Consider the following 70,306-nt stretch of genomic DNA (forward strand, 5'->3'; position numbering starts at 1 on the left):
GGGTGTGGGTTGGGCTGGTAGAGATGGGACGGAGCCTCCAGCAGCCCGACCAGTGCCCCCTCTGCCAGGGACCCCTGCCAAGCACCCCGGAGGAAGAGTGCCTGCCCCCGGGAGCCCCAGGACAGCTTCCCCAGCCCCACGCCGGCTCGCTTCTCGGATCCTCCTGGCTTCTGGTCCTCTCCTTGCCTCCTCCAGCTGCTGCTCCAGGACCACCATCTGGGGGCAGGCTTCCCCCTAAAATGGGTCTTCCCCCTCCAGTCCCATTCGGCACCCTCGCACAGGGCCAGCTCATCCTGTCTGAGGCCTCACTGGCCATAGCCTTGGGGTCAGCTCCTCAGTCTGGGCTCTCCTGGGGCCCTGAGCCATGTCTCCAGGTGGCCCTTCACGTTCAAGTCTCAGCTGAACTTCTCATCTGCTCCTCCTCCCATCACGAGGCTGGAAGCCAGGCGGCCCCCCGTCCAGCCCTGATGGCCTCTCCAGCCCCCCTCCCTCCACCCTCACGGTCTGTCTTGTTGTTTCATGTGAATGTTATTGAATTTTCACACAGTGACAACTCCTGTGTAACCAGCACCAGACACAGAAACAATAAGCAGAGCCCTGAGGGCCCCCTCCCAGGGCGGCCGTGATCCTGACTTCTGACACCGTGGTTATTTTGTCTGTCTTTGGACGTCATGTCAGTGGAACCTGACAGTACTGAGGTGGGTGCTGTGATGGGCCCCCCAGACTTCCCTCCCGGAATGAAGAACTTCTTCCCCAGCTGCTGGGACACGGCCCCCCAGATCCAGCCCTCTTTGGGGTTTCCTGGGCTGAAGACACTGCCTCGCCCAAGGTCGGGTCTTCTTCCAGGGACGGCCTGTGTCCAGTGACTGGTCAACGTGGGCTGTCAAGACCTGACCCCTCGCGCCTAATCGGGACAACTCGTCAGGGTCATTTCGGCCCAGGGCTGCTGTGGGGTTACCTGAGGCCTGTAAAGGGACTGTGTCACAGTTCAACTCCTCCTTTGCAGCCTCATTGTCCTATAAGTAAGTTCTTGCAAATGACAGGAAGTGGAAATATCACATGCCACCTTCAGAAACTCCCTCTAAGGGGCAGAGACTGCCCCACATCAATCCTTCCTTCTGGCTGGAATGCAAACGTGATGCTGGCCCTTGAGCAGCCATCTTGGGCCGTAAGGTGGAAGCCATGTGCCAAGAATGGTGGAGCCACGAGCTAAGGGGAACCTGGGTCCCCAGTGCTGTGGAGCTGCCACACCAGCCCTGGGCTGCCCACCTCTAGGCTTCATCACAAGCGAGAAATTAACTTCTGTCATGTTTAAGCCACTCTTATTTTGTTGTCAGTATTTGCAACTGAAATGAATCTCAGCTAATATCCTGGCAACAACTGGTGTTGGCACCAATCAGTCATGGAATGAGCGAGAGGCCAAAACAGCAAAACTTGCACTGAATCCAGTAAAACAGATAGAAAAGTGCCATTTTGCAAAGAGCCTTAGAATAGTGTGAAATGTGCATTCAGTTTCAATGTAGAGTAAAATTCGTGTCTCTGCAAAAGTCCTCTGCCCTTCACACCTCATGAAATAGTTCCTAAGCTCTAATTTTGCTGGTCTTAAAACTCAGAAGGGCCTATTACAGGACTTCCGCTGGGGCATCCTGCAGTGGGAAGGGGACCTGGTCGTTCCACTCCCTTTGCTAGTAACAGGAGTAGGAATGGGCATGTGATGCTATTCTGGCCGATGAGAGGGGAAGTCAGCTGGGGAAGGAGGCTTCTGAGAGTTTTCATAGACACAAGGGAAGAGCATTCTCTTTTCTGCCTTTTTGCATTAGTGCATAAGGGTGTGATGCTTGGAGCAGTGGCAGCCATCTTGAGGTCAGGAAGGGACAAGCCTGAGACTAAAAGTCAATGCACTGGCTCCTTGAAGACATGAAGATATTGAATTAAGCAACCCTGGAGGCACCCTATCACCAGACTCTCCGTTACGTGTGGCAGGCACCGTGAACTCCCTTCTAGTGTGCATTCTTCCTGTCATCCTTTTAGTAATAGAACCTATTGAGTTTTAGCAGACAGTTGGCCCCCCAGCTGCAGACTACATTCCCAGCATCCTTGGCAGCTGGGCGTGGCCACGTGGCTAAGTCCAGGCCAATGGGATGTGAGCGGAAGCAACACATGCAACTTTTAGATGATGTCCTTGAAGACATTTGCCCCGGGCATTCTCCTCCCCTTTCCCACTAGTTGGAAAATAGCAACAGCTGGAGGCCTTGGGAAGCTCCATCTTGGGGTGGCAGAGCGGCCCCATCCGCCCTGGAGCACTCACCTTGGGGCTGTGGGGGAAACAGTCTTCTGCCTCATCTCAGCGGCTCTATTTCGAGTCTTTGTGCCAGCAGCTGCCCGAGTACCTTAGCCGGTCCATCCTGTGGCATAATTGACACCCACAGGGTTCCGGCCACCTGACTTGTTTCTGGCAGCCAGAGGTCTCCTCTCTGATCCTGCTCTCCCTGCAAGTTGGTGGGGACTGTGGCTGTGAGGAATGGCTTCCTGTTTGGGGTCCCCCCTCCCCCCGACTCCTGGCCCCTAGTTCAGTCTCACCGGCTACCTTGGTCCCCTCTTCCGCCCAGGGAAGGGGATGCTCCCCAAGCACCCCAGCCCCCCGCCCAGCAGCCCAGGTCATACCTAAGCCCACGGCCAGATGTTAGGTCCTGACCCCCAACCTCACAGCGGAATTCCCAGCATGCCTTGCCCTGGCTGGCCCATGTCAGGACAGGCAGAGATTCAGGAACAAGAGAAGCAGGAAACCAGACTTCCAGGAACACGGTCCTGGTTACTCACTCATCCTCACTGCTGTTGGGCATAGATGGAGGACAGACCAATGTAACATTCAAACACGAAGTTGAAGATTCATACAGCGGCCGGGGGGCCTACGCACTCCCCGAGCTACCGAGCTACCGGCAAAGCTGCTTCCCACATGCTTGCACTCGGCCAGCTGGGGCTCGTGCAACAACCGACGGCACCTGCCCGGCCCCGGGGGCCCCTCGCTGCCCCGGTACACGGATGGGTCCTCATCTTCTTCCCCAGCTCCTGGACAAAAACACGTGCCGATGCGCGGCCCAGAAGCAGCTGCAGGGCTCCTCAGGTCTGACTACTGTCCCCAGGACTGGCCTCCCCGGGAGCCCGCCCATCCCTCCTCCTTCCTGAGAACTTGAGAATCCATTGCCCAGTAAACAATCTGGCTCCTACTCCAAAGTGGGGCAGCCTGAGGCTGCCAGGGCATCAAGTGACTGCGAGCTTGGGAGGGGACAGAACGAAGTGCAGGGTCGCCGGAATCAGGCCCAGGCAGGGGGGCCCGGGGAGGGCTCTGCTCTACGCGTGTTGCACAGGGAAGCAAGCCGGAGCCCTCGCCAGCTCCCCCAGCCGGCCTCCTCCCTACCTCGAGCTCAGCCCTCAGGACAGCCAAGGCCTGGGTTCAGATCCCAGTCCTGTTGCCTACTTGCTGAGCCTCAGTTTCCCCATGTAGAAAGTGGAGGTGTGTTGTCTACAATGTGCTCCATGCCAGGTGCCACACTGGCTCATTCGAACGTCACAACCATGCTGGGAGGGAGGAGCCGTCCATCTCCTCTTCGCAGAAGAGGCAACAGGCACAGCTCTGGCCAGGGCGCGGAGGCCAGCAGGCAGGGGAAGGGGATCTCTGGGCGCCCCTGCCCTGCCCTGGACAGGATGGCTCCTACCAGCCCAGAGGAGATGCAAGATCACAGCACGGGGGCGGCTGGAGGCTGCGGTCTTTGAGGGTGGGTGGGGAGGGCGGCAGAGGGCACCTGCCAGCCGCAGCGTCTGGATGAATCAGCCTTTCTCCTGCTGCCTCGGCCCCGCCGGCGCCCATCCTCTCAGCCTCTTTTCTCCAGGATGCTGCTGTTGTTTCTGGCCAGCTGGATCCTGGCTGGTTTATAGCTGCTGCATTAAGAGGCTGGGTGGGGGGCAGGCCCAACGAGCTACAGCCCCCCGACCGTCCAAGCCGATGGACGGAGAGGCCTTATTAGAATGTAGAAGAGAAAGAATCAACCCCAAACCCCTGCGGCCGCCTCTGCCTCCCCCCCGCCCACTTTCTCAGAGACAAGGATGCCAGGAGCATCTCATTCCTGGTCCTGCCTGGCATGATGTAGGAGTCAGGGGCCAAGCCTGCCTCCTGGACTGCGTTTCCAGAGTGGGGTCCTCTGAGAAGGCCTTAAACATTGGGCCCCCCCCCGGTACTCCTGCAGAGCTGGCCGCGGCTGCTCCAGCCTGGCCTGACCTCCGGGTTAGAAGGTGTTGCATTAGCCGAGGACCCAAGGGTCTCTTACTGCTGCTCCCGGTGAGCCAGGGTCCAGAGCTGGTGCCTCTAGGCCCTCAGCTCTGTGTGGTCTGCTGGGAACTTCTCGAGGCCCCTGCAAAGCTACATGGATGTCCTCCTGGGGGAGCCTGAGCCCACGCCCAGGAATGACCCTGAGAGGGACTTGATGCGGTTCTGCCCGTCAAGACGTTTGGGAGGACAGGCCAAGCATTCAACAGCCATGGAGGATGCCTGGGAGCTGGGGCTGGAGGGGCAGTCAGGGAAGGGTTCCTAGAGGGGACATGGACCTCACGGGGAAGAACAGGAGGAGTTTGTGGACAAGGATGGTGGGGAAGGGCCTTGCAGGCAGCAGCAAAGGCACTGAGGGTATCGACAGGTGAACGTCAGGGTGGGGAAGGGAGGCAAGAATTTGCAGTTTAGTGTGGCTGGAGGGCAATACTCAAAGCTGGAGAGGGAGGCAGGGCCAGATCCAGGAGGGCCTTGAATGCCGAGCCTAAGAGTTAGGCTTTGTTCCTTAGGCAACAGGGAGCCATAGAAGAGTTTAGGGTAAGGGAGGGACATGTGCCTGTTTCACCTCTATATGCTGACACATGGCAGCCCCTCACTATATGATGGCCAAATGACTAATCAAACAGTGCTTGACCCTAAGAGGTCAGCTCACTTGCTTAAGCACATATAGTTACATATAGTATTTGTATTCTTAAAGTAAAACTTGCCCATTTTTTAAAAAATTTAAAAGATAGGTGAGATGATGTTGTAGTTGGAGAAATAACTGACATATAATCCACTGTTTTCGTCAAAAACATCACCTGTTTTTGAATACCCCCAGAGCCAGGGAGCTCCCCTCCTTACCAGGCTGCCCAAGACTGTCTGCAAGCAGAATCCAGAGGCCTCTAAAAAAAGGGCGGGCTGCTGAGCCCCAGAGCGCCTGGCAGCACCCGTGGTCCTGCAGGGGAGGGCTTCTCCCGCCTGGCCAGAGCGCCCAGCTCCAGACGCTGCTCCTCATGGTGAAGGAGCCGGGCCTCGCTGCGCGGACAGCAGATTTCCTACTGGCCCAGCCCGGGGGCTGCCAGAGGGCACTTCTGGGCTCTCTCAGGATCTTGGCCAGGCATCCAGGGTGAGGCAGGCCCCCCCTCTCTGGGGCCTCCTCCAGGCTTGGTGGTGGCACACCCCTACGCCAGTGGAGGAGCTGGCTCCTCCCATGTCCTCATTTGACCCCGTTTAGGTTAAAACAGATTCAGGCTCATTAAGAAGTGGGGGTGGGGGTGCTGGCGGGACCCAACCCAGGCTGCTTGTGAGCCTTGGAGAGTGAGGTGGGAGAGCAGGCCCCTCCACTCCCCAGCGCAGCCTCCAGCACCTGGGTCGTGGGCCCGCCGGCTGCCAGGTCCCGAGAACTCTGGCAGATGTAGCAGCAAGACCTCAGGCAGGACCCCACCTCCTCCAGCCCTGCTGCTTCCCCATCCCCAAAGCGGGGCTAATAAGGGCTGTGTGAGTGAACGTTTTTCACCAGCCACAACTCACTAGACGCCAGTGAGTCACTTTCATTATATTTATTATTCTCCTGTGTCTGTCACCGGCAGGCGGAGGGAGTTTTCTTTAAAATGCTTTTCCCAAGCCAAAAGAACTCCATGCCCCCAGGGCCCTGGAGCAGGCAGCTGACACATGTCCCCCTTGCGACATCTTCTGGAAAGGAAGGATGGGATGGGCCAGAGGGCTGTCCCCAAAATGCTCCTCGGCCAGCTCTCCCGGCCTCAGCCCAACAAAAAGAAACGCAAACCAGGGAATAGCAAATCCCCTGCCCCGGGGCTCTCGGGGCTGCGTTTGCAGCCCCCTCTCCCACAGGCCGCCGCCCCGCCTGCTAAGCTCTTGGAGCTCCTCCCTCCTTCCCATCCCCTTTCCTGGGGCTTCTGTGTGCGTCCCTCACCAGCACCTCGGCCCCAACCAGCCTGGCTTCCCTGAGCCGCCCTGGAAGATGCTTCGATGGTCACCGCTCTTGGGTGTTGTCTAGAAGACCCAGGCACTCCCCCAGCTCTCTCCAGCTGGTTCTGGCTGGAGCCCTCCCCCATCACTGGTCACCTTTACCCTGAGACAGTGCACTGGCCTAGGGGGTGTCCCGCCAGCCTCACACTGGCTTGAAGTGAGCGGATCCCAGGATCCACAGCACGTCCTCCAAGAACACCTCTGGGGCTGACGGTTCTCTGTCCCCCCACAGCCTGTCCCAAATCCCGGCCTGCTGCGGCTCAGGCTGCCCTCTCCGGCCCTCCCCTCTCGCCTCCCCAGGAAGGGTGGCCAAGAGCCCTTCTCCATCAGACGACGGGGCAGGGGAGGTGGCCGGGCAGGCCCCTCACAAGTACATCTTCATCACCTCGTGCGTCGTGGGACAGTAGCGGGCGTGGAGCTGGGCCAGCAGCGCCCTGGACGTGGCCTCAAAGCGTGTGCCCTGGCTCTTCTTGTTCCACACGTGCACGGCGTACGTGGCGTTGAGCAGCCGGGACAGCTCCTCGGGGCTGACATCCTCAAAGTACTTCTTCCAGTTCTGCCAGGGGATGGGGTAAAAGGCCTCGGGTGGCAGGGTGGTGACACCGCGGCACGCATGGCTCTCATCCAGGCTGCGGATGCCACACCACTTCTTGAAGACCCGCGTGAGCAGCTGTGGGCCCTGGTGGCCCCAGATCCAGCCGTTATAGTGGGCTACGAAGTCACGCATGCACAGCGCCATGAACTCGTGCTGGCGCTCAAAGGCCAGGAAGGCACCATTGAGGACATAGCGGGACTGAGTGCCCAGCACATTGGTCAGGTTCCGTAGGTTCTTGAGGACGACGAAGTCCGTGTCCAAGTAGATGCCGCCGAACTTCCACATGAGCGCGATCCTGGCGGCGTCGGAGAGCACGGGCAGCAGGTAGGGCTCCCAGCGCCGCCACGCCGCCTCGTGCCAGGCCGCCAGGGGCGTGTCCCGGAACAGCCCCTCCAGGTCCAGCGGGAGTATCCGGACGTTGGGGAAGCAGCTCAGAAGAGAGAGGCCCAGGTGCCGGGGGAGGGAGGCATTGCCACCAGGCAGCCCCTTCATCAGGACCTCCACCCGGGACTCGGGGTGGGCCCTGGCCGCCGACTCCACTGAGCACATGAACAGGAAGTTGGGGTTGGTCCGGTCTGAGGTCTCCAAGAAGAAGATGTTGTGCAGAGCGGGGGTGCTAGAGGGCGGTGGCGGGGGGACCAAGCGGGGGCAGGCGATGTCAACAGGCAGGTTAAAGAATTGTCCTTGGCCCCTGGGCTCTCCCAGAATGTGCCAGTAGATCATGACAGAGACGAAAAAGATGAACTTGAAGCCGATGATGAACAGGGTGTAGACCCGCTGCCTCGATGCACCCCAGAGCAGCTGCAGCAGACAGTTGGGGGTCCTGGACATGGTCCCCCAGATGACACCAGGAGCCTCCAGCAGGAACTGGCTGCTCTGCAAGAGATGAGCACCACAGTCGGGCAGGCTGTTGGCATCCCAAGCCAGGAAAAAGGCTTCCTAATAACACCAGCCACAGCCAACGCGGGCTCCCAGAGCCCAGGGGCCTGCAGCTTCTCAGAGGCCCTCTCCTCCCTCAGCTGTAAAACAGGAGCAGTGGGCCAGGACTGAGATCTGTGCAGGGTCCCCTTCCCTCTCTGTGAGACACCTGTGAGCTCCCCAAGGCCACCTACAATCTGAGGCCATCACCGGCCCAGGGTCTGACATGTGCAAGGGTTGTCAGATTGATGCCTTTGTGGCACACAGGCTTCTGCCTGGCAAGGCCTATCCCCCTCAGCCTGCCAGCCTGGCAGCCTGTGATTCGAGGCCCAGGGCATCCACCCCTCAGCTCCATTCAGTTCCACGAACCAGGCCTGGAGCTTGTCCGAGAGGACGGACTACCCGGCAGCCTCGGCGGGCCTGGGCGCTGGCATGCGAGCTCGCTCACAGGAGGACGGGAGAGCTCCAGGCCCATGAGGATGCTGCTGGGTCCTGAAGCCCTTGGCCCACACAACGGGGTCTCCTGAGCCCCTGGCTTCCCTAGCCCCTGCCCTGGGCTGTGTGTCTCATAGACACAGGCCTGGAGGGGAAAGGGACTGCAGTCTGTGACCTTGACTCATACTGCCGCCCTGGGACCCTCACTCAGTCCTGGTCACGCCCACTTACCCAGGAGCCAAGAACACTCCTGGGTGCCCTGCAGGTGGCTGGGAGGAATGAGACAGGCGTGGGCCCTGTCCCCGAGGGTGGGACTGTGTGAATGCCTGGGATGTGTGGGTCCCCAGCTCTGCCTGAACCAGCTGTGCGACCTGGGGCAAACCACTCAGCTCTGTGAGCCTCGATCTTCCCACCTGCAGGACAGGAACACTGGAACCCCCTGAAGGTTTGTGTCGGTTCATCTGTTCATTCATTTAATAAATATTGACTGTCTACCGCACACGTGGCGGGCGGAGTCCTCAGCATTTCACACAGATTAACTCCTTCAACCCCTACAGCCACGCTCTGCAGTGGCAAATATCACCCCCACTTCACAGGAGAAGAAACTGAGGCACAGGGAAATCCAGTAATTCAAGCAGAGTCGCAGGGCCGGCAAGTGTCAGGGCAGGCGTTTGAACCCAGGCCACCGGCTCCAGAGTCCATGCTCTCATCACTCCACCATCCTGCCCGGGAGCGAGACCGGACAGCAAAGGTGCGAACACGCCTGGCGCTTCCGGGCCTCAGCGCACATGGACCCAGATGGTACTCACTGTTAACAGAGTCCCAGCCGCCGCTCACTTAGGGCCTCCGAAGCGCTCGGTGTCAAACTCACATCCCCTCTGGCCCTCAGGAACCCCAGGGGCCAGTTGTATCATTTCCACTTTTGAGCCAGGAAACCCAGGCACAAAGGGGTGGAGGGACCGGGGGCAGCCTGGGGGCCAAGGGAGCCACAGCCAATCCCTCCCCAGGACACACAGGTCTCACTGCCTGAGGAGGGTGCCAGGGGCCTGGGACTTGAGCAGTTGGGCCCAGCTCTCCCCAGGGCCGAGGGCAGAGCACTGACCAGCCTGGGCGGCCCATGGCGGTGAGGCAGGGATCCAGGCAGCCTGGCAGGCCTCCTGCAGACACGCCCCGGCTCAGCAGCCAACCTTCTCTGCCAACACGGACACGGCCCTTCCACACGCTCTCTGCACCCGCAAATCCATCTGGAAAAGATGGCGAGAGACAGAGTGAGGCGGGTCGCAGTTTCCCTGAGGCCTTGTCCCCCAGCCACACAGGCCCAGCTAGCTGTGCCTGGGGTCCTTTGTTCAGTGACTCCTTCACTCTCTCGGCCACTCAGGGAACTCAGCTGGGAGGAGGGGAGAGTCAGGCACAGCCCCGCCCGTCCGCCCGAGAGGAATGCTCAGCCTGATGACACCATTTGGAAAAAGACAGGACAATACACCAGAGGGAAGACAGCTGACATGGAGCAAAGAGGCCAGCAGAGGGGGGAGAAAGTGGCTTCCCAGGGGAGGTGATGCTCGATGGGAAGGGAGTTAACCAGATGGAGCTCCATAAGCGCCACGGGGGCCTGCACACCTCTCCCTGGTGCCCAACTCAGTGCCTAGCACCCAGTAGGCATACAGGAAACTGACTCACTCTCACATAGTAGGAAAGTGACTGTTTCTGACTCACTCAGCAGCAGCCAGAGGGAAATTTTAAAAATACAAGTCAGGCCACATCATTCCTCTGCTCAGACCCTGAGTCATGTGGGAGGGCCGAGGTTCACCGGTCCTGCGCATCCCTCGACCCCTGACCTCACACCCACTTCTCTCCCCATCGTCAGCTCTGCCCCAGCCACACCTCCTGGCCTCCTTGCTCTTTCTCACACCCACCCCCCTTGCTGCCGTCTCAGGACCTTTGTACCTGCTCTTCCCCTGCTTGCACCGCTCTTCCCGCAGACATCCATGTGGCTTGTCCCCTCACTTCCCTCAAAGTCACCTTCTCATGGGCCCTCCCTAGGTTCCCCCTAAAATCCCGACCCCTATCACTTCATAGCCTCTGACTTCAGTTTATTTCCTCCAGTACTGACTCTGACATCCTGTGCATTTTCGTACTCATTTGTTTTGGTTATTTATTTGGAACATAACCCCATGAGGACAGGTATTTTTTGTGTTTTGTTCAACATCTAGAATAGTGCCCAGCTCTCGATAGATACTGAACATTGAGGGACTCCGCGTGTGCGAGATGAGGGAAGGAGCAAGTGAGTGAATGAAGGAGTGAGTCAATGAGTGAGCGAATCAATGAGTGAGTGAGGGAATCAATGAATGATCAGTGCGTTAAGGAGGGAGCGAATTAATGAGTGAGCAAGTCAGTGAATGGGCAAATCCACGAGTCACCAAACGAGCGGGCGACAGAGCCGTGGCGTGAACCGAGAACCGTGTGTTCCCCTGGCCCCGGTTTTTCCTGCTGGGAGAGAGGCTATTTCGGTCCTGAGTATTTTTAACCCAATGTGAACCACGCTGAGGAGTGGACAGACAGACAGTTGGATGGAGCAAGGCTTCGGCTGCTGAGGTTGGGGGTGGCGCTGGGGTGATCTGGTTCCACCATGGAGTGGGGCGGGTGGAGTCTGGGCCCGTCGGGGAGGTGGGATGCGCTGCCTGAGCCCGGGCCTGCCACGGAAGAAGGTGCCAGATGTGAGCAGCGCCATATTTGGTGCCAGAGCCCAAGACCCAGGAATAGAAACTGTGTATGGGGCCAAGTTGGCCACAGCCCAATACCCGTGTGACCTCAGGGCCAAAGCATGCTCCTGGCCCCCCTGCATGGGCCTTGCAGCAACGGCCCAAATCTTGACCCTCATCAGTTGAGCCTGGCACATCACCGCCTCCTCCTCCTGCCCACTACTTCCAGCCCTGCACCAGGGAGATAGCTCCAGTTAGCACGTTAACTGTGGCACATCCCCGCTCTAGGCCCTTCCGTGGCTCCCCATGGTCAGGACCCCCAGGATCCATCTCAGGCAGGAAGTGAGGGTGAGAAGTGGAGGCAGACCCTGCTGGCCTGGCCCTCAGCACCAGCCCTGCAGACCTCACCTCGGGGGCACTGGCATCAGGGGACGAGACTCACGTGTCTGGGAAAGGCTCCCTTACCTGTCGCTCGCCCCCGCTTCATGGCCTGCCCCCACCTCTGCCCCTCTCTGGGCTCCCGTGTCTGGCCAAGCTCATGACCCAAACAGAACAGAGTCACGGTGATGGTCCAACACGGTCCACACCGAACCCCACTCCCAGGCTGAACACTCACCAAGCGGCTCTCAGTGCCAGAGCTGGGCCCTTGGAGATTCTGATGTTCCAATGGGGACACAGAGGCCCAGAGAGGGAAAACGACTTGGCAAAGGTCCCGCAGCAGTGGAGGGTGGAGCCGGTGCAGGGACCCAGGCCTCCAGCAGGGGCGGCTCAGGGAGCCCTCCTGCCCCTCTGCAGGGAGTGCCCAGTACCCTAGCGGCCTTCCTAGAGATGCTGCAGGAGGACACCTCTCAGCAGAGGTCTCGACCCAGAAGACAGTGCAGACAGAGGAAGGGACCACCTCGGGTCCAGCTCCCCCTATAGTTTCCCGCGGCTGCCGAAGCCAATGACCACAGACTCTGGGGCTTAAAACAGATGCCTGTGTTCTCAGCGGTCTAGAAGGTGGCAGTCTAAAATCCGGGTGTCAGCAAGGCCACACGCCCTCTTAGGTTCTAGGGGAGAACCTGTTCCTTGCCTCTGCCAGCTTCCGGTGGCTCCAGGCGTTCCCAGGCTCGTGGCTACACCACTCAGCCTCTGCCCCATCTTCACAAGGGCTTCTCTTTGGTGTGTCTGGGTCTTCTGCTCCTCTGCCTCTGATCCTCATCCTGTCATTGGATTTACGGCCCACCTGGGCAATAGGTCTGTCATGCCCACCTCCTGAGCCTGTGAATGTGACCTGGTTAGGGAGAGAGGTCTTTGCAGGAGGTATTAAGTCAAGGATCCTGAGAGGAGGAAATGAGGCTGGTACGGCCCACCTGGGTAATCCAGGCTATTTCCTCCTCTCAGGATCCTTGACTTAATAACTTCTGCAAAGACCTCTCTCCCTAATGAGGTCACCTTCACAGGCTCAGGGGGCTAGGGCACCACAGATCTTCTCTGAGGCCATTATTCATCCCACTATACCCCCTTCCATGTTTCTCTGTCCTGGAGCCTCAGAACCACCCTGTGAAGAAGGAAGCTCTGTTCTCAAGTCACTGACAAGGACTGACAAGGACATTGAGGCCTGGGGCTGTAGAGTGACTTGCCCAAGGTCACACAAAGGGTTGAAAGGGAGCCGAGATTGGAACCCAGGGTCTGACTCCGGAGTCTGAGGTTGGCTGCCTCACCCTCTGTGCACAGACGTCTTGGAGTCTCGGCCGCAAGGGTCCCCTCTGCAGAGGCCACCCTCCACTCCCATCACCCAGGCGTTTCCCTCAGGGCCTGGGTCCCGAGCCTGTCCCGGGAAGCAGGCTGAGACTCGGAGAGACATCTGAAGGGACTGGGGAGTGCCTGGGTCCCTGTGAGGGTGGGGGACCCAGGACAAGGCAGAGGGAGAGCGGGGCTGTGAGGCGGCCCCACTGGAGGCCTCAGCTGGTCCCACGGGAGCCCTGGAGCTGGCACGGACTTCAGAGACGTTCGTTCCAAACGAGGGTGAGGCCTGTACCACACTGACCCACACTGGACACAGGCTTTTCCCTGGGTGAGGGGCCCCCCATCCTCTGGAAATGGTCTTGTTCGTGTACGGCTCTCAGAGTCGTAAGGGTGCAGCAGCTCACCTGTCTTACTAATTTCCACCCCCAGGGCTTGCACAGGGCCCAGCAGACAGTGGGCGCTCAACAAACACTGGTAGGACAAAGGAAGGATCTCGGGGGAGCCAGGTGCTCTTTCTGCTCTCCTCAGGGTCTCGGGGTCTCAGGGACAAACCAGGAGGTCAGGGAACTGGATGGTGAGGAGCAAAGTCAGGGCTGGGTGGGCTGTGGGGGGAAGCAGCAGACCCAGCAATATCTGAGTGAGGGGCCCCACATCAGTGTCCATGCGGGATTCTGCGGGGGTTGCCAAGCCGCAGATGAGGAACTGGCCAGTGCACAGGGCCAGGCTGCAGTGGGGCAACTCCTCTTGGCCTGGGATCCTAGATCCTTTAGGTGGCAAGGCTCCAGCCCCAGGGTCAGACTAGGGCTCCAACCCCAGCTGTGCCATCCTCAGTCGTGTGACCACAGGTAGGCTACGTTCCTCCTCTGAGCCAGAGGGGACGCAGACCCACACGAGCCCACCAAGCCTCCTCCTGGGCCTGCGCCCGCGGTGTGTGGCCTTGGGCAAGACAAGATCCTCTCTGAGCCTCCGGTTCCTGCTCTGTCGCAGTGGGGTAGCACCAGCGCCCAGATCACAGGTCGCTTGGGGAATAAGTCAGCAAGGACATCTTGGAGTCTGGGGCAGAGGCTAAACTGGGTCCTGGGCTCAGACCCAGGGACCTGTGGTGGAGGCCAGGCCAGGGCGAGGCAGACGAAAAGGATCATCTCATACCTTCTCCAGGAGTCTCTCATCCCAGGCCCCACAACTCTGGGGTCACACGTTGCCTTGAACATCACTGAAATGACAGCTCCAAGGAGAACATGCCTGGGGAGGCCTCTGCACGGCAGGGGAAAATGGTCAGAAGTCACATGCACTGAGGGTTCCCAGTGGAGACGGGGCGGCCGTCTGCTGGTTTTGTCTGCCAGGCATTCATTCCCCCTTCTTCTGGTAACAGCATATAACAGATAACAGTGTTATCTGTTATATAACAGTTCCTCTGGGGGAAGGACCCCTGCCCCACAGACCCCACTCCCTAGCTTTGGGGGTGGGCACAGGATTCAGGTCTGGCTAATGACTGTATCACATTCTCCTGGCCACAGTGATTGGTTCATAGAGGGCATGTAACCCAATCCAGGCCAAGTGGAGGCAAGTGCTTTCCAATGGGATTGCTAAGATGTGAGCCAGGAGGGAGGGGCCTGCCTGAGAATGAAGCTGGCCCAGAGGCAAGCAGAGCCAAGAGATGGAGCAGAAGAGATGCATGGCCACGTTGTCTCTACACCTGGATCCTGCTACGCCTGAAGCCGATCCACTCCTGGACTTCTCAGTCACATCATCAGTACACACACACACACACACACACACACACACACACACACACACACACAAGAGGGCGGGAGTCCATACCAAACATAGAGGGGCCATCTCTGGGGACAGGGTCAGGATTGAGGGTGGTAGTCAAGGGGCGTTTTAGTTTGATCCATAAAATTTGATTGTTTTTTATGAAGAAAACGTATTCACTCATCCTTCGTATGACAGAAAACCACGACCACAAGATTTTAAGATATTCTTCGCGTGGCAGTATGCCGGGGCCTCGGTTTTGGTATCTGGGGTGCTTGCGTTCTCGCTCCACTAGGGACTGCCCGTCAGCTGATTGACACTCGCCCCTGTTCCCTCACCTATAACAGGGAGACGACCTCGGGGTTCTTGCAGAGCCGCTGGGAGATTTTCCCGAGACGCCCAGTGAGAAGCAGACACTCAGGAGGCATGAGTCCAAACAGGAGGTCACACACGGCAGAGCCCCAAGCTCCCCTCCTGTAGAGCTTAGAAGATGCCACAGATGCTGCTGACCGGCTCGAGGGAGAAGACACGCACAGGACCAAGCAAACGTGGGGCAGAAGCTCTCCGGCACTTACTGGGTTTAGGAGCCACAGACCATCCCAAACTGGAGACAATCTGGCCCAAACTCTTACTCCAGACACCAAAGAGGGGGACACTGAGGAAGGGGACTGATGCCCAAACCCACAGAGAATTGGCAGTGGAGGCAGGACCGGAACTCAGCTCTCACACCAGTGCATAAGATCAGACGTCAGGGTTACAGATACTCCAGTGTCCCCCGCGCGACTCTGGGGGCCGGGCCCCAGCTCAGGACCTGGCCTCAGGGGATGCAGGCGTCTGCCCTGGGTACTGCACAGCCTCTACCAGCACTTGGCCCTGGCCGGCGCTGCTGTTGGTGGGGGTGGTTTGGAAACCGCAGTCTGGCAGGCGACGGGCTGATGGAGGGCGAGGAGCCAAGGCACTGCCAGAGGGGCATTCTCCTCCTTCCTGGCTGACAACACGTGCTCCGTGTGGACCCACACCACTGGCCGGAGATGGCAGCTGCCGGGACCTTGTTCTCTGAATCAGAGGGTGGCACACCCCAACCAGAGAGGAAGGGAGCCTCAGGCAAAGGATCGCCCCTCTGATGACTTCCCCAATCAATCAATCCCACCCATCAGTCAATGTCCCACCTCAGTCTCTTCTTCCTGCCTTCTGTGCCAGGGTCTCTCTTCCTGTCCCTCCCACCTCTTTCTCTCCCTGCTGCCCCTCCAGCTTTGCCTATCTCTCCCTCCATCTCTCTCCCTCAGCAGACACTGGGATGCATTCTTGGTCCCTGATCCTGCAACACCACATCGGGACTGCAGTGGAAGGAGACAGACAGATGGGGCCAGAGATTGGCCGACAGGACTGAAAGGACCTGGCCGGCAGCTGCTTCTGCCCCCACCCCAAGGAGGCTGCTCCCCCAACTGCGGAAATGGATGCCCCACTCCCACTGGCACTAGTGCCCAGGCAGGAAGAGGACACTCGGATTCATATGTACTGGGAGGCTGGGGCGGAGGACGCAGAGCGGCATGCAGAGGGGGTAGGGAAGTCCACTGCAGTCTTCCGCTTGGTGAGAAAGCATCTGATGGAGTCAGGAAGCCCTGGCCCAGCCCTGCGGTCAACGTGTCGCCTTAGTTCAGCCTGACCACCAGTGAGTGGTGTGATTCCAGCCCCTGCTCCCCTGTTCAACTTTCAGAAAAGTTAAGTGACTTGTCCAAAGAGCCACAGCTAGTGGCACCGGGGCTGGGGTGGGCTTCCAGGTCTGCCCCACCCTGCTCCTGACTTGCTGTGTGACCTCAGGCAAGTTGCCGTCCTTTTCTGGGCCTCAGATTCCTTCTGCACAACAGGGAGGAGAGCAGGACTAACCAGGTGTTCTAACCATGGGGATGTACGGCATATGCTGATCAACCTCCTTGGTAAGTTAACATCTGAGCGGAAACCTGAGGCTCAAAGAAGCTTGGGGTATGTGGGGCAGATGGCTGTCAGGCCAGGAAATGTATGGAGTATAGGACTCAAGCCCAGGTCAGTCCTGACAGCTTTTGGGTCTCTCTCTGATCGGCTCTGTGACCTTGGACCTGTCCCTGCACGGTAGCTTCTTCATCCATAAAACTGAGGGGGTGGGCTGTTTGATCTTGGAACGTGGACCCTCCTTGCTGTGAAAAAACAACTAGAGCTTCTAGACTTTGCTTGAAGGGTCCGCTGTCCTGTCCTCCACCCCTCCCCAGCCTGAATCTTTTGGGGCATAAATAAATATATTATTCCTATTCAAGAAGTAAAAGTGAGTTATTAGAAGGTGATGGTCCTTGTAAAAATGGCTGTTTTCAGAGCAGAGGTTACACAACGTTCCTCCCGCAAAGGCAGAAATCAAGCCGGCAGCGGCTCGCTCTTTGGGGAATATTACAAAGAGAAAAACTAGGGCGGTGGGGACTGCTTTTTCCAATAGGAATAAGGCCGACTATTAGTTCTGAACCTTCCCTCCTCTGCTGAAGTCCAACAGAGCAACGAGAGCAAAGGAAAACTAAACCACAAGCTCCAGCTTTAGGGAAACAAGGGGCCAGAAAATCCCATAAATTCCAAACCGCAAGTGAGTGTGGCCCAAAGCACTTGAGGCCAGCAGACACAGCAGTGCAGGGGGAGAAGGGGCACAGAGGGGGCCCAGGAGTGGAAGGTGGCAGAAACCACCACTTCTACAAGGAAGGTGAATATGTTAAAAGGCAGGAGCTGAGGCCTGAATGAACCAGGAGGGCTCAAGGCTGGAGGCAGGTGGCCTCTTGAACCAGGTTGGGTTCTGACAGGGAACAGAGCAGTGGATCCAGGGGTGGGCCATATTTAAAAGGAACAACCCATTCCCATAAAAGCAGAGGAGGGAGCCTTTCAGCAGAGAAGCCTAGAGAACCATAACCTGGCCTCTCTCCCAGTTTCCACCAAAACCTCTTGTTAATTGCTGCTCCAGGAAAATTCAACTAATTCAAATATATTTTTTTTAAAAATTGTTAAAGGAATAAACACAGCACCCATACAAAGATGCTGTAAGAATGAAAAAGGAAAGGAACACGGATCTTTCTTTATGTATACAGAAAATTCACTAAAAAGATACTGCCACGAGAAAATAAAAATTCTAATCCCAAACCACCGCATGAATTAAAAAACAAAAAAGTTGAATAAGTCATTTCAGCTATGAAAGAAGACTCAAAAGCAGAAATACAATAACTGGAGAAGAAATGGATAGACCAAGTGAAGGCAAGACATGAAGATGATGTGTTAGAACTGATGGATCTGAGGAAAGAACCAGAAGAAAAACACAAAAACATGTCAGAAATGAAGACCAAACTACAAGAAATACAAGGGGGAACAGACTCCACACAAAGTAGAAACAGAGACTAAAATGAGAAAAGGGAACAAAAGCCCACAGAACAGTCAAAGAGATCAAAGAATTCAAGATAAAGGAGATCCAACAAACGTATAACTGCAGTTCCTAAGAAGAAAACTCAAACAATTGAGCAGAATAAATATTTAAAATAATGTCAGGAAAACTTCCCTGAAATAAGGGAAAACTTGATTTCATGAATTGAAAAGGTACACCATGTACGAGAGGACAATGACCCCGAATGGTAAGTCCTAAAACATATTCTAGTGAAATTATTGGACTCGAAAGATACAAAATTAAATTTTTAGGCAGCTATGTAAAAAGACCAAGCCATCTACAAAGGAAAGAGAATCAGGCTGCCATCAGCTTTCTCAGAAGCAACAGTCAGTGACAGAGGACAGTGGAGCGACATGTTCAGGACTGTCAAGGAAAGAAAGTGTGAGCCAAAGATTAATATGTAGACATGCTGTTCTTTAAATATAAAGGTTAATACACCAATGGTTTCCAAGTCTAAGGCCTTAGACAATATTGTTCCTATGGGCCCTTCTTGAGGAAAACTGAGGAATAAGTGCCAGCCAACCAAATGCTGCCTGGAATAACTTCAGTTTTAGGAGTGAATATATTTAACTGCAGATCCAGGGGAAAAAAAACTATGAATAAGGATGACGGAAAGCAATGAAAACGTTATCTAGTCAGATAATGCAGAAATGATACAACTAACAAAAACTTGGTAGGCAAGGGAGAATGAAGGTGGAAAGTGGACAAGCTCACACTGGCCTCACCTTTAATCGCGCGGGGTAAAACCTAAAACATCAAATAGTAAAAGTTAGAGCATATTTAAAGTACACAGGTGGCAATAATGAGGCTTATGCTTCCCTATTGTATTGAATCTAATAAGATGCATCATTATGTAATGTACCACTGAAAAATTAAAAAGCTGCCAATTAAATGATGTCACTTTGCTTTCTTATTATGTAGAATTTTTATTTTGAAAGAATTGTCCAGTCAGATTTTTAAATCACCTCTCATGCTTGTGCCTACCTAAGGAGGAAAATAAGTGAAATAAATTGGGTAAGATGCTCCTGAAACTTCATCACAGAAACTTCAACTCTTCTGTATGACTTCAACTCATTGACTGATGGCTGCGTCTTCCCACACAGCACCATCTCGTGCGCCATCAAGCACGGTGATGCAGCATTTCTTAAAAGGGCGCTTCATTATCATCTCCAGAACTTTCTTCTAAGCTGCTGACATCTCTTCTTCAGGTTTTCATGTCACTGTGTCAGTAGGCAATGGCAACTGTCATGCGTATCACAGGATCGAGAACTTCTAGAGGCATCAGAAGGAGAAGAATATAAGCCTAACCACCCGATAGGGTAGCAGCTGAAATGGTGCAGTGACAAGAGGAAGGGGAAGACAGAGGAAGAGGAAACAAGTGACATCTGCTTTTGTTCTTAGAAGAGAAACAGTAGATACTGTCTAAAGAAAGGACTAAGAGGATTATATGAAGGTACAAATATAAATGTAGCCACTAGAACAAAAGTAGGAGCTTTCCTAAACATCGGAAGGACTACAGTTTTTTTAAACTGCAAAGCAAACAGACCACAGACTGAAAGAATAAAGAATACAGCCTTCCACAGGCACAAAGACATGCATCTGTGCATACACACACAACATGACAGAAAGAGGACCAAACCATCTGTCTTATCTATCTCTCTCTCTCTATGTATACAAGTTTAACTCACTTATGTTTACAAAGAAAAAAATTTTTAGTTTAGATCCCAAGCAAAACCCAATTCTATCCTGTATTCAAGAGACGTACGTCAAACAAAGAATTCTAGAATGGTTAAAAGTAAAAGAATGAGCAAAAGTATAAAGACAAATACAAACAAAAACAAAAAGCTGGGCCATAATCTTAATATTGGACAAGGAGAACTCAAGCCACACATCACTAAGTGAGCCAAAGAAGGGCCACTTATAATGCTAAATGGTATAGTTCACAATGCGGCAAACAACACTGCAGCAATTTTCAGGAAGAAGAAATTACAGGGAGACTAGGATAAATAGATTGAAACACACTAATAAGAGATTTTAATTCACATCTCTCAGCCCAAGAAACAGGTAGAGCAAACATAAATAAGAATTCAGAAGACCTAAATAAAAGAACCAATGTGGTACTGTGCTATGTCAAACTCTCTATCCTAATAATAGGTAATGCACTTTCTTTTCAAAAGCTGACGGAACATTCATGAATATTGAAAACCTTGACAAGATCCAAAAATATAAAAAATACAGATAGTTTATAATCACAAGGCAGGATGACTAGAAATTAATTTAAAAGTCAGGAAATTTTTTTTAAAAACCCACTTCTCTTGGGCAATTCTTGACTGAAAGAGGAAAATACAAACTGAATTTGTAGGATTTATAGAAAACAACCATAATCAAAACACCACAAGTCTGAATCTATAGGCTACAGCTGCAGAGAGAGAAGAATATTTGCAGCCTCCAAAACATGTAACAAATAAAACAGGACAGATAAAAATAAATAAATAAGCACTAGGTTAAAAATGTTAGAAATAGAACCACAAAATAAACAGGAAGAATAGGGAAGAATAAAGATTAAAGCAGAAATAAGTTAGGAAACAGATAAGCAGTAGAACTAAGAAATAAGGCAAAAGCTGGCTCTTTGGAAAAAATTCAAGAAAACATAAATCACCATTAACCTAATTAAGAAAAAAAGGGAGGGGGGGATGGAGAGAGAGCACCCAGTGCAGACTAAGAAATGCCAAATGGGAAAGTAACCAATGAAGCAAAGAGAGAAAAACATTTAATCATAAGATAGTACTTTGCAAATAAAATTTAAAACCTGAAAAAAATAATTTCTAGACAAATAAATCAAGACTGTTCTCAGAAGAGAAAGTCTAGACAGGCCAACTTTCACACAAGAAACAGAACTATAAAAGATCATTAAGAAACAAAAGCACGGGCTGGCCTGGCGGCGTAGTGGTTAAGTTTGCAGGATCTGCTTTGGCAGCCCAGGGTTCGGGGGTTCAGATCCCAGGTGTGCACCTACACACCACTCATCAGCCATGCTGTGGTGGCGTCCTACATACAAAATAGAGGAAGATAGGCATGGATGTTAGCTCAGCAACAATCTTCCTCACATACTTACATACATAAATTTAGAAAAAAACCCAAAAGCACCAGGGAAAGACATTTTTAGAGGCGAATTTCAGCAAACTTAAATAACAGAAAACTTCAATGATTTTTAAAGTGTTAAATAGCAAAATATACAAAGGAAAACTTTAAAAAAAATTCTTAAGTATTACATAGATACGAAAACCTGACAAAGATTGCACAAGATACCCTACTGATCAATATCACTTATGCATATTATTGTAAAAATCCTAAATAAAGCATAAGCAAATAGAATCCAGCAGTAGATTACAAGAATAAAATATCAAAACCAAGTCAGGTTTATTCCCAGAATGCAAGGATGGTTCGATATTAGGCAATCATTAATATAATTCACCGTATTCATAGATATAAGAAGAAAAATCATATGGTAATTCACAGCGATGCCAAAAAAAAATGAACTAAATTTCTAACACTCTTCCTGGATAAATTAGGAAGCAATGGACATTTCCTTGACAAATTGTATATACCAACACCAAAGCGAGGAGCCAGCTTCACACTCAGAGAAGTCTGAGTATTTGGCTCCACACAGGGGGGTCCTCTTGCTGAAAGCAGGAAAAAGACACAGGTTTCTGTCTGTCACCATCACTCATACTGAAGGGATTCATGAAAGCAATTTGACAAGGGAAAGAAATTAGAGGCATAAAAACTGAAGAGAAATTGTTAAAGCTATTGCTGTCTTCATGATACTATTGAATACCTGGAAAAGTCAAGGGAAACTATTGAAAAACTGCAAATAACACAAGAATACTAGGAAGTGGTAGGACACAACACACACCACACTTAAGTATACACACAATAGCAGTTAGTGGCAGAAGATATAACAAAAGAGAAGACCCCACTGACAACCACCACCACCACCACCACAATACTTAGGTTTCAACTTAAAACAAGATGTTCAAAATCCTGTGAGCAAAATTTCAAAGCCCCTGAAGAACACAAAATAAACTCAAACAAATGGAAGGACATTTTTGGATAGAAGATTCAGCTTCATAAAGACGTCAATTTTCTCTAAGCCAATTCATAAACTGTACAGGATTCTGGAATTCAACAAATCGATTCTAAAGTTCATATAGAAAAACAAGCAAGGACCTACATGAAAACACTGAAAAAGAGGAACAAATGAGGAAGAACTGGCCTTTTAGGTATTAAAACATACTATAAAATTCCAATAATTAAAACAACATAGTCCAATAATTAAAACAACATAGTCTTAGCATGTGAACACACAGGGCAATGAAACAAAAGACATCACAGAAATAATACGGTACTTGCACATCCAGTAAAGGCAGCATCTCCAATCTGTAAGGCAGAATGGGTCTTTTAATACAGGTGGTGGCCAAGCAGAGTGGCTGCTAGGGAAAAAGCAGCAGCTGGGTTCACATCTTGGAAGATGCCCCAGGATAAACTCCAAATGTAATAATAAAACACATAAAAGTTTAGAACAAAACTTGGGCAAATTCCTGTATAACCTTAGAGTTGGGAAAGTTTTCTCAATTATGTACGAAATCTAGAAGCTATAAAAGAAAAGATGAATAAACTTGACTCCTGGCAAAAACAAACTTCCCCATGCCTTCCCCCAAAACACCATCAAGAAAGTCAAAATAGGGCTGGCCCCGTGGCCGAGTGGTTAAGTTCGTGCGCTCCACTGCAGGCGGCCCAGTGTTTCGTTGGTTCGAATCCTGGGTGCGGACATGGCACTGCTCGTCAAACCACGCTGAGGCAGCGTCCCACATACCACAACTAGAAGGACCCACAACGAAGAATATACAACCATGTACGGGGGTGCTTTGGGGAGAAAAAGGAAAAAAAAAAAGAAAGTCAAAATAGAACCAGCTCTGACAGCCTAGTGGTTAAAGTTCAGCACGCTCTACTTTGGTGGTCCAGGTCAGGTTCCCGGGCACAGAACCACACCACTTGTCTGTCAGTAGTCATGCTGTGGCAGCAGCTCACATAAAAGAACTAGAAGGACATACAACTAGAATATACAACTATGTACTGAGTTTGGGGAGGGAAAAGAAAAAAAAGAGGAAGAGTGGCAATAGATGTTAGCTCAGGGCGAATCTTCCTCAGGGAAAAACAACATTAAATGGTCTCTTAAAAGAAAAAGAAAGTCAAAAGAGAAATGACAAGTTGGGATAACTTTTGTGCCCCTAGATCCCAAAGGTCTAATTTTCCTAATATATAAAGAGCTCCCAGAATTCAAGGAGAAAAAGACCAACAATCCAAAAGAAAGTGGGCCAAGGACAATTTACATACATGCAAAAAATGACTCTTAAACATGTAAGCAAGACTGTCGATCTTTTGTAAGTAAGGGAAATGGAAATTGAAATACTCAGCATCTCTCACCTGTCAGATTGGCAAAAATCCAAAACTTCGCCAACACCTTCTCCTGACAAGGCTGTGAGGAAACAGGCGCGCCCACACGCCGCTGGCAGGCATGCCCGATGGTCCTACCCCTGTGGTGGAGGGCAAGAGAACATCCATTAGGATTACAGATATTGCCCTTTCCCCAGGCAACTCCACTCTGCGAATTTATCCCACATACAAATGCCGTTTGTATGGGTCGCAGCTTTGTCCGCAATTGCAAAAGATTAGAAACAACCCAAGGTCTTTCTTGAAGGGACTGGTTAAAAGCACAAGGACATAGATACCACGGAAAACACTGTCAGCTCCTGGAGGGCAGGGACCAAGGCTGCTTTTACTCCTGGTCTTGTCCCTTGTGCCCAGCACGGACTCTAGCACACAGCAGGTGCTCAATACATATTTTCTGAACAAATGAGTATATGATCCCTAAACTGCCCCAAAAGCCAGGATGAAACGTGGTCACTCACCCAGGCAGATGCCATTTGCAAACTTTCAACCATGTGTGACTGATTGCAACTATTAGAAAGCGCGATGGATACGAGGGGACAAAATAAGTCCACATGCCTCTGACTCTTCCTATGAAAGCACCTGAGTATCCGCTGGTCCCCAGAGAGGAAGCTGACTGTCCCAACGCTGCGTGGCTCCTAACCGTGAGAGAGAGGATTTGTACCCAGCTAGCCAGCCCCCAAGTCTCAGACCCTCCACCCTTTCCTGAGGGCGTCCCTTCCTCCCGGGGCACTAGCGCTTGACACTGGAGGCTGGACTGAAGACCAGGGGGCCTGGGGTCGGCTCCTCAGGGGCAGGGTGAAGTCACCCTCCTGAGCTTTATGTTCAGTTCAGGGAGCAATGTCACCCTGAGTCTGGACCCCTACACATTTGCTCTCTGGGCACATGTCTGCCCACACCAGGACCTCTCGTGGCACCAGCGTGGCTGGGTGTGGACAAGCTCCCTGTGTTGTCACTTGCTGTGCCCAGAGACCACAGAGGCACGAGGAGCCGGCAAAACTCCCCATTGGAGAAAACCACACCTGCAAATGAAATGTTCACGGAAAAGGCATCTAGAAATTGCGACCTGACTGAGGAGTCCTGAGTTCACTCTACGTGGGAGAAAATTCCCGTGCTGCCTCACTTTCTCCTTTTTTACTGTATTAAAGATGAAAAATAACCAGCAGCAAAAGAGAGTGCCACCCCCTCTCCCAAAAACCCACAGCATTGCCAATACTGAGCGTTCTCCTCAACAGTCCTTTGCTAAGCGGATGTTGCCCAAGCAAGGGACCTGGTTTCTATCTTCTACACACTTGTTCTGTGACCTTGGACTACGACTCCCCCCACCCCGCACCCCGATTCTAAGTTCAGTGTCTTCCTCTGTAAAATAAAGAGCTTGGAAAAGACAATGTCTAAGGACGCTTCTAGAAAGACCTTCCGATTCTGGTCTCTCCGGCACGGTTCTGTCCACTCCATCAGAGGTAGCCCTCAGTGACCTCTCTAGGGTCTCTCAGGGCCACCTGCCCCTTGGTTCCAGGCCAAGGGCACAGACAGATCATGAGGTCAGAGATGGCAATTCACGGAGAAGAGAGTTCCTGCTCAACCTAACACTCAGCATCACTCACAGCCCTCAGCATCACTCACAGCACCTCAATCAGTCACTCAACAAATGCGCGAGCACCTACCACGTGCCAGGCCCCACTCCAAGGTCTGGAACTACACACCGCAGTGAACAAAGCAGACAGAGCCTTTGGCTTCATGCAGTGGACACTCCAGTGGGAGAAAATTAACAAGTGAAGAAATACATTCGGCAGTGACACGTGCTACTGAGAAAAATGCAGCAGGAAAACTGCACTAGGAGGACTAGGGGGCAGGGGTGCTACTTCATACAGGGATGGCCTCTCTGAAAAGCTGACATTTGTCCCAAGACCTGAAGGACAGCAAGCTGTAGGGCTATCTTGGGAAAGCATGTCCAGGGAGGGCAATCAGCGAGTGCAAAGGCCTTGGGGCACATGTGCCTGGGGTGCTGATGGAAAGGCAGGGTAAGCAAGGTGGGAGGATAAAGGTGTCAGGAGAGGAGGTCAGAGAGATAATGGGGGGTCCAGGCCATGTGGGGCTTTGAGGGCCACCAGAAGGACTTGTCTTTCTGACTGGAGATTTCGAGGAGGAAAGGGCTATGGTGTGACTTACGTCTTAAAGAGATCTTTAAGATCTGGCTGCTTTTTGAGACTAACCCACAGGGGACGTGTGTCAACAAGAAAGCAGACTGTGGTGATAATCGCGAGGGGGAGGCGTGGGGCAGGGCGAGGGCTGACACGTCTCTCCCTCCCTCGTCAGCCCCACGGCAACAGCCCTGGGGGTCTCTCCATCTGTCTGTCTCTCTCTCTGTCCTGGGACCCATCACCCCAGCCTCCTCCCTGGCTGCCAGCCTCAGCCTCCGCCCAGGTCCCCACATCCCACAATGCTGAGGGCTGTGGGCACCCTCCTGTCAGGCCCTGTCCCTCTCCAGGCCGCCACAACTTTCAGACGGGCCAAGCTGACCTCTGCCAGATTGCTCGAGCCACCAGGCTCCAGGAACTCCAGGTTTCTGCAAAACACTCTCTCCCCTTTGTGAACTGTCCCTCTACCCTCCCCTGCCCAGGGACTTCCTGACCGCCACACGGAGGAGGAGTTGCACCCTGCCAAGCTCTGCTCAGGCTCTACTTTATTTTGTCCTCGTGTCTGCCACTGTGCCCCCATTTTACAACCGAGAAAACTAAGGAGCAGAGAGGAGAGGCGACCGTCCCAATGCCGCATGGGAGGCAGGATCTGCACCCAGCTGTGTGTGCCTGCAAGTCCCAGACCCTCTTTCCTCTGTGAGTCTCTCCTGACCTAGGCGAGCAGAGTGGGCCACGTCCAGGAAGTCGCCTGGATTTCAGCACAGCTCCCACTGCGGGCTGTGGGCTGTGCCCCCAGTGCTGGACACACGGGTACACAGCAGGTGCTCGCGGCTACCTTCCAAATGAGTGGGTGTGTGAGCAGCCTCACCCCAAACTCTGGGCCTCGCCTACAGCCTGGAGCACGGGCCGACCCTCGGAGTCCCCAGGGTGAGTCCCGATGGGAATGACCAGGGTGAATTTGGCCCTGGAGTAAAGTGGGAACAGAAGAATGTGGGCACTGTGCTAGACGCTGCCCATCCTGCCTGAGATCGTAAATGACGTTACATTAGGGAGGGCCTGGCACAAAGCAGGCCCACCATAAATCTTTGATGACTGACTGAGTGACGAGGGATAAAGGAAAACCATCCCAATACTCTCAATGCCTTTAAAAAACGATGGTACAAACTTGAAAGGAAAGTCAATCCCTCTCTGTTGCTTAAACTCACCAGGTTCTGGGGATTCTGAGCTTCTGCAATACGAGCTTCCCTCTTCCCAAGAAGTCCCTCCACCCGCCCCGCCCAGCTTCCTCGGAACCATCACAGGTAAGAAGAGCAGCCATTTGACAGGAATCCACCAAAATGCTACCAGGGTTTTATTCCCGGCTGCAAAGGTTACGGTGATTTTAGTTCTGTCTTCATACCTTTGACTACTGTCTATGTATTTGTGCACATGAACATTGAGCCAACTGGCGATGGGATCACACTTGGTCGGGCTGTCTGCTCCAGCCGTAGGAGAGGGGTTGTGTCTGTGTGTGTGTGTGTGTGTGTGTGTGTGTGTGTGTGTGTGTGTAGGGGTCCAGTCACCTCCTGGCAGCGACACCTCCCGCTTTGCTTTATATCTTGAAGACGGTGTGGAGTCACTGAAGACTTGAGGCAGGGGCAGGTGACATGGCCAGCCTTCCCGCGACCATGGCCCAGAGGGTACCCTGTCAGCATCTTGGTCTATTCTTTCCGGTCGTTTTCTGATGCCCCCTTCCCAGGGAGCAGTGTTTATTTACACAGAGCCGAAGACAGGACACACGCAAGAGGAAATCCCATTACTGGCTGTCCTACACCTTGCTTTATTTTTCACTTAAAAATATGCTGGGCCCCCGGGCTCTAAAGCTGCGTGGCAATGGTGGTCGCAGAACTGTACACATTTCCTAAAACTAGCGACCTGCATGCACGCAGCGATGTGTAAATCAGACCTGAATAAAGCTGTTTGAAAATACACCTAAGCCCTTCCTGTTGTGTCAATAAACACAGCTCCACGCCCTGCTTTCCAGGGCTACATTGTATCTCTCATTCAGCAGCCCCATCCCTGGCTTTGCCCACTCCCGTTTTGATTACTGGAAACATGGTCTTCATCTCTTTGCTCTTGTAGACAGCACCGTGGTAAAGACCTTCGCTCTTCTATCTTTCAGCGCATGCTCAGTTACTTCTACAGACTGCTTCCTAGAAATGAGCCTCTTGGGTCAAAGGGAATGTAATTTAAGGTTTTAGATACAGACCGCTAACTTGCCTCCAGGAAGGTTTTAAATGTCCCACGCTCCCTCCCCGTCAGGGTGTGCCCGCCTTCCCCCATTCTCCCCCCCACCCCTCCCTCCCGGGAGGGGTGGGTGCAGCTGAGGTCACGTTTATTAAAAGCTCCCTGTGAGGCAAGGAGCTCCATGGTTTGTATTTTCTGAGGGCTCGTCGTGCACAGCCACTGGTCAAAGTGGTTTTCAGGCAGTAACTCGGTTAATCCTCCCAGTGTAATCCTCTTATTATGAACTACAGTTTAATAGCTAAGGAAACTGAGGCACAGCTAGGATTCTAACACCTTTTGCAAGGTGAAAGGAGTCTGCCCGTGGCCCAGCCTAGTTCACCCGGGATGCACTGGGGCTGGGGGCTAAACCCCACTCACTGTGAGAAAGGAGAGGAGCTTGACTCTGAGTCTCAGTGTCCTCATCTGTAAAATGGGAGGCAGACAGCGTGACATGAGATCAGGTAACTCGGTGTCTGGCCCCTATGGAGGCTCAATCGGTGGAAGCTCACCCCCAACTCAGGGCGTTGCCTTGGCGACCACCAGGAAGGAGCAAATGAGGACTGTACACAACTGGAGGGCGGGGGATCGGGGGTCGGGGGGAGCCTCCCGGGCTGTGTCTTTATCCAGGACAGTATCTGTAACTGTGTCTATACCTATGTGGCTTCTGCTCTTTCCGATCAGGCCTGTTGATAGGATGTGAAGACCCCTTTTCCTGTTTCACCCCCAGGTGCCGGTCCTCCTCGCTCCCGGTTGCCCAGCTCAGACTTTGCACAGGTGTGACATGCAGAAGGCTGGGTGTTCCAGCTAGAGTGGGCTCCTGTGGGTGAGAGTGTGGGCACCGGCCTGGACGGGAAGCGGGTTCTCCTAATCCCATGGCCAACTCCACTTCTGCCGGAAGCTCCTGAGCCCACTAGGGTCTGTCTGTGTAGCCAGAAGACAAAGAGAGGCAGACAGAAGAGGAAGGGACGTTCACTCCCAAGTACCAGAGGGAGGAAGAGGGATGCTGCTTCCAGATATGGACTAGAAATGGAGGCTAGGACAGGAAGGCGGTTCGCAAGGGCATGCGGCCAGCGAGGGGGGCCTACTCTGAACTAGCCCTGCCGCCCATCGGCTGACTGGCCTTGAATAAGGCACTCCCCCACCCTCCAGGAGTCTGTCAGTGGGGGTGACAACACCTGCTCCCTCCCAGGGAAGCAGGGAGGACTCCAGGGGAACAGGCCAGCCAACAGCACAGGCAGCTGGGGACGTGGGGGCTGGAGCCCAGTCTCTCCAGTGCCGCTCTTCCACCTCCCCCTCTACGAGGATCAAAGCCAATTCATAAGGCGCCCTCTGAGCCCCCTCCCTCTGCGCCTGTCCTCACCATGCAGAAGGTCCCTCTGCACCAGAGCCGGACCCCTCCCACCTCTGCATCCCCTGGGATCTCAGTCTTTCGACCCGCCCCTCCTGAGGGGCCTCAACCGCTCCCTCTTCTGGTTCTTTCCCATAAACACAGCCAATTCTCCCTTATCAAAAAGCACACACACAAAGTAAAAGAAGAAGAGCTCCTCAAAAACACACACCAGCAGCAGCAAAAATAAAAGCCAAAGGATAACCTGGGAGAAGACGTTTGCCATAAAGAGATCAGACAAGGGGCAGATACTTCACTGATGAGCTCAAACAAGTAAGAAACACACATACTGTGGTAATCATTTCACAGTATACATAAGCCAAATCATTATGCTGCACACCTTCAACTTATACAGTGCTGTACGCCGATTATATCTCAATAAAATTGGGAGGAAAGAACTACACAAAGATCCCAGGTGCTCATACTCTTCGACTTAGCAATTTCATTTCTAGAAAATAACAAGAAACGCGTGCTCACAGCCGAGGACGCGTGCAACCACCCAGTTCCCCGGGAAAGCCAGTGGCTCCAGGTAGAGCCCTTCTCGAGGTCTCGTAGACACTGACTCCCAGCTAATTCTCTTTCCAGGAAAAATCCGGCAACATATAAATTTATAAAATTTATACATAAATTCAATGTAACATTATCTAAAAGAGCCAAATATTAAAAAAAAAAAAGCCCTGTCAAATGAAATCCCTAAACTAAATATGATGCAACAGTATGTAAGCATTGAAAAATATAAAAAATAATGTTGGGGAGAGGTGAGGAATTTGAAAAACTTATATAGACAAGATATTTAAAATAGGTAAAAAAATATGTATTTTTAAAAAGTATGGGGAAAAAAAGGGCAAGTTTTAACAATAGTTATCTCCAAGCGATGCGAATATGGGATTTTTTTTCATAGTTAATTCATTGAAGCAACGTGTAGTGAACACCTACTTTGTGCTCACTAAGGGCCAGCACTGGGCTTCAGGCAAGGCTCCCTCCCTCCGATCAGGAGAGAGGGAGGCAGACAGGGAACATGCAGGGCAATCAACAGGAGGGAGAGCACACCTAGGAGGCACCTGATGGGGAGGAAGTGCATTCCGGAGAGCACAGCGGGGCAGAGCCTGGCTGGCCAGGCGGAGGGAGGAGCCATCCACCCCATCCCCCAGCAGCAAGAACCAGGAGGACCAGCAGCTTCGGGGGAGGGGGGGATCAAGCTTCTCTTTCCCGTCGGTCCCTCCTTCCAGTCTTGCCGCAAATGTCCCTGGCAGCCACCTTGTCTCTCTCTGCCCTGGTCCCAACTCAGATCTGCATCCTCTGCTGCCCTGGGTACTTGGAGATCTGGACCTGGGGCCCCCATGGCCAGGGGGGTTTGGGAGTTGCTGGCTGGGGCTGATGTGGCGATGTGGTGGGTCACAGCCTCCCGACGTTCCCAGTAAGCTTAAAGATTCTGCCAACTCTGCCACACACAGGCGCCCTTGGGACCATCTCACACACACTGGGAACAACCCCACTAACCCAGGCGGCTAGAGGGCTTTGATGGGAACAAGGAAACAAAACACCTTTTTAAGGCGAAGTTCCATTTCAGAGTTTGTCCTCTAATGCTGAGCTGTCCTAGGAGACAAGCAGGCGCAGGCCCTCGGGGCATTAGAAACATGTTTGGGAGGAAACTGAACAGAGAGGATTCCATCCCGACTCTCCCCTTCTTTTCTTTTGTATCTGGGCCTGATTTGGGGACTCCCCCTAGGGGATCCCAGCTGTGGGACACGGGGTGCAGGCATGGCCAGCCTGGGCCTTGCTATGTCACCCTGGGCAGGGTGGCTCCCCTTCTTTGAGAAGAGGCGACAAAGGGGGAGGCCTTGGGCAGCTGGAGAAGAGGAGGGCCAGCGTGGGTGCACACCAGGTGCTCCGGGTATTTGATCAATGATGGGAGAAATGGCCTTCGGCGACCCCAGAGCCCCGCAGAGAGCAGTGATGGATCACTCAGTATTGGAGGAGACAGGAAGGGTGTCCTCCTGGGAGGGAGTGGGTGCAGGGGAGACGGCTTTTAACCCTCTGGGAGCCAGAGGCTCAGCTGAGTCTGGCAAGGAGGTGGGAACTTCCACCCCCGGGGGTCAGATGAGGAAACTGAGGCACGGGGACGCTCCTAGCTGTGAAAGGGAGCGGACTCTGAGACTGGACCTCCCAAGCACCTGGTGCGCCCACTCAGCCTCAACCCTGCGCATCTGCAGAAGAGGGAGGGAGAGGAGGACGCCGGAAGGAGGGGTCGTGCGCGGATCCGGATCCCGGAGAGGGAGCGCCGGGGCCCGACTGTCCGACTTCCCAGCGCGGAGCCGGGCCGCTCCTCCAACTGGAGGGCCCTCCCCCTCCTCGACACGTCCAAAGCCTCAGCATCCCCAAAGGCCCCGAGGGACGCCTCCGGCCCCCGGCTGCCTCCTTTCCGGCGGCCGCTCCCCGGCCGCACCCCTGGGGGCCCGGGGCGAGCAGGGCCGGGCGGCGAGGCCTCCCGCGACGATCCCGCGACCCCAGACACGGCGGCGCGACTCGCCCAAGGTCGCAGCGCGGCGCAGGCGAAGCCGGCACTCGGACCCCGCTCTCGTCCCCGCGGTCGCCCCCTCCCACCGCGGCCCCGGGCCGGGCGGGGCTGCCCCGAGGGCTCCGGGGCGGGCGCACTCCCCTCGCGGGCCGGGGCTCAACTTCGGGGCGCAGTCACGGGGAGGCACACGAAGGTCCCTCCGGAACAGGTGGCCCGAGCCTGCCCGCCCCTCCGCAGCGCCCTCCCCCCCGGTGCCCAGGCACCCCCGCCCGCCGCGCCCTGCGCGCAGCCCCCCGTACCTCTGGCTCCCGCGGCGGCGGGCGGCGCACCAGCGGGCCCCGCGGGCGGCGGTGGCGGCGGGAGAGCTCGGGAACAGAGGACTGGAGCACCGCCCTCCAGCCCGGGGCGTGGTCAGCACCGCCCGCCGCCGCCCCGCTGGGTCCCGACTCCCCCACCAGCGCGCGGGCCAACAGGTATGCCGCGCTCCCCGCGCCTCCCGCCGCCTGCTCCGTGGGTTCATCATCCCAAGCTCCCCATTGAACGGATGAGAACCTGAGGCTCAGAGCGGCTAAATCACTTCCACGACCCGCAACCGAGAAGCGGCAGTGTCGGCCTTTGACTCCGGGCCTGCCTGATGCCCCCCCCCCCAGAATACATTTATTAACTCCCCCCACCCCCAGCTGGGATCCGTGCTAAATGCTTTGCCTGCGTCACCCAGCGTTTTACCGAATTTCGGTTATTTGCTTGAATCTTCACAACTTCCAAGTATCCTTACTGACGACGCCTCCTGCCCCCTCACTCTCCTCCGTCCACCGCACACTTGCTGTGTGGTCCTCGCTGCTCCTCGCCCATCCTCTCGCTAGCTGATGAGTAGTGCCCGGACCGCTGAAAACTTGGAAACGCACCAAAACTTGGGGAAAACACCCAAGAATAGTCTGGCACTTAGCAGGTGCCCGATAATTATCCTTTGAATGAAGGAATTGGAGGAAAATTCTTGCCAGCTCCCACTCCCCATCTGCCCACCTCCTGACATGGCACCACCCCAGCCTACCCTCGGGAACCCAGCTGACCGTGGCCACCCGGCCTGAAACCCCCTCCACTTGTCCCAGCTCTTCAGGCCAAATCCAGCAGTTCTGCCCTCTCCCCCTCCCTGGATCACTCCCATCCATTCACGATGTGGCTTCTGTCTTGAAACTAACACGAAAACCCAAAAATCCCTCTTTTGACTCCTCTTCCCGCCCCCCCCCCACCGCCACCCCAGTTACTGCTGCCAGACTTTTCTCCTTCCCTTTACAGCCAAAGGGGCTGCAGTCTCCCACTGTCCACAGTCTCTCTCCTCCCATTAAGACCTCTCCCATCAGGCCCTTGCCCACCCCCCACTGCAATCTCCTAAAACGGTCATTTTTGGTCCCCAGGGATGTCCATGTTACTAGACCCAATGCCGAGTCACTGTCCTCGTCTCACTGGTCCTGCCAGGAGTACTTGGCGCTGCTGCCCGCTGCCTCTTCCCCCAGCCCTCCATTCTCCTTTGCAGGCCCCCTCCCCACCCTCTGAAAGTTGGGACGCCTGTGCTCAGCTCTCCATCTCCCGCCCCTTTCCACGCTCTTTACCCTGATGCTGTCCCGTGGCCTCAGAGACGTCTGCTGATGACACCCAGATGGCCCGCAGCCTGCAGCCTTCCCTGAGCTCACGGGTCTAACTGCCCACCGGAGACCTCCCTTCCATCGCTCCAGACACCATCCGGGTGTACCCAGGCCGTCCTCCTGCTTCTTCCCATCTCAGTTAAGGAAAACTCTATTTTCCAAAAATGTTCTCTTCTCTGACGTACCCCACATCCACGCCAACCAAATCCTATCAGCCCCGCCTTGAAAATATGCCCAGAATCTGATGCTTCTCACCCCACCCCCTTATCCAAGTCACCTGCCACTCCCCAGGTTGAGTGCAGGGACCCCCTCTCACCGGTATCCCTGCCTCCCCACTCCCCCATCCAAACAGCAGCCCCAGAGATGACGGTAGAATGAGGTCAGGCCACATCCCTCCTCCACCCTCACGGGCTCCCCCAGTGGCCTCGTTGTGCCCCCACCTTCCTCGGACCTCGTCCCTTTCTTCTCCATCGGCCCACTCTGCCCAGCCGGGTGGGGCCTCCTGGCTGCTCTCACCCGCTCCAGGGCGTGTGCTCTGAGGTGCCTCCGCCTGGAATAGCCTTGCCCACATATCCACGAGGTGCTCTCCACCTCCTTCAGGTTCAAGCTTCAGCGTCAGCTTCCTAGGAGGCTTCCCTGACCTCCTTATTTCAAACCTGGCATGCCCGTCCTGCACACCTCACCCTCTTCCCTCCTTAATCTCCCCCATACACTTGTCACCACGTGACGTGCTGTATGTCTCAGTTATGCATTTATTTTATTTTGTCCCCTGCACCAGAAGGTGAGCTCCACAGGGCAGGATCTCCCGTTCCTTCCCACGCTCTTCATTCTGATGCTGTCCCGTGGCCTTGGAGGCTTGCTGACTTGTTCACTGCTATGTCTGCCTCCTGGAACAGCATCTGGAACAGAGTAACCGGGCACTCAACAAATGTGTGTGGAATGAATGAACCTGTACCCCTTCACCACTGGGAATGCTCACAATACTTTTTCTTTATATTGGCTTTTTCATTCCAATAGATGTATTTTATTTTATTTTATTTTTGCAGTAATATTGGTTTATAACATTATATAAATTTCAGGTGTACATTCGTTATATATTTCGATTTCTGTGTAGATTACATCATGTTCACCAACCACTGAACATAGGTGCCTGTATCTTTATGCATTAGTGTTTTCAAGTTCTTTGGATAAATACCCAGCAGTGGAATAGCTGGATTGTATGGTAGTTCTATTCTTAGTTTTCTGAGGAATCTCCATACTGTTTTCCATAGTGGCTGCACCAGTTTGCACTCCCACCAGCAGTGTATGAGGGTTCCTGTCTCCCCACATCCTCGCCAACACTTGTTGTTTCCTGTCTTGTTAATTACAGCCATTCTGACAGGAGTGAGGTGATATCTCCTTGTAAGTTTTGATTTGCATTTCCCTGATAGCTAATGATGTTGAGCATCTTTTCATGTGCCTGTTGGCCATCCGTATATCTTCTTTGGAGAAATGTCTGTTCAGATCTTTTGCCCATTTTTTAATTGGGTTGTTAGTTTTTTGTTGTTGAGATATAAGAGTTCTTTGTATATTTTGGATATTAACCCCTTATCAGATGTATGGTTTGCAAATACCTTCTCCCAATTGTCAGGTTGTCTTTTCGTTTTGTTGATGGTTTCCTTTGCTGTGCAGAAGCTTTTTAGTTTGATGTAGTCCCATTCGTTTGTTTTTTCTATTGTTTCCCTTGCCTGGTCAGACATGGTACTTGAAACTATGCTGCTAAGACTGATGTCAAAGAGCGTACTGCCTATGTTTTCTTTTTTTTTTAAAGATTGGCACCTGAGCTAACATTTGTTGCCAATCTTCCTTTTTTTCTTCTTCTTCTTCTTCTCCACAAAGCCCCCCAGTACATACCTGTATATTCTAGTTGTGGGTCCTTCTAGTTGTGTTATGTGGGACTCCACATCAGTATAGCCCGATGAGTGGTGCCACATCCACACCCGCGATCCAAACCGGCAAAACCCTGGGCCGCCAAAGCGGAGCGCGTGAACTTAACCACTCAGCCACAGGGCCGGCCCCCTATGTTTTCTGCTAGAAGTTTAATGGTTTCAGGTCTTACATTCAAGTCTTTAATCCATTTTGAGTTAATTTTTGTGTATGGTGTAAGATAATGGTCTATTTTCATTCTTTTGCATGTGGCTGTCCAGCTTTCCCAACACCAATTATTTTTATTTTTTATTTTTTAAAGATTTTATTTTTTCCTCTTTCTCCCCAAAGCCCCCCAGTACATAGTTGTATATTCTTCGTTGTGGGTCCTCCTAGTTGTGGCATGTGGGATGCTGCCTCAGCGTGGTTTGATGAGCAGTGCCATGTCCACGCCCAGGATTCGAACCAACGAAACACTGGGCCGCCTGCAGCGGAGCGCGCGAACCTAACCACTGGGCCACGGGGCCAGCCCCCCAACGCCATTTATTGAAGGGACTTTCCTTTCTCCATTGTATGTTCTTGGCTCCCTTGTCAAAACTTAGCTGTCCATAGATGTGTGGGTTTATTTCTGGGCTCTCAAACTGTGCGTCTGCTTTTGTGCCAGTACCATTCTGTTTTGGTTACCATGGCTTTGTAGTATATTTTGAAATCAGGGAATGTGATACCTCCAGCTTTGTTCTTTTTTCTCAGGATTCCTTTGAGTATTCGGGGTCTTTTGTTGTCCAATAAATGTATTTTAAGAGGAAACAGTATTACTGCCCTGGATGGAACCCTGCTGCCACTCACCTGGAATAGAAGCAACTGTAAAAATGAGAATGAAACAACATTCTAAAGCTCTGGGGGGTGCCATTGCCCCCCTAAGGGCTGAGCCGCTCCGCCTTCTCCTTGTTAACAAGTGAGATTCACCAGGCAGAGAGAGGGCTTAAGGACAGGCCGGCCCCGTGGCCGAGCGGTTAAGTTTGCGTGCTCCGCTTCGGCAGCCCAGGGTTTCACTGGTTCGGATCCTGGGCGCAGACTTAACGCCACTCGTCGGGCCACGTGAGGCAGCGTCCCACTGCCACAACTAGAAGGACCCGCAACTGAAATATATACAACTATGTACGGGGGGCTTTGGGGAGAAGAAGGAAAAATAAAATCTTTAAAAAAACAACAACAAAAAAGGCAGGCCAGCACCCAGAAAAGACCTGCCTCCAGACCTAAGCAGAAAGATTAAAAGAGAATTGAGAAGGAAATGGCTTTGGGATGGGAGGCCTCTCTTGGGCTGTGGCCGGCCCCACAAGCCCTTCCTGGCCATCCCGGGGGGAAAACTGCCTCCTTGCAGCCCGTCTAATCTCACAACAACCTCTGAGGTCGGGCTGTCATCATCTCCACCTTACAGAGGAAGCTGAGGCTAAATGCCTTCTAGTCTGACCCGGCCTGGCTGCCGGGGGAGCCGGGCTGGGGGTGGGGGCATGGAGGAAGAGGGTGGGGATGGAAGAGCCCACATGCCAGCCCTGCTCTGGCCTCAGTTTACCCTTCTGTAAAGTGCTGCCCGGGAAGCACAGCCCAGCTGCCCTGGGTCTCTTGTAGGAGTCTGGGAGAGAGATGTGTCATCTTCCTTCTGTGCGGGCTCTGGGTGTTTTCTCGTGTTTTCTCTTTCTTCTGGGCCAGGAGTGCGGAGTGTGTAGGGTTCAGTGGTGTCTCACCACCACGTGAGGAGAGGCCCCGTGGAGCCCAGTGCCCACCCCCAGGGGAGGCCGAGCGGCAAGAAACACGTGGAGCCTCTCTGTCGCTCTGGGCCTGAGCTGACTGGCCTCAGGCTTCCACACTAAACAGTTTGGTTTAACCAGATGAACCGGATTCTTTTCTCTGTGTACAGAGAAGAGCCCTGACTGAGAGACCCTATCAGTACAGACACTTTCTGTTCCACCAATAAGCAAGTTTGAGCCTCTCCCATCTTAAGAAAAAGTACAGAAAACCAAAAAGGAAAATGAAACCTGCCCCTCCACCCTGTGACCTCCAATCCTCTCCTCCCTTCAGCCAGATTCCTCAGAGCAGTGCCTCCACTCTCGCTGTCTCCGGTCCTTCCCTTCCCAGGCCCCTCTGCCCTTTGTCATCTGTTCCCCGTCCCCTGCTGAGGATGGGCCCTTGCCCGTGTCGTGGTGACCTGCTTGTGGCCAAGTCCTGTCAACATGAGATTAACAAAACCACAGACTGAAAGAATTTACTGTAAACTTATGAGCTTAAAAATATAGAAGAATTTCCAACTTCGCTTCTGACAAGCGGCCACAGTGGCCTCTGGTTCACCCACCCCCAAGCCTCATGGGCACCCCAGCACCAAGACTTTGGTCTCTAAGACCGTCTCCACTGAAGGAGACCAGGATTCCTTGCAGCATAAAAACAAAATTAGAATGGTCCAGAATGTCCTGTTGTGGCCCGGAAGTATGGCCACCCTCAAAAATATTAGGGGAGCAGAAGACAACGGAACAATCAAATCTTCCCCAGCACTAGCCAAGCCGTAATACTACGAGCATCAAAAATCATTAACTGAGGGGCTGTCCAGTGGCGCAGAGGTTAAGTTCATATGTTCCGCTTTGGAGGCCCGGGGTTCGTCGGTTCGGATCCCGGGTGCGGACATGGCACCACTTGAGAAGCCATGCTGTGGCAGGCGTCCCACATATAAAGTAGAGGAAGACAGGCACGGATGTTAGCTCGGGGCCAGTCTTCCTCAGTGAAAAGAGGAGGATTGGCAGCAGATGTGAGCTCAGGGCTAATCTTCCTCAAAAAACAAAAGAAAATCATTAATTGAAATAATTATAGTTAATTTGAATAAATTCACTCTTTGAAAGGCTATGGCTGTAATGAAACTCAAATGAGAAAAGTTAATATAAAGCAGTCAAAGACAGTTGTAATATAAGAAAGATGACAGCCATATGACTTGGTTGAATTTTTATGGAGCTTAGTAAGTTGGGATGTGTTGGTCTGTGTATTTCGTTTCCTTTATTGTTGTTAACAAGTTAGGGAGACATATTTGCTTTATCTGTGTCATCAGAAAAGAATAAACTTGGAGCCCTGGGCTGGAGGCCTGGAGAGGCAGGAGCTGCACCAAGGACAGGGACAGACTTGTGGGCACTGGTGGCCACACAGGACCGCTGGTGGACGAGGCTCCCCCAGGGACACAGCATGGGGGTCCCCCCAGTTGTCCAGGAGGAGGGTCCCCAGAGAATGTCCAAAATGATTAACTGGCCAAGCGTCACCCCAGCAGAGGCAGCGACGCCCTGCGTCCCAGCCAAGGACGAAGGTCAAATGTCCAGATCCCGCGACCTCGGCTTGTCTCAGGAGAGGGTGTCCAAATTCCATCCCTGGAGCTCTAGGGAGAAACCAAAACAAGTCCAACAGAATCCCCAAGAAGAAATGAAAGCAGGGATGGAAATGCTGCCCAGGGCCTTGACGCTGTAGGAGCGTTTTAAGTACAAACGTTATGACAGTGTTATCTTGCAATTGCAGTTTAGATTGTTGACAGGGATTCGCTGAATCACGTTTGTCGTCAAGGTTGGAGTACTCAAGAAAAATTGCATTCGTAAGTTTCGTTTATGAGACAGAAGAGCTTCAGGGAAGGAAGGCCACGTTGCACTGGCCGTCCTCCCCAGGGGCAGAGTACTCTTGAAGTAACAGCTCCATCCGCAAACAGAGTGGGGGTCATTTGGCAGTTGACCATGAACTCTCTGTGACCTTGGCCTCCTGCCCCTCTGACCGGTCATCCTCTGGTGGACTCTTTGCTCTCAACCCACCCCTCCCACACTGGAGTCCCTGGGCCCTTTTCCAGGCCCTCTGCCCTCACCTTGCCTGTTGCCTGGGTGTCTCGTGCACGTGTGGTCTGGCCTCCATTCCCACCCTGACCTCCTTGCACAGCTGAGCCCTTGTCCAGTCCACGAAGGAGCTGCAGGGACCCAGAGCCAACGTCTGTTCAACCTCTTGAAATGGCAGCATCGACCCTCTTGTGCGCCGTCCCCTCCTTGCCCCCCTCACCCAGTTAACCACCGAGTCCTGTGGATTTCACCTCCTCAGTCTCCCAAACACGCCTTCTCTCCATCCCCCTACAGCGGCCCTCAGCCAGCCGTCAATCCATCCCTCAGTCCTTTTTGAGCACTCACAATGTCTGAGGTCCTAGAAACACAGATGAACACAAGAGGGACAAGGGCCTGCCACATGGAGCTTGAGCCAGCGCTTGTCAAGCTTCACTGTGCACACGGTTCCCGGGCGACTGGCTAAAATGCAGGATCTGATGCTGCAGGTCTGGGCTGGGGCCTATGATTCTGCATTTCTGGGAGGCTCCCAGGCGCTGCTCCTGCTGGTCCCAGACCCACTCTTTGAGTAGAAGGTCCTAGAGTACACAGGGGTTTTGAGTCTTGCCAAACTGGATGAGCAGAGGGCCCAGGGAGAGGGGTCTTTTGACCCAGTTGAAGTTCAGTCGTTCTTCAGGGCAAATGCAACAGACTCTGGCTTCTTTCATCAAATCCTCTTACCCTGGATAGTGCACTTCCCCCTTCTCAGCTGGATCTGGGAGTTTCCCATGATGCTTAGTGAGCCTCTTGCTTCCTGAGCTTGGTAATTAAGATGCCCAAGGCTGTCACCCCGTCTCTGGGGAAGAAAACAAACACCCTTGTCTCCAACCCCCTTATTTCTCCAGCCCCAGCCCCCCAAAGGGTTTTGACCTGGTTGGCTCTTTGCCCCATCCCCAGCAGCTCCTGACTGGTCTGCTTCTAGAATATCTCGTCCAATTTTTCTTTCTGAACTTTGCAGGCCCCCAGGGCTGAGGATGACGTCCAGCGTCTTTCCACTGCCCTCCAAAGCCCACCTTCCTGGGCACCCCCACCTTCAGTGGCCCTCGCTCCTGCCTTCCAGCCCGGGGTTCACAGGTTCACGCCAACCAAGAGGACACATCCTTTCCCTCCTACTTCTCCACCTTCCTCCTGCTGAGTCCTCAGCCTTAGAATGTCCTTCCCGACTCCTGGACTGACCCGCCTACCTTCTTAACTGGATTTTTACAGTGTTTACATCATTTAATTCCGATGCAAACTTAGGAGGAACATATTATTTTGACTATTTTATAGATGACAAATCTGAGGCTCAGAGAGGCTGGATCACTTATCTCAAGTCACACAGTGGGGAAGGCATTAAGTGGGGATTAGAGCTGAGCCTTCAATCTAGCCTTCCCTCAGGCCATCCGAGGTTTGTTTGCTAACATTTCCTTGTGATCAGTACTTTGATGGAGGGGAATACAAGGTGTGATGTGATCCCAGGGGAGGGTCATCCTTCAGTTGTGTGCTGGAGCCAACTCCTGTCAGCTAGAGAGCCTATGGTGAGCTTCTCTTCCCAACTTGTGTTCAGTGACTTCACATTGGTAGCATGAAATTGGCCATGGTGGGAGTATCTACACCATGGAAACTGGCAAATGCCACAAATCAGGGCTTCCTTCCCGGGAGGGTGAGGGGTCAAATGTTTGCCAGCACGCCGCTGCAGCCCCTGCAGCTCTGGAGACGGGGAAAGCATCCTGGAGGAGATGACGTCCGAGCTGAGCCTGGCGGGATGGGTGGGCGGTGGGTGGGTGGGCAAGCGTTGCTTTCACCCAGAATGATCTAGCTGCCTTCCTAAGTCCCACATGGGGTGACGAGAGCACACGGTCTATTCTAGAAAGGAAGCAATCCATTTCAGAGGAGAAGGATGCTAGGAGAGGTGAAGGGATTCTAGTTGGAGGATGGAGCATACGAGGGTTGTGTAACCTTGTGTTATGACGCAGGAGAAGTGGTTTAGACTTCATCCTGCACACACCTGGGGGCTGGCGACGGTTTGCATGCAGGGGAGGGACATAAAAGAATGTTTTGGGGGAAGACGGCCCTGGTAGCAGGGAGAAGGAGTAGAGGATAGCTGGAGGGGCCGATGAGGAGGCCGCTGAGACAGCCCAGAGAAGAGATGCTGAGGGCTGCCCTAATGCAGTGGCTGGGGCGGCTGGGGGCGAGCTGGTCAGCTGCAAGCTCCGTAAACCTGATGACTGACAGGTGCTGTGGGGCAGAGAGAGGCAAGCATCTGGAGGGAAGCTTAGATTTCTGGCTTGGGCACCACGATGCCAGTCACCTGAGGTAGGAAACCTGGGCTGTGGATTGGTTTTGGGGAAAACATGGCAAATTCAAGTTGGACAGTTTGAGATGCGTTTGAGGCACCCGTGGGACATCCAGGTGGGAGGGCAAAGGCAGATGGACATTGGAGCTAGAGCTCCAAGGACAGACTTAGGTTGCAGACACCCAGTTAAAGGTCATTGGCTTATAGTGACGGACACCTGGACAGAGCCCAGAGGGGCACCAGGGTTAAAAGGCATGTCAGGAAGTCAGCCAGGTATTCACCTTCAGGGTGGTGGGGGTTTTTCTCTTAAAAAAAAAGAAATAGAACTTCTGGTTTCCCATCCAGCCCATAGGAGGTTGAAAGCCATCACTCCCATTCTCACAACAAGAAAAAAACTGAACAAATCGGAAATCAACAGCTCTTCTCAGATCCATCAGAGAATTGAGGTCACAGGGCAAAGGTCACCAGTTACCCAAAAACTGGAGAAAGAGGGTGGGTGCAGAGAATCACGGCTGCCCAGGAGCACAAGTCTGCAGCTGGAGCCAGTGCTGGTGGAAACACTGTGGTTGACAGCTGCTGGAGGCTCAGAGTAGGTTAGCTGGAGAGTTGAAAACTTCAGGGGCCCCACACTTTCATGATGCACTTTGCGTAGGGAGAGAAGAAGACTAACCATGTTGAAATACATCATAAGTGATGTGGGGTCAGTGAGCCGAGGAGTCGAAAGAAAGATTTCTTAGACTCTTAAGATCTGGCAGTAGTGCTCTTTTATTTAGAGAATAGGATAGCATGGGGACAGGACCCATGGGCAGTCAGAGCTTCTGCTGCCACCGCTTCTGCTGCCCCCGCTGGCAGGGGGACAGGACTCATGGGCAGGCAGAGCTGGTGCGTGGGGACAGGGCCCACGGGCAGTCAGAGCTCCTGCTGCTGCCCCGAGTTGAGGGTTAGGGCTAATTTTATAAGGCATGGGTATGTGAGTCATTTCTTTACAAGACAAAGGAAAGAACATGAAAAAAAGTTAAAATGGTATCAGTGCAGGTGGGGTCTGGTCATTGGGTGATCCCATGACTTTTAGACAAGAATCAAATTGGACTAAGTAAAGGTTAGAAAGGTTAGAAGCCACCCCTCCTAAATGAGTTACATGAGATTGCCAGACAGCAACCAACTTAAGTTCTTGCCTTCCCCATTAAGAGTTTCTAGGGACAAGGTCATCTCTCTTCTTCTTCCTGGTACAGAGAGGGAGGCACCTTTACAGATAGAGATTTACCTTACAAATGTAAATGTGTCCCAACAAGGGCAAGTTCCATTCCCCAGAGCCTCCTTCCCTGTCCCTGTTATCAAAAGCAATCAGCCCCAAACAGTCCCAATGCCAAAGAGACACATGCTGGGGTGGCCAATTTCAGGTCCCTACAAGGTCATCCCCCCTTCCTTCACAAATGCAAATGTCTCTCAAAAGGGCAAGCAAAATTCCAGTCCTCGGAGCCTGCTTCTCATCTGCAGTTTTTTAAAATTAACCAGCCTAAAATCCTCATCAATAAGCATTCTGTTCTTCTTTCTATTCTCCGTAATGTAGGGGAAGTAAAAATTTTCCTCTTGCCTCTTAGGGTTTCCAGCTGGGACTGACATATGACAGATCAACAAGAGAAAAACATATGAATTTTATTTACATACACAGGAACCCTCACAAGAAAAATGAAGACCCAAAGAAGTGACAAGGCCCACGTGCTTATTTTTGGTTTTTTTGAGGAAGATTAGCCCTGAGCTAACATCTGCTGCCAATCCTCCTCTTTTTGCTGAGGAAGACTGGCCCAGAGCTAACATCCGTGCCCATCTTCCTCTACTTTTTTACATGTGGGACGTCTACCACAGCATGGCGTGCCAAGCGGTGCAGATGTCCGCACCTGGGATCCGAACTGGCAAACCTCGGGCTGCCAAAGTGGAACGTGCACACTTAACTGCTGTGCCACTGGGCTGGCCCCCTTTTTTTTTTTTTTTTTTTTTAATTGGCACCCGAGCTAACAACTGTTGCCAATCTTTTTTTTTTTTTTTTGCTTTTTCTCCCCAAATCCCCCCAGCACATAGTTGTATATTTTAATTGTGCATCCTTCTAGTTGTGGCATGTGGGATGATGAGGATTTTTAGGCTGCTTAATTTTAAAACGGTTTATGATGAGGATTTTAGGCTGGTTACTTTTAAAACTACAGATGAGAAGCAGGCTCCGAGGACTGGAATTTTGCTTGCCCTTTTGAGACATTTGCACTTGTGAAGGAAGGGGGGATGACCTTGTAGGGACCTGAAATTGGCCACCCCAGGATATGTCTCTTGGGCATCAGGATTGTTTTGGGCTGATTGCTTTCGATAACAGGGACAGGGAAGGAGGCTCTGGGGAATGGAACTTGCCCTTGTTGGGACACATTTACATTTGTAAGGTAAATCTCTATCTGTAAAGGTGCCTTCTCTGTACCAGGAAGAAGAGGAGAGATGACCTTGTCCCTAGAAGCTCTTAATGGGGAAGGCAAGAACTTAAGTTGGTTGCTGTCTGGCAATCTCATGTAACTGGTTTAGGGTGGTGGCGTCTAACCTTTCTAACCTTTACTTAATCCGATTGCTTCTTGTCTAAAAGTCATGGGATCACCCAATGACCAGACCCCACCTGCACTGATACCATTTTAACTTTTTTTCATGTTCTTTCCTTTGTCTTGTAAAGAGATGAATCATATACCTATGCCTTAAATTTAGCCCTAACCCTCAACTCGGGGCAGCAGCAGGAGCTCTGCCTGCCTATGGGTCCTGTCCCCATGCTATTCCACACTATTCTCTAAATAAAAGAGCACTACTGCCAGATCTTGAGAGTCTAAGAAATCTTTCTTTCGACTCCTCGGCTCACCGACCCTGCATCATGGGACACCGCCTCAATGTGGCCTGACAAGTGGTGCCATGTCCACACCCAGGATCCGAACCAGCAAAACCGTGGGCCAGTGAAGTGGAGCGTGGGAACTCAACCACTTGGCCACGGGGCTGGCCTCCCAAGTGCTTATGTACTAGGTTGAAGGGAGAGTAGCTATTGTGGAAAACTAAAATATATGGGGAGACTATAGGGAGATAAGAGTTGTTCTAACAAGATCCGTTTGTACTGATTCCTCTTGGCCTTATCTCCTCATCTCTGGTGATAAGATGCTTCTTCCTCCTTGCGCAGAGAAGGCACATTTCACATGGGAATTTTATCTCCTGCTCTCAGAAAGAAAGAGGAAGGGCCCAGTGTCCTCTTTTTGCATCTGTTGTTTTTCAAATGCCTTTAACTCAAAATAATCAATATGCCAAAGTAGCATACTTAGAGGGTGGGGATGTCCTGAACCCCCCCTGAGCCACAAAGTCCAGCCCATACAGGCAAGGACTTCACCAGAGCTCTATCCCACCTGAGAAAGGGAAATTAGCCAACCCCACCCCTTCTGACCTTCTGGTCTTACATAAGGAGAAAAAAATGGCTAAGAAACTCCCCTGAAGGTCACAGCCCAGGGACTCTGGCCCACTCAAAACGACAACAACAGAAACCATGGAGATTTAATTATGAGATTATAGGACATTTCCCCTCCATAACCTTCCAAAACAGAAAGCAACCGGCCCAGATAGTTTTACTGATGAATTCCACCAAAAATCTGAGGAAGAAATGACACTAATTCTCTATGATCTCTTCCTGAAAACAGAAGCAGAGGAAACACTTTCAAACATTCTATGAGGCCAGCATGACTCTAATGCCAAAAACGGATAAAGATATTCCAAGAAAGGGAAACTGTGGACCAATATCTCTCACAAACATCGATGCAAAAATCTTCAACAAAATGTTAGCAAATTGAATCCAACAATGCATAAAAGGATTATACACCACGACCAAGTGGAATTTACTCCATGCAAGGCTGGTTCAACACTTGAAAATCAATTAATGTGATCCATCACATCAACAGGCTAAAGAAGAAAAATCACGTGATCATATCGACAGATGCAGAGAAAGCCTTTGATAAAAATCCAACACCCGCTCAGCAAACTAACATGGGGTGACCTTCCTCAACTTGATCAAGAATATCTCCTTTCTGCTGAATTTTCTGTAAACTTACTTCTCTAAAGAATAAAGTCTGCCTCTCCAGAGGCAGCTGCTGCAAGCAGATTCTCTGTATTCTTCTAGCAATAATCTTTAGAGATACAAGCATATCTATCCTTAAAATGCATGCACACACACATGCATACACACCCACACACACTCTCACGGTAGCATTTTGGGTGCACTGTTCTGCACCTTCCTTTTTCCTTTAACAATATGCCTTTGAGGTTTTTCCATGGCAGAGCAGCCAAGCCTCTCTCAACCAGCTATTTTCTCACTTGGCCCAATGAGGGGACACAGCTGATACCTCTCCAGATGCCCAGGAGACCAGCTGAGTCACCATCTTAGTCCTCCTGTGGAACTGGCCGAGACAGCTGCCTGTTCCCTCCTATGTGTTGCTGCACAGTATCTCCTGCATGGCTACGGCTATTTATGGTCTGTCCCCTATTGCTGGACCTTTTTTATCCTTTTTTTTTTTTTTGGCAAGGAGGGGGCGCCTATTCCGAACAGTGCTGCAATTAAAATATTTGTGCCTATTAAGTCAGCCAGGGTTCAGCCCACCTCTGCTCTGTAGCAGCTACTTGATCTTGGGCATGTTCCATGACCCCTCTGTGCCTTGCTTTGCTTTCATTCATTCTTTCTTGTTTGCTAACGTAAACAGTCCCGTCCTTTAAAATGCACTGAGCAGGGCTTCATCCCTTACCCCAAAAGTTCTGCCCTGGGCTGTTGTTATTGTCTTTTCTAAATGTTCTGCAATTTGGATTTTGATTTCCTTTTCTTCCCAAGTGTTGTTTAAGGGGGTTTAAAATTTTCCAGGTGATAGGACCTTTGGGGAATTTGTTTATTTTACTGTCTCTTATAGGCTGAATTTTGTCCCCCCGAAATCCATGTGCTGAAGTCCTAACCCCTCGGACCTCAGGATGTGACTGTGTTCGGAGACGGGGCCTTTAAAGGGGTGATTAAGGTAGAAGGGAGTCATACATGTGGGTCCTACACCAATGTGACTTATAAGAAGAGAGTCAGACACAGACACACAGAGAGACGACCATGTGAGGACACCGGGAGAAGATGGCCATCCACAAGCCGAGAGAGGCCTCCGAAGAAACCAACCCTGCTGACACCTTGGTCTTGAACTTCCAGCCTCCAGGAGGGTGAGAAAATAAAGTGCCATTGTTTAAGCCTCCCGGTCTGCAGGACTTTGTTCTGGAAGCCCCAGCTGACTCCACACCGTCTTACGGTGTCTTGTCACATCTGCTCAGAGGGCGTGACCTATCCTGCCTCTCCTTGAGGGCCTTTGTCACCCGCTAGTGTGTAGAGTGGCTGGCTGGGAATGGCCCACCGGTGCCTGAAAGGACGCTGTGTTCTGTTTTCAGGCTAGAGAATTCAATCATCTCAATTAAATCAGCCTGATTGTGTTATTTCCGCCTTCCATATTGTTACTCCTTATTTTTATTTCTTGTTTTTCTTCTCGTCCTGTCACGGGAGGTAATTAAAGTCTGAAGGCGAAGAGACAAGGCATCTGACCCAAAAACTTCCAGTGTCCAAGGGTGTGAAATGCACAAACTCACCGCAGTGGAAAACCTTGTTCAGAGATGAGGGGAGTGAGCGGCCAGGACCCCTGACCCGCTCGGGCGCGACGGGAGGAACAGGGATCCTTGCTCCGGCAAAGGGCTCAGCTCCTTCGTTATCCAACATGGCAGCCGAGACGGGGGCCCTTCTCGTCCGCCCACGTCCTGCCTCGCTGTCACAGTGTATAGTCCTTCTCTACAGCCCTTTTAGCCAGACTCCTACGTTTACGTGGATGCAGTGCTCACTAAATTCCCCCATTCACGCCTTGGTTGTTGAAGCCCGTCTTCTACCTGTTTCTTCAAGAAGGGACCATGGAACCATACTCCCCGCTTTCTGCTTAAAAATACTTGTCTGCGGACTTGCCACTTGAAAATCAATCAGGCAGCCTATGGAAGCCCCGGGACCTACTTTCTCTGCCAGAGGACAGCGTAAGGCCAGTCCCGCACCGAGTGCTGCTGTGGAAATTCTGAGGTGACCCTCATGAGTGACATTACCTTTTTGCCTGGATGTTCAAAGAATTCTTTCCTTAAAGTTCAGTAACTTTACTACGATGATCATTCTGCATCCATTTTTTTCTGGGATATAATGTGCCCTTTCTTTTGTGAAATTTAATTTTTATTTTTATCTAAGTTATGCATGTACGTAGTTTAAAATCAATTAGTCCTATAAGACTTATAATTTAAAATACCAGCCCTCTGCCGTTGGGGACCCCCTCCTCCGTATTGCTTCCCAAAGGCAGACACTTCTAGCTGTTTCCTTTGATATTTAGCTCTGTGGTACACACTGTTGGGCAGCTGCCCCAGCCGCCATCTCTAACTCTCTTTCCTTTCACAACACTCCAGTTAGGGTGGCCAGGTGGCCAGTAGACACAGAGAGAAGTCTGCTGTCAGCTTCCTGAGATATTTTCTTTCCTGATACAGATGCTGCCTCTACCCTTTCTTCCTGCTGAAATATGGATGTGGTAGCTTGAGCTGCAGCTGCCATTTTGTAACCATGAGGTATCAAGCGTAAAGAAAAAACAAAGAGAATCTCAAGACATTGGCTCTCACGGCATCGAGCCTCTGAACTAATCCTAGAAGCTTTCTACCTCCAGAATTCTTATTACGTGAGGCAGAGAAAAAGTCTAAGCCTGTGAGATTGGGGTTTGTGGTTTTGTGATTATAGTTTTTACGGGCCAAGGTCTTTCTAATGATACATCCTCCACAAATTTAAATTATAAGCATATACTGCCATTTCTTAATTTTTTTCAGTTACAGATAATTTCTGGAAGTTTCAGGTTTAGCTCTCATCCCCCAACACCTGGTTTCCCTTCCCCCACCCACTTGACCTCTGCTCCCCTCGTCATCGGTGGCTTCTGCCCGGCTTCTTCACGTCCTGTCCTGTGTAGATTCAGAAATCTGCAAATACCTGGGGAAAGAGGGAGGCTGTGGGCTCAGCTCTCCTCCTCTCCCCTCTCTCTGCGATCCTGACCCTTGAGCCTCTAAATTTTGCTCACCACCCTCACAATATGTTGAAAGCTTTGCTGCCTTCTCTGTAGCCCTCTGCCAGGTCATTTGTCCCCACTGTCCCAATCCCCAGCTTCTTGTCCCAGCCCCAAGTGGGCAGATGGCCAGAGGGAAAGTCTGCCCTGGAGGGTGGTGCCCCCTCTTCAGGACTGTGTCCCCTCAAATTTGATCCCTTCGGTAGCTTTCAACACTGTCAAGCAGATTGCTTGTGTGTTTTGGTTTGGTTTGGCTGAGTATCCACCTGCTTTTCCAGATCCCGGATCTCGCTGGGATCATCGGTCCATCACAAACTCCTCCGCCAGAGCTAGAAACAGAAATCTCCATCGAACTGCTTTTCAACTTGATGCCCAGCCACTGTCACCGCCATCCTCGGCGGTGTCTGAGTTTTGCTGGGCTCTGCAGCTTCTGGGCTTGGCCCACGTCAGTTTAGGGTTCATCTTTCCTGGGTCTCTCAGCTGAGTTAGTCTCATCGTCTGCCTTCCAGCTACCAAAGTGTCATCCTCTCCTTTCCTATTCTTTCTTTCTTGAGGATTTATGCCTTTAAAAATATCCCTTTGGGGCCAGCCCAGTGGTGTACTGGTTGAGTTTACGTGCTCCACTTCAGTGGCCGGGGCTTCACAGGTTTGGATCCCGGGCGTGAATATACACACGGCTTATCAAGCCATGCTGTGGCAGCATCCCACATGCAAAATACAGGAAGACTGACATAGATGTTAGCTCAGGGCCAATCTTCCTCACCAAAAAAAACCTGCACCAAACCTCTTTTGTGTCATTTTGGTTGAATTTTGGAAGAAAGTGGAGGTGGTTCTTCAATATATGAGCTCAATCTCTGTCGGCCTGTGTGGGACGGACTATCATCCCGTTTTACAGATAAAGAAACTGAGCCCCGCAGAGGTCACCTGACCCTCCTGAGGTCAGCGCACCAGATGTTGGACTTGGCCCCAGATCCACCTGCCTCCCTCTTTCCAGTTCCCTCTGTAGCCCCTGGTTGTGACGCATTGGTTGACCAACCCGGCAGAATGTCAAGCTGCTTGCCTCGCTGGAGCCTCTGGAGGACACGGAGACAGTGACAGCTGGCGTGCCAGGGCCTGTGCAGCCTGTGCAGGTCTATGCATGTGGTGTCACTGCACAGAGCTTGCTCTGACGGGCGCAGCCCAGGCTTGGGGGCACAGCCTCCTGGGCTGAGTGCTGCTCCAGCCCAGGGCTGACCGTGTGGCCCTCTGGAGCCCTGGGGGGCACTGCCAGCCCTCCTGCGTGCATCGTTGGAGGAAGTGCCTGAGGTGACACAGACAGAGCGCCTAGCACATATTGGACATCTGTCACCTTCTTCCCTGGTGGTCCTCTGGACTCTGGGACAGCGGCTTTCGAACTGGGAGAATGCGCCGGAATCCCCAGGGGCGCTGGTTAAAACCCAGATAGCTGGGCCCCATCCCCAGAGCTTCTGGTTCAGTAGGTCTGGGGCGGGGCCTGAGACTCTGCATTTCCAACAGTTCCCAGGTGATGCTGACGCTGCTGGTCCGGGGACCCCACTTTGAGAACCACTGAGAGGACCTCCTGATTTGCACCAGGGTCAGCAGCCTGGAGTCGGGCAGTGCTGGGCTCTGGCCTCAGTAGCACCCCCACAGCCCACGCAGACGCTGAGGCCACCCCAGAAAGCTAGAACAGAGGGCAGGGTGAATTCTTCTTTCTGAAGACGGTGAGGGGAGCCCAGAGGGCTGGCAGCCTCCCCCCGGGGCCTGAAGCCTGCTCTGCCCTGACCCCCTGACCCCCGCACCCTGCGGTTCCTGGACCTCTTCTGCCGAGAGTGCTGCTGCCCTGGAAGACGAGTGGCAGGTGGACGCAGTTCCAGGGCACGCCCCCCGCCAGGGCAGCTCTGGGCTGGAGGCTGAAACGTGGGTCGTGTCCCAGCTCTGCCTTCTCGATGTGGGGACGGCAGTGGGGCAGCCCCCAGGTGCTTCTTGGGGGGAGCTCTGGCTGTCTGCCCCGCCTCTCCTCCATCTGCTCCCCGTGTGGGCCTGACTACATGACAGGGACAAAGGTCTGCTTTCTCCCCTCTTGGCACCCTGACTCAGGCTTCTGCAGGGCAGGCCTGGGTTCGGTTCAAGCCCAGGGCCTGGAAGGTAGTAGATACTCGGGCAGTGTTGGTGAATGAATGAATGAATGAATGAATGAACAAATGGAGGCTTCTCCAAACAAGTGAACTCCAGTGCCTTTCGACGAGTTAGGGGTTTGGTTTCAACTCCCTCTCTGGTCTCTAAGAAAGAGAAACTAACGACGCTCTCCACGTGAAATGAAGGGCCCAGCCCTCACCTGACCTGCCGGTGGGCCCCAGCAAGCAGGCGAGTCAGAGGTGACTGTCCTGTTCCACAGTGAAGAGACTGGCTTTGGGGATGATGGACAGGCGGGGTCCCTGGGAGCCCACCACCCCCTCCCCGGCTCCTCCAGCTCAGACAGGTGTTGCCAGCGATGCTGAAATCTGATCAACTACGAAGGAGGGCCTGACCGTCTCTGCTCCGGAGCTGAGTCCTGAAGCATGAAAGGCATTTTGTTCATGGCAGGTCAGGGTGGCAAGGGTGCGCCTGGCGGAGGGAACAGTCCGTACAAAGGCACAGAGGCTGGAGCAGCCGCATAGTGAAAGACAGGGGTTCGGTTTGGACGTGTCTTCTGGGGTGTGCCTCCTCCGAGGGACGCCCGGGTGGAGCGGTGTGGGAGGCTCCTGTGAACATGGAGGGCAGCAGAGCCGGGGGATCTGGCCGATGGGATGGGCCTGGGAGCTGTGAATGGGAGAGAAGCAGCCAGAGGCCAGGACGGAGCCCCAGGGTCCAGCAACATTCCAGGACTGGCAGGGCAGGAGGGAGAACTGCCCTCAGGGCATGTAGGGCCAGGTCTGACCACGCAGGGACCTAGGAGGACAAGGGCCGGGCAGTCCCTGCAAGCGGGACTCAGGGAGGAGAGGCCAGAGGGAGGAAGGGGAGACAGCGAGCAAGCAGAGACCACTCTCCTGAGAAGTTTGAACGCAAACGGGGCAAAGGGATGGCCAAGAGCCAGAGTTTTGTTTGTCTGGGTTGGGAGGCTCTTGAGCGGTTGAGTTAATCTGGAATCTTTTATTGCTGGTGTCAGAAACCCAATTCACATCCACTTAGACACAAAGGGATCTGTGGGGACCTGGAAATGGCCACCCCAAGATATGTCTCTTTGGCATGATGGTTATTTGAGGCTGGTTCCTTTGCAGACAGGAAAGCAACAGAAAAGTAGAATTTACTTACCCTTCATTAGGACACATTTACATTTGTAAGGTAAGTCTCTATCTGTAAAGGTGCCTCCCTCTCTGTACCAGGAAGAAGAAAAGAGATGACCTTCTCTCTAGAAACTCTTAATCAATGCCAAAGGCAAGGACTTAAATCTGCATTTTATTGTGATTGTCTGGTAACCTCCTGTAACTGACTCCCCCCCACCCCCCAACGTTGGCGTCTCCTTAAGGATTAAGCATCTTTCCTCAGGCTAGAAACTGATTGCTGCGCTCACCTGTGACCGCCCAGCTCGAGACAATAGACTTGCCTCCTGCTACGCCATCCAAGACAGCAGACCCACTACCTGCTGTGTCCATCAAGAGCTGACAGGGCAATCTTGTGACTATTGTGGGAGGGACATTTCAATCATATGTGAAACACCCTGTTTGGGGGTCTATAACCACTCTGTGCACCCCACTTATTAACTGACGTGAGACAGATGAACAGGAGAAAAGCATACAGACTTTTTACAATATTTTTATGCATAGTCAGGAGTCTTCAAAAGGAAATGGGGACCCCAAGAAGCCGTAAGCCCCCAAAGCTTACAGACGTTTTTAAACAGTGACTGAAACATTGTGGGGAAGTGACAGACGAAGGGGCTTGGCTGGGGCAGTAAGTGGGGGGACAGTGACTGGGAAACATACGGAGGAAGCTAATGGAGGAGAAGGGTTATTTTCGCAGGTTTGTTTGCACAGATCCATTTTGTCACCGCCCCCCAGTCTCTGGTGATGAGAAGGCTCTCTTCCCCCCGGGCAGGAGGGTCCTTTCTCATGGGAAATTTGATGACATGCTTGTAGGTAGAAATGGGAGAGCAGAGTCCTTGCTGCATCTGCTGGTCCTCAGGGGCCGTCAGCTCAAAATAATCAGCCGGCCAAGGTGGCAGATTTTGGGGTGCACGTTCTGGACCCCTCAAAACCAAACTTTGGGGAAGGCAGGAACACCCCCAATGAGAGCTCCAATGCCCCCCGTCAGGAGGAAAGAGAGCCCCGGGTCCCTTCTCTCCCAGGAGTCATGACTCTCCAGGGCAGACACAGAACTGCCAGAGGCTTCCAAGTCATGCAGTCCCCTTCCTCCGTGCCAGCTTGCAAAGTCCGGGATCTGGGCTCAGACGGGGCCTCCTGGGCCGGGTCGCCCGCCCATCGGCTGAGGTCCCGAAGAGGGTCCCGCCTGAGCCGGGGCTGTGCCACCTTGACACGGTTCCCTGTTAACGCCTCCCGGCAGGTGCACCCATGATGTGGACCCTCGGCAGCTCCCTCTGAGAGGACCCTGCCTGCCCAGCAGTGGCCGTCTGGTGTGGCAGGAAATTGAAAAACTGTGAGGGTCTGGGGGCCAGAGTGTCCTCCGTTCTGGGCTGTCCTGCTGACCTCTTGGATGGCCAACGCTTTCTTCTTCAGTTAGGTCAGTGCCTCTAGGGGGCTCTACCCCTGCCCACCTGGCCTGCCTCACCCCCACCCCCACCACTGCCAAGGTCCCTGGGGAATCTGAGGGGGCCTCTGGGGCCCCTGTCTGAGACAGCCCACAGAGCCTGGGGCAGGAAGACCCCGGGGGCGGGGGCAGGCAGGCATTGAGCCAGGCTCAGGCTCAGCCGTGGGGATGGTCAGCATCAGGAGACCCATTCGGTCCCCCCCCCCCCCCCCCCCCCCCCCCGCCTTTGTTCTGTTGTTTGGCCTTCATTTGGCCCCAGTTTCCTAGGAAATTTGCTTTGGGGGAGATTCCAGCTTGTCTCAGCTAAACCAAGAGTACAGCACTCCTGGCTGCCATCCCTCAGGCACATCCCCAGAGGCTGGGTGGGGCCTTGGCTGGGTCTGGAGAGCCAGAGGGAAGCCAGGAGTTGGGGGGTTGGGGGCAGGGGATGAGGGAGTGTGAGGGGAAGGGAGACACGGAAGGGGAGAGAGAGACGATGAAATAGCAATAAAGAGACACATGGATAGCGGACCAGAGATGGGGGCCGGGGAGAGAGAGGTAGGGAGGGAGGACAGAGACCGGGCCGAGGTGGAGGGAGAGCAGGCCTTGGGAGGGAGCCCCAGAGAGTGACCCTGCCCCCTCCTCCATTCCCAGGGACCTGAGGTCAGGCTCAGCTTCTGATGCTAGGGCGGGAGGCTGAAGAGCCCAGGGTGACCCCTTCGGCCCCTGAGCCCAGAGGGAAGTGAGTTGAGAGCTGCGGCTTGGGCCTCAGACACGCATGGAGCTATGCTCCCGGGGGGGTTGCCACCCAATGGGAGCACATGGGCCCCGAGTGGGAACACTGTGTTCCTGGCCTGAGCCAGGCCACACACCACGTGGGCCATGACCATACCTCCCCCAGGCCTTGGCTGCTGGCCCTGGGGCTCCCTCAGTGGCCCAGGGTTCACCGGTTCGGATCTCGGGTGTGGACATGGCACCGCTTGTCAAGCCATGCTGTGGTAGGCGTCCCACGTACAAAGTAGAGGAAGATGGGCACAGATGTTAGCTCAGGGCCAGTCTTCCTCAGCAAAAAGAGGAGGATTGGCAGCAGATGTTAGCTCAGGGCTAATCTTCCTCAAAAAAAAAAGCAACTACAATTTAAAATATTAAACTTTCCATGGGGTGGGGTTTAAACAGCAGATTAGACATGACAAAGAATTAGCTGGAACACAGATGTGAAGAAACCACTCAGTGCGGCACAGAGAGACGAGCAGATGGACAGAGAGAGAGGGTAGAACAAGAAGGTAGACAGAGTCTGACCTGCATCCCAGAAGGAGGGGTTAGAGAAGAGGTGGCCAATGGAGACTATGGCTGAGAATTTTCCAGAAATGGTGCAAGGCATGAATCTACAAATAGAGGAATCAAATATATATCAAGCAGAAGAAATAAAAAATAATCTAAGCCTAGGCATGTTTCCACAAAAATGCAAAGGTCAGACACCTCCTCGGGCTCCCGTGACCCCAAACACTCCATGCGGTTCCCTGGGTCATACCAGCCCCTCTGGCCTCACCACCTGGCAGGATGTGGGGTCAGGGACTTCCAGGGGCCACTCTGCTTTTTTCCCAGACCCATCCTCTCCTGAGAGCTGCTTTTCACCCTCCCCAGCCTTGTAAGCCTGGCCGCCGGCCCTCGTCACCCCCCATGCCAGGCAGGGGTGCCCCTGCATCGCTGTCCAGTCCTCAGGCCTGGCCGAGTCCACTCCTGTGATGTCTCTTTCCTCAGCCTCAGGAGGCCTGGGTCCAAGTCCTGCCACAGATCCTGTGTGGTCCTGGCCAAGACGCTAGCCCTCTCTGGGCCTCGGCTTTCTCCTCTTGAAGATGGAATTAGGCTCCCTGCCCTGCCTGCAGGAAGGGCTGCAAAGAACAACCTCGGCAGATGCAGATACAGGGTGTGGGCAGATGCAGATACAGGGTGCGGCCCTGGAGGGAGCTTTTATTCTTTAGGAGGAGGAGAGAGGAATGCTGATCCCTCCCTTGGGGCTCAAAACATGTCGCTTCCTGCCCCGGGTCTCAATTGCTCAGGCTAGTCTGTGAGAGGAATGTCTGGCCTGGGGCTCCCTCCACTGCCCACTGGGTGTCCCTCTGTGGGACCCGGGGTGAATCCTTCACCTCTCCAAAGCAGAAACAAGCCTAATTGCTGGCACACAAGAGTTCTGGGTGTTCAGGAGGCTCCTCGCTCATGGTAGGAACTCAGCATGTGGCAAAGCTGGGACGGTTTCTGGTTTCTTTGCTTCCTTAGAGAATGTCCCTCAAGTGCTGTTCTTAAGATCAAACGTGATCTTCTTGTAAAGCTCAGATGCTGTGTGATAGCGCATGGGGCTGGCCGAGGGCCCCCCCACCCACAGAGGTGGCATCGAGACTAGAGAGCCATGGTGAGCGTCCTGGGCACTGGTGGTCCTGCTGTGCACCATCTCTGGGACGATGAGTGTGTCCCCAGAGAGTCCCGTCTCGCTGGGTGGTCTCTCCAGGGGCCCAACTGCCCCGTCAAAGGCCGGCGCAGAGCCAGCCAGGCCCCTCACGGGCTCCCCGAGTGCCCTGCCTGAGGGCAAGGGTCCACAGCCAACTGATGACCCATGGCCTCAGCCTGGCGCCCGGAGAGCCGGTCCCTCATCGCTATAAAGCCTAACTCGCATTCTGCTCTGCCGTCTGACAGAGCCCCGGCTCCGGCCATTTACTTCTGGCTCTCGGCCACTGAGCACCCACAGCGGCTGGCTGGACTCCAAGGCCTCCAGGTGGCTGTTCATCAAACAAAGTCTCCAGGAGGCGAAACCAAGCACACACCCGGGGAGGGAACGTGGCGACGAGGTCGCTGTGCCCTCGCTGCGGCCTGGCAAGATGGGACGGGACGTCTGTCCCCGTTTTGCAGATGAGTTATAGAAGCTGGGCTGCAGCCAGCAAGGGGCCGGCAGCCGGGGCTGGGCAGGGCTTTGGGGTGGGCGCCAGGACCCCAGGACTCTGCGAGAAAGCCAAGGGCCAAGCCTCCTTCCTAACCCCAGTTTCTGCAGGTGCTCAGACCCAGCAGGACCAAGCAAGGCCCCCCACGGCCACCATTTCACAAGAGGAAATTCCTCCCACGGGGTGGAGGCCCCCATGGCTTGAAAACAAAGGGCAAGGCCAGAGTGAGTGGGGAGTGGAGGGGCGTCCCGGCCATGCCCACCAGCTGCCCTGGCCTGCTGCCTGAGCTGGGACCCCGAGCAGCCATTGTGGGGGCCTAGGGCTGGGCCGACCGCCCCCAGGGCTCTTGCTGGCTCACCAATCGGCAGAATTAAGCTGCCCTTCGGTCGTATATGACTTCTCTCTGATTCCCCGCGTCCAAACTGCTTTGACCTGTTATTTGGAGTAAAACAAAACAATCAGGAGATAGGAACAGTCCCCCAGAATGGTTCCCCAGAAAAGCAGGACAAAGGACGGCGCTGCCCAAGGTGGTGTCAACCGCTTGGGAACCAAGAGAAGACTTCAAATTGTCCCTTGAATGATGGACACACATGGGAGGGGGCGTGACAGGGCTCTCCCATACTCTCAGGCAGCATCGAGAGGCCAGTTCCCTGGACCTGAGTCTGTCCCTGGGTCCCCCTGGGTGGCACAGGGCAGAGGGGAGGGGCAGAAATGCCAGGGCCCTTTGGTCCCTTTAGGCCAGAGGAGGAACAGAGAGGAAGGCACGGAGCCACGGCTGACTCCCCACCACCCGCCCAGTTCTCCCAGCCTGGGCAAGCTTAGGTTTAACATCCCTCAGCTGTTCATCCTCCAGGAGACTGGGGGCCACTTGGAGCCTCAGTTTCTTCATCTGCAGACTAGGAAGACTGTTCATCCTTCCCTCCCAGGCTCCCGGTGAAGCGCTGGTTACCTGGGGGCCTGTGCAGAGAGGCCACCATGGAGGCAGACAGGGTGACCCCGTCAGCCACAAGGGCGGGTGGATGTGTAGCCCGTGGCCTCCCTCCCTCGGCTCTCCCAGGACACCCGTCAGGCCGGCTGTCTGCACAGCTTCAGCCCTAACCACATTATCTGGGCATCTGGCTCTGGTTCTGGCAGATTCCCTTGCTGTTCCAGCCCTCTCCACGCGGACAAGACCAACAGATTAAATACCAATTATGGCCACATGTCCCATGGCTGGGCTTCCTGGCCTGCAGTGGGAGTTTTCTAAGTGAGCAGGAAATCAGAGGCAGGCTCCTGCCATTTCCAAAGTGCCTTCGGTGCTCTGGGGGAGTTCCAGGGAGGCTCTCTCAAGCCCTGTTGGCACCTCCTCCAGGAAGCCCCAGGAATGTCCCAGTTTCAGCCACCGTGGAGTATGTCCCCTCCTTGGTGGGTCCATCTTCCTCTTTGGGCTCTGAACTCGCATATTCTAGCCGGGGCCAGCCAGGGACAGTGGACTGGAGTCACAAGCCCCTCTCTGGATGCAGAGTGCTCTGAGAACTGTAAAGTCACCCAAATGCACAGGCTCATCACCATCATCACCATCAAAACCATTCTCATTCCAAAGTCCCCCCCTCCCCACCCCAAGCTGGACCTGTCTGGATTCAAGCCCAGCTATGCTCAGTACTAGCTGTGGGCTTTGCGCAAGTCCCCTGGCTCCTGAGCCTGAATGGGGATGATGATAGACAGTAGGCAGAGTGAGCTTTTTTTTTTTAATTAATTAATTATTCATTTTTAAGGAAGAAACATCTGAGCTAACATCTGCCGCCAATCTTCTTCTTTTTGCTGAAGAAGACTGGCCCTGAGCTAACATCTGTGCCCATCTTCCTCTACGTTATATGTGGGATGCTGCCACAGCATGGCTTGATAAGCCGTGTGTAGGTCCCCACCAGGGCACTCATGTCCCAGGGCTGCCATAACAAGACAGCACAGACTGGGCGCTCAAACAGCAGACACTTCTCGTCTCACAGTTCTGGGAGCCAGAGGTTCAAGACCAAGGTGTCAGCAAGGTTGGCTCCTTCTGAGCCTCTCTCCTTGGCGTGTAGACGCCATCTTCTCCGTGTCCTCACGTGGTCGTCCCTCTGCGTGTGTCTGTGTCCTCATCCCCTCTTCTTGTAAGGATCCCGGTCCTATTGGATCAGGGCTGACACATATGACCCCCTATCACTTTGATCACCTCATTAAAGGCCCGCTCTCCAAATACAGTCACAGTTGGAGGTTTTGTGGGGTTAGGACTTTGATTTGTGAATTTGGGGGGGGACATAATTCAGCCCATAACAGGTAGATTTTCCTACCTTTTCAGCAACGGTGTGACCTGTTTCTCTCTTCTTGCGAGAAGGAATGGAGCAGTGAATGGTATCTCAACGGTTTGGACATCCTCTCTGCCTTTAGTGTCAAAATTAATCAGTTTTGTGCTGGAAAGAACTATTATATTTTGCCTCTTCCAGAAACAACCCAATGGGTTACCTGGAGAAGCCCCGGTACCATCTTTGAAAATAAGCCCCCACCACTTTGACACACCTGGCGCCGCCGTTGCGTCAGTCCCTGCCCTGGGAGCCAGGGCTGGACAGAGCCAACGAAACCAATGTCAGCCCCTCATTGTCATCCCTGCTACTTGTCTCTCCTGTCCCAGGGGCCTCATGGAAGCGTGGCACCTGTGGATTTGCTGGCCCAGAACACGAAGATCCACTCTGCGTTTGCCGTGCTCTCCTGCTCCCATGTTTGTTGCCGCCATCCTTCTGAGTGGTCGAATTTACAGGTCTCATCACACCCCACAGTCACGCTTTGAGCCATGTATTCCAGCTCAGAGTTTTGAGGCTAGAATGCAATACCATAGTAACAAAGAAAAGGCAAATTCCACACATGCAAACTCTAACAGGCAAATGACATGAAAATATGTCAGCCGAGGAGAACTTGCCAGGACGGTCCTTGTCACCCAAATGCAACCTCTGAGGACACAATGATTAAGAACGTGGGAGATTTCTGTGAGTGGCATTATCAACCTTACGTTGTACATTTGTGAGATTTATGTAACAAATGGGTTTGTTGCTCTTTCTCTAGCAGTGCCAACTCCCCAGAGGACCCCTGGAGAGAAAACTCGGGATCTGTCCAGACCCAGCGTGGAGAAGCCCTGTGCTCTGGCGACGGCAGGAGAGACCCAGCGTGGTCTCCGCCTTCAGTCCTTATGATCAGCAGGGTAGGAGAGGCTGGGAAGGTGCAACGGGCCCAGGCTTTGGCACCCAAAGACCCGGGTTCTGATCCTTGCTCTCCTGTTCACTAGCTGTGCCATCCTGTAGCCTCTCCACGCCTTGGTCTCTTCATCTGTGAGTGGTGGGTGAGAATGTTTTACAGGGGCTCAGAGATGACGCAGATGCTCAGGCAATGTGGCCCCTCCCTCCGGAGGGCGCCTGCCATTCTGCCGCCCTGAGCCCTTCCCCCTTCTCCCAGGAACACCCCCACTCAACTGTGCCGCTTCCCACAAGAGCACCAGCTCTTATGTGACACCACCCTCAGGCCATTCTTGATTGGTCAGGGGGGCGGGTCCTGACTGGAGCACAGGCAATCAGAGCCCTTTCCTGGGAGTTCATTCTAGCCTGGAGCCAGTAGGGCTTGTGTAGAGGGAGATGCAAGAGGAACGTTCAGGAGCTGTGCGCAGTCCTGCTCCTGAGTGGTGAAGGAGGGAATCTGCAGTGAAAAAGGAAGCCAGGCGGCGGGAGACAGGGAGGAAGTGCTGCTGGTGCTAGAGCTCCTGCTTCCTGGCATTTCCCAGGCCCCCACTGCATCTCTGCCATCTCCATGTTCCCGTTTCACTGCCCAACCCCTCCATGGGGTCTAGGAGGACCCCCATGGCAGCCTCTGTTCTCACTCACCCCACCTGGAGGCCACCCTCAACACTTCTCACAATCTTTCTCCCAACCCCCATAAACAAAACAAAAGCTTTGGTGGGCCAGCCCCATGGCCTAGGGGTTAAGTTCAGTGTGCTCTGCTTCAGCAGCCCGGGTTCTGTTCCTAGGTGCTGACCGACACTACTCTGTTAGCAGCCATGCTCTGCTGGAGGTCTACATACTAAAAAATAGAGAAGATTGGCATAGATGTTAGCTCAGGGCAAATCTTCCTCAGCAAAAAAAAAGAAAAAGAAAAGAGCTTTGGTGAATAATGGTTTTATAGAAGATTCACGAAGTGAGACACCACAGCACAATTTCTCCAATTTCCTCTTCTTTTTTCTAACACTCCCTCACTCTGCCCCCCTCCCCCACCCACACGCCCAGGCCCCAGTCCCAAGTTCTCTCCTCCCCCCACACCACCTCCGGAGTCTTCTCTTTCTGTGTCTATGTCCCTGTGCCGCGATTCAGCTGTGAAAAACTGCTGAAGCCCCAGAGTCCCCCACAGCGACTGCCTGCGGTTCTACAAACAGGTACGGCCATCCCCCCTTATCTGCAGGGGGTACGTTCCAAGACCCCCAGTGGACGCCTGAAGCCACGGATAGTACTGAAGCCCATATGGACTATGTTTTTTTCTGCACATACATACCTATGACAAAGTTTAATTTATAAATTAGGCACAGTAAGAGATTAACAATAACTAATAATAAAATAGAACAATCGTAACAATATACTGTAATAAAAGTTATGTCAATGCGGTCTCTCTCTCTGAAAACATCTTCTTGTGCTGCACTCACGCTTTTTCTCGTGCTGTGGGAGGACACAGTGCCCACGGGATGAGAAGACGAGTCGGGGGAGTGCGGCTGGCACTGGGACGGAGCGTGAGGCTGCTAGTGACCTTCTGATGACAGTCGGGAGGACCGTGTGCCTCCAGACTGCAGCTGACCGCAGGTAACTGAAACAGCGGGGAGCGACACTTCCCGTGATGGGGACTCCTGTGCCTGAGGTCTCTGTTCGCCCCACACCCAAGCCTGGAGGAATTGGAGAGGCTCCACAGAGACTGTGCAGTGTTCCCACGGCCCTGGAACCTTCTCTGATCTGTGGCCCAGCCTGCCACCCTCCCAATAGCTTGGGCGATGCTTTCAGCTGGGCCTGGCTGACGAAGAGGTGGCAGGAAGGTCCCTCCCTGACAGCCCAGTCTCCAGGGAACCCCAAAGGACTGGGGCATTTGCCTCTCCTGGGGTCAAAGGCAGTGGAGGTCAGTCCTTCTGTGCCTTATCTATCTGCCTCTCGTCACCCTCATTTTGCAGGGCCCCAGCCGGAGGACCTCCGGGCTGGGGGGGAAAAGGAACAGTTGCTCCCTATGCTTACTGCACCGAAGCCAGACAGGAGGCACCGGGGCTGTGCTTGGGCCCCCAGACGCCCCTCCAAAGCCTGAGGAACGTGGGGAGCGAGAAGGGCAGGTCTGAGTGGTGACCACGTTTGGGGGACAGGATGGGGCACAGGGAGCCTGCTGGGCACGGATGCTGGTTGCACAAACACGTGCATGACAGCGCCGGGAGGTGTTTGAAAGAGCAAGTGAGGTGGCGTTGCACTGCGAGGCCCAGGCTGTGCCCTCACCCCCATCATTTCCCCCCACGCGACCTGGGCACATCCGGGCACTGAGTGCCTCAGCTGCTTTCTCTGTGCAGGGGCCGCGATGCCTCACCTGCCTGCAAGGCCCCCCCCCCCCCCTTAGCTAAGGGCCAAGGCCTCGTGCGACTGTGTGCTGGGAGCCCCACCAGGTGAGCTCGTGCGTTTCCTGTGCCTCTTCTCTACACTTACGAGGTGCTGGGCGCTGCTCTCCTCTCCGTTTGCAGGATGAAGTGATGGGCCTGTCATCACCCCTCCAGAATCAGCTCTTGATCACCACGCTTTGAGGGCTCCTTCCTGGCAGAGGCCACCACTGTGGAGGAGCCTGGAGAGAGACAGACCTGGCTGCCCCAGGGCCTGCGAGGGGTGAAGGGGCGAGACCGTGGGGTCTCGGGCCACACTGAGGTGCTCAGGGCTCGGGAGAGCAGAAAGGAGCCAGTGGAGGGTCTCAGCTGGGGACACACAGCTGTGTGTTGTTACGAGGTGGAGGGGAGGAAGACATTTCCTCTACCCTCTGGGTCCTTCCGGCTGGGCTGTGAATTGAATTGACGTGAGACAGAATAACAGGAGAAAATCAAACAGAGCTTTCTAACATGTGTACCTGGGAGAGACCCAGGGAAAGTGAGCACCTGGCGAAATGGCCGAGCTGCTGGCTTACATACCGTCTTCAGCTAAAGACAAGGGAGGCTGTTGGGGGGTTGGTTTGGGGACTTCAAAGGGGAGAAGGCAATTTACATGGAGATGGAGAAGCAAATATTTGGTAAGCAGAACTTTGATAAGAGAGGGCTTAGTAAGGACCCTCCCAGCCTCTGGGATACCCAGAGTTATCTGTGCTGCTGGCCTGTCCCGGGACAGACCTTTTATCTTAAATTCTTTTAGGCAGTTAGGGGGAGGTTAAAGTTTCTTTCAGAGTCTTTTGTTCTTAAAAATGATCAAGCCAAAGAGACACACTTTGGAGGGGCCCATTCTGATCCCCACAGGGGCCACTCTGTGCCAGTGAGTGGGCCACTAGGGGCCAGGCTGGAGGAGGGCTGCCAGGGCTGCAGAGTCCTCTTGGCCAGAGACAGCAGGGCCTCCTGTCAGGCGGAGGCTGTGGGGCTGGGGACATGTGGGAGGTGGCTCCAGAGCCCTGTTAGCTGTTTGCTCGTGGAAGGTGGGGCAGTGACAGGGCGGCTGAGCAGCCGGGCAGATGCCTGGCAGGTGCCTCTCACCAAGGCCATGGCCGTGCTTGGAGGACCACACAGAGGGGAGGTGGGAAGTGAAGGAGGGGGCTGCCTGCCCGTGGGCGTTGCAGGGGCCCGGGTGAGGCAGGGGTGTCCCAGGCGTTCCCCAGGAACATGGAGAGCTGGATGCCAGTGAGAGTACCCAGCGATGATGGCCTAATTAGACTGAGCCCTGGGGCCTGAGCAAGCACATGGCCCTGGCTGTCTATGCCTCCTTTGGGCACAGCCAGCACCCACGCTGGGGAGGGTGTAGTGCAGACAAAGGCACAGCTAACCAGGTGACAGGAAGGTCAGAGGGTGCGAGAGAGAAACTGGGAGCTCAGTAGACAGAGGTCGTGTCTGGTGCAGGTGGCGGGGTGGGGATGGAGTCAGGAAGAAGGCCATGATGGAGTGCAGGGGGTGCAGGGGTACAGGGGTGCAGGGGGTACAGGGGGTTCTGGGGTACAGGAGTACAGGGGGTACAGGGAGTACAGGGGGTACAGGGAGTGCAGGGGGTACAGGGGGTGCAGGGGATGCAGGGTACAGGGGGTGCAGGGAGTGCAGGGGCTGCAGAGGTACAGGGGGTGCAGGGGGTACAGGGGATGCAGGGAGTGCAGGGGGTGCAGGGGTACATGGGGTACAGGGGGTGCTCGGGTGCAGGGGTACAGGGGGTGCAGGGGTACAGGGGGTGCAAGGGGTACAGGGGGTGCAGGGGGTACAGGGGTGCAGGGGTGTGGGGGTGCAGGGGGGGGCAGTTACAGCTGGGATGCTTAGCCATGGCTCTCGCCCACTGGACGCCCCAACAACCCCAGCTGCCTTGGAGGTGTGGGTCAGGCCCAGGAGACGGACCAGCAGACAGGAAGGGGGACCAGGCAGAGGGAGGTTGCTTGCAAAAGGCGGCTGTGTGGCTAGAGAGCCCTGATGTCTGCTCCCTCGCCGTGCCTGTCTCCGTCTGTGTGTCCATCCATCGTCTGCACCAGGCCCTCGGCTGGTGTTTCTGCCACTGTGCTCTCATTTTGGGTGAGACAAATGACCTGGGCAAGTAGGATGATAAGAACTACAAACAGAGGAAAATGCGCCTGGAATGGAAGGGAAGGGAGGGCGCACGTGAGCTCTGTAAATTGATCATGCGACACAGAGCAAACAGTGGTATCGGAGCCGTGAAAGCACGGACAGCAGAGCCGTTTTCGGGGTCAGGGCAGAAGGTCAGCAGCCCCGCATCTTGAGTGCAGAGCACTGCTGGGGGCAGGGCTGGGTCCTCAGCATCTGACCCTGGGAGGTCACAGTCACCCCAAGTCCCAGTGAGTGGCAGGCCCACACCCTGATGCCGGGGTGCCCACGTCCTCCTCTTGCCCCACTGCCACCGCCCACTGTGCGTCCTGGGGGGTTGTCACTTGTCCACCGCCCTTAGCAACCTGTTTTCCATGGCACCAGGCCCATCGGGCTCTCTGTGATGTCGGGAGCGGGTGCAGGCAGGGAAAAGGTCGAGAGCAAACCAGAATGAGGGTGGCAAAAGAAATGGCTGGAAACTGTGCCTACAACAGGAGGTAGAGGGGTTAAAGGTGCTCTGGGATGGAGCCCCTGGCTGGTTTGGGGTGGGGGGCAGGCAGTGGTGTGCCCTGAATGAGATGGGAGGGGCCAGCGAGGAAACCCCCTGGCTGCCGTGCGTCAGACTTGGGGTGCCCTCCTGAGGGGCGCCTGGAGGCTGCAAGGGAGGGTCACGTTTGACCGTGAACAAGGGGGGTGGGGAGCAGACGGGCTGCCGAGGTGCAGCCAAGGCCCTTCTGGTGGGCGTGCAGCTTCGTGCATGCTGGCTCTGCCCCCAGTGTCATCCAGGCCAATGGCCAGCTCCTCCTTCCTAGGAGTGCCTGGGTCTGTGCAGTGGGTAAAGCTCCCGGGAACGCCCTCCCCAAGGCAGCACCCACATCCTCTTTATGTTTGCCCACATTCCCAGCAGCTCTCCAAGGGGATAAAAAATGCTGCGTTTTCACAGAGACTTTGTTCCGGTAAAGGCTACATAAAATGACCCCTCCCTTTGCCTTCTCAATTCCTCAGAATACAGCCCCCCCGCCTTACTGGCTTTGCTCTCAAGATCAAAAGCACCCAGTAGACTTTTGAAAGCTCCACCGCTTAGCCCTGCAGCCCAGTCCTGGCCAGTTTCCACCAGTCCTCATGCAGTCATATCCCCACGTTCCTTTTTAATCAATAGATCCAAAACGTGTTTCATGAGAACAATTAACTGACACCTTTACTATAGCAAGCACTTGTGCAAACTGATTACAAAACACCAAGGTCCAAGGATAAATGGGCCAGGAACACAAACTAAAGTTACACACACACACACGTGAATGCACACGCACACACACATTCACACACATGTGCACTCGGGGAGGGAGTACGAGCCCCCCAGATGGGGGTCCTGCCAGCACCTGTCCCGTGGCTGAGTGGACGGCACGGGGAAGCACTGAGAGCAGCACCCGCTTTGAAAGGCATTCAAGAGTTTGATATGGGCTCAACACAAGCTTGCCATAAGGGAAGCCATATTGTAGAAAAGAAACCACAGTGTAACTTCGAATGACGTCCGAGCAACGAACCCAGACATGCTCTGTAGATTTTAGGGGCCCTCCCAGCTGCCATATGTTGATAACTTTGTTCTTTTGAGTCCCTTAGGAATGTGATGACCCCCGGCAGAGAGTCTGTGCTGACAGCCATCAACAGCAACAAGTGAAAGATCAGGGTACAGGGTGTTGGTCTGGTCTCTGATGCACGTCCAGTAAAACAAAAGACGACCAGGAACTGAGACCAGATGTCTGCCCCACCTGGAGATGAGATGGAGGCCCCACTGGATTAGGTCTATTTTTCAGGGACTGTTAAAATTTGGGTTGTCTATAATTCTTATCCTTCTGGTCCAGTATTTGATTATAAAATGTGACTTTAGATGTGGTTCCAAAACTGTTGAGCAAGGTACAAAATTCTACTGACGCAAAATGTCAACCGGAAGCTGGGAACAAGAGAATATTTCCAAATGAGAGCTGAGCAGTTTCATTCCTCTAAGCAGGATCCACGCCCCGATTCAGCAGGAAGTGGCTGGATTCCTCATTGCCCGCAATCCCTCAAGAAGAAGGAATGATCAAAGAATAGTGGGATTGAAACTGGCAAACAGCCATTGATGATCAAGTAGCTAGGAACTAAAGGTTTTTTCCTTTCTGCAATGACTGATTACAGCTTTGATCTGTTTAACGCACCCATTGTTGACTGTGCTCCTTAGGCTATGTGCCTTCTGACTCCCACCAGGCTCCTACAGACAACAGTTCCCTGGAGCCTGGGTCGCCATGGTAATGGGCGTGTGAGCTGTTCTTCAGGAATTAGAGTCCCATGTCCACTTCAGGCCGGTTGAGACCACCAACCCATCAACTGGGCCCACGCAGATGTCCGACAGGCAACCTTTTGACGTCAAGAGGCTAAAAAGTCCACCTCAGATCATGCTCATGCCGCCATTTTGTGAGCATGGGTCGTATGAAGAGGCACGGAGTGTGACCACGCTTGCGCGGACCATCAATCACCTCACCACTCCTCACCTCCAGTCACCTCTCCCCACATTTCAGACCACCTTGCCCCCATCCCATAAACATCCCTGAGTCCCTACTTCAGGGAAGTGGATTTGAGACTCCTGCTCTCTCTTCCTCGGCTGGCTGCCTTGTGAGTAAACCCTCTCTCTGCTGCAATCTCGTCGTCTTGGTTTGGTTTTCCGGGCGGTGGGCAGAAACAAACCTAGTGTGGTAACAAGTTGTGCCCTAAAGCATTCATGTGGAGAAGGAGCCCAGCGAGGCCCGGGGCAGCTGCGGAGGTCCTGCCAGCGGGGAAGTTGGGTGATAAGGAGAAAGCCCGGCCCCCTTCAGAGGGAGAGGCAGCGACCTTCAGCAGAGCCTCCCTCGCCCCCTCTGTAAAATGGGCGTAAAACCTGCTCAGAGGGCTTCCGGGGGACGGGAAGAGCCCAGGCCCCAGCCCAGAGCAGGGCTAACCGGGTGGGAGTTTCTTACAGACACTGATATGGAGTGAATTGCGTCCCCCTCAAATTCCTGCGTCCAAGTCCTAACTCGCGCTGTGACTGTCCTTGGAGCTGGGGCCTTTAAGGACGTGATTCAGGTTAAATGAGGTCATAGGCGTGGGGCGCAGATCTCACAGGGCTGGTGCCCTATAAGCAGAGGGAGAGACAGCAGAGCTCTCCAGCTCCCTCGGAGGACAGGCCGCGTGAGGCCACGGCAGAGAAGGCAGCCCTGCACACGCCAGCGGGCAGTGCTCTCCAGAAACGCCCTGCCGGCCCTGGCACTCGGACTCGCGGCCCCCAGGCCCGTGAGACGATGCATCCTGCGCCTGAGCCCCGGGCTGCGGCTTCTCGCTAGGCAGCCCCTGGCTTGCAGGATGCCACTCTGCACACCCTCGCTTTCAGCAAGGACGCCCGCCCTGAGCTGCGGCCCACACCTCGGTCAGTGACGAGACCCGCTAAAAACAGCCCGGCAGGCACGGCAGTGCCCTTCAGACGGACCCTGGCGGGAGACCAGGAGCCCTCGTTCCCGATGACGCGTCACAAAGCTTCTGTAAGAAAGCAGGCCACACCGTCTGCCGCAGCTTTTATTATATTCATGTCTACAAATTAAGCTTTTAAGAAAGATTCACAAAATATGCAATTGAAACCACATTTCTGGTTCATCAAATTTCACATATATTTTACTGTGAACAATATATTCTAATGCTGTCTAAAACACAGCCAAATTATTTTTCTTTATTCATTTATACACATTCTATAATTTTTTGAAAACCAAGATTAAGATAAAAAAATATTACAAAACTACCCAATTACAACTACTATTTTCCCAAATACTGAGGTGTTTTCCGTGGTGCATCTTCTCACCTTATTCATTTTTAATTCTGTACACTAGATCGATTAATAAATGCACTTAGGGAGTTCTCTTACATTTCTCATAAATTCAAACAGCAATACCCGTCAAAAGATTAATCCCCCCGGTGATGCAGAAGCTTAGGTTTGTTAAAAGCACTCACTGGAAATTATTTTGAAATGTATAAATCATATAAGATAAACAATTTACAAAGGGACAGACGACTTGAAACATTATTTTGCAATCACCTTAACATGTGGAAATACAAGCGATGCAGCCTGTCAAATTAGACGCCAGTCACGTTCAGTCGCTTGTTTTTATTCTTTGCTGCTTTTTAATGAAACATGTGCTGTGAGCTTTGTTTCTCCAGGCCCAGCGAGCACCGGCCGCTTCTGGCAGCCCTCAGCCCGTGAGCCACACAGCACCAAGACCCCCACGTGAAGGCTCGTGGCCCATGGCAGGCGGGGGAGCCCTGTCCCCAGGCCCCTGGAGGGACTAAAGATTCTCAGGAAATAAAGCGAGGACATGCCAAAAGGAGGACACGTGCAGGAAGTGACACCAGAAATGACAATACAGCTTCCACTACATTAAAAATAAGAATTTCTCAAAAGAAATATTAAAAATCAGTAATGTACATACACCATGTGAAAAAGTAGCAAAACGATCTGCAATGTTGGCTGGTCTTCACTGCAGTCTGCGTTGTGGTCACTGGGTCGTTTAAAGAGGAATTTCTCCAGGAAACAGAGCCCAGACATCAGTATTAAGAACCATAGCGATCCTAGAGAGAGAACCACAGTGAGAGCTCACGGACACAGTCAGTTCCTCATTCTCACATACGCGGAACGCTCAGCATTACCAAAACTGACGCGGCAACGACACAAAGCTGCGAGGGCCTGGCATCTGATACCAACGCCGCCCCCGAGGACGCAGTGACTGAAGCGGGCGCTGCCACAGCCGCGGCTGCCCAGTGCTGAGGACCGCTCGGATCAACATCCTGCCTGTGGCCACTGTGTCTGAGGCTCCCTGGGCTGTGGGAAGGAATGCGAGGCAGGGAGCAGAGGATCTGGGTGTGCAGGGCCAAGTGGGGAGCCCTCTGGGGGGTAAGTACGACGGGAGGCCAGCGGAACACATTCGGAGTCTCAACCCTGAAATTCTGGTTCAGCTGAGTGATCTTGCAGAAGCAACTTAACCTCTCTGTGCCTGTTTCTTCACCTTTAAATAGGGATAATCATCCATGACATTGGGATGTCACCTACTTGGAAGGACTGATGTGGACTCAGCTGACCGAGGGGACATGAAAGGGCTCTGTGAATTCTAACCACAGGCTGTGTTAGCAGCAGCAGGAGCCCAGGCTGCAGGAACTCGCCACAGCGGGCCCCACACCCTGGAAATCCCTGAGAGGCACCCGCGTCCACGCAGATGAGGTCCTACTCATGAGGGCCGGGTTTTACATCAATGGCAGCATCCTTCTAAGATGGCGTGAGCAGGACGGCTCCCGAGATCAGCCTCGCAGGCGACCCGGACGGCCCGAAGTTGTTACGTCTGAGGATGCTCCATCCTCACCTCATTTAAGAGACTGAAATTCCATCAAAGACCCCACTTGGGGAGCAGTTAAATAAAGTCTACATATTTTCACTCACCAGAATGTGGTTTCTGAATAACTTTTAATTATATGGAAATGCTTATAATGGAACATCGTGGAGAGAAGCAGGACATAAAACCATATATACAATATAATCCTTTTTTAATTTTAAGAAGATATGCCTAGAAGTCTAGAACTAAAACAAAATATACCAAAACATTCACATAAGTTTTCCCTGTGAGGTGGGATTATAGATAATTTTTATTTTCTTCTTTATATTTCTCTGTTCCAACATAGGGGAAAAGCGGATAATGGTCTGACCATTCCTGCAACAATTCCCCTGGAGTCATATGTTAGAAAATTTGAGCAAACATGACACCATAATTTCTGGTTTTCATGGAGTCCTGGGTGATGCAGTGGCCAGCATATAAATCAGTCACATCAAGTCTCGCTTTCCAGCAGTTGAAGAATGATCCAAATCTCATTTTCCAAACCACGAGCCCATCTCCCTCAGCCCACGGCACCCGGCCGCACTGACCTGAATGGAAGTCATGACCCCGTTGGCGAAGACGGAGAGCTTCCCGGCCACGGAGCGCACGCCCTGCTTCAGCTGGGCCATGTCGGGCGCGGTGGGCAGCACGCTCGCCAGGTTGTAGTTCCCTGCAGCAGAGCAGACGCTGGCTCGTCACCATGCCGCGAAGGGCACGACCAGCGCCCAGGGCCTCGATGACTTTCGAGAATGTGGGCCCTCCCCTCCTTCTTCCCACAGGCAGCAGCCATGGTCAAGGGCAAAGGACCCTGCAGTGCGGTCGGGACTCGCGCTTCAGCGCCAGCCCCACCGTGAACCAGCCGCAAGGATCCCCGTGAGGCAAGATGTAGCACTGGCTCCTAAGACCATCTTGGTTC

The 70,306-nt window shown here is 53.4% G+C and overlaps 2 protein-coding genes across 8 annotated transcripts in view; both read right to left on the reverse strand.

The window, feature by feature from the left end:
- Nucleotides 1-5,850: 5,850 nt before the first annotated feature.
- A4GALT (alpha 1,4-galactosyltransferase (P1PK blood group)) lies at nucleotides 5,851-32,318 on the reverse strand. 6 transcript variants are annotated; one of them, XM_070253774.1, is made up of 5 exons: nucleotides 31,989-32,071; nucleotides 23,358-23,467; nucleotides 18,596-18,617; nucleotides 9,346-9,487; nucleotides 5,851-7,766 (listed from the first exon to the last, which is right to left on the reverse strand). In XM_070253774.1, the coding sequence occupies exon 5, from the start codon at nucleotides 7,719-7,721 to the stop codon at nucleotides 6,660-6,662; it is 1,062 nt and encodes a 353-aa protein (XP_070109875.1). In that variant the 5' UTR covers nucleotides 7,722-7,766; nucleotides 9,346-9,487; nucleotides 18,596-18,617; nucleotides 23,358-23,467; nucleotides 31,989-32,071; the 3' UTR covers nucleotides 5,851-6,659. The 6 variants fall into 6 exon arrangements, with proteins under 6 accessions (XP_070109875.1, XP_070109874.1, XP_023487541.1 ...); XM_070253773.1 differs by having other exon boundaries at nucleotides 18,596-19,142; nucleotides 31,989-32,035; XM_023631773.2 differs by lacking the exon at nucleotides 18,596-18,617 and having other exon boundaries at nucleotides 31,989-32,318.
- Nucleotides 32,319-67,534: 35,216 nt separating this feature from the next.
- The window catches only part of ARFGAP3 (ADP ribosylation factor GTPase activating protein 3), a 55,458-nt gene continuing 52,686 nt past the window's right edge, over nucleotides 67,535-70,306 (reverse strand). For both annotated transcript variants that reach the window (XM_023631027.2, XM_023631028.2), the window contains 2 exons: nucleotides 69,939-70,060; nucleotides 67,535-68,596 (listed from right to left, as the gene is read on the reverse strand). In XM_023631027.2, the coding sequence (XP_023486795.1) occupies nucleotides 68,579-68,596; nucleotides 69,939-70,060 (140 nt within the window). In that variant the 3' untranslated portion in view covers nucleotides 67,535-68,578. The remainder of the gene's footprint in view (nucleotides 68,597-69,938; nucleotides 70,061-70,306) is intronic.

Source organism: Equus caballus, chromosome 28 (genome assembly GCF_041296265.1).
Source record: "Equus caballus isolate H_3958 breed thoroughbred chromosome 28, TB-T2T, whole genome shotgun sequence".
In the NCBI taxonomy this organism is placed as follows: domain Eukaryota; kingdom Metazoa; phylum Chordata; class Mammalia; order Perissodactyla; family Equidae; genus Equus; species Equus caballus.